The sequence below is a fragment of the Eretmochelys imbricata genome, chromosome 4, assembly GCF_965152235.1.
Source record: "Eretmochelys imbricata isolate rEreImb1 chromosome 4, rEreImb1.hap1, whole genome shotgun sequence".
In the NCBI taxonomy this organism is placed as follows: Eukaryota; Metazoa; Chordata; order Testudines; family Cheloniidae; genus Eretmochelys; species Eretmochelys imbricata.
The window spans coordinates 43,346,880-43,418,646 of record NC_135575.1 but is presented as its reverse complement, the minus strand read 5'-3'; the positions used below and the strand labels follow the sequence as shown (position 1 = coordinate 43,418,646).

General features: G+C 43.8%; 2 protein-coding genes across 2 annotated transcripts; one reads left to right on the top strand and one right to left on the bottom strand.

Moving 5' to 3' along the window:
* Nucleotides 1-14,058: 14,058 nt before the first annotated feature.
* On the bottom strand, nucleotides 14,059-26,886 carry LOC144263794 (uncharacterized). Its single transcript, XM_077814771.1, has 4 exons — nucleotides 26,875-26,886; nucleotides 22,579-22,689; nucleotides 22,230-22,499; nucleotides 14,059-14,129 (listed from the first exon to the last, which is right to left on the bottom strand). Exons 1-4 carry the CDS (start codon nucleotides 26,884-26,886, stop codon nucleotides 14,121-14,123), a joined length of 402 nt encoding a protein of 133 aa, XP_077670897.1. The 3' UTR covers nucleotides 14,059-14,120.
* A 6,220-nt stretch (nucleotides 26,887-33,106) lies between these two features.
* ANXA5 (annexin A5) lies at nucleotides 33,107-66,770 on the top strand. The gene is made up of 13 exons (XM_077815176.1): nucleotides 33,107-33,184; nucleotides 33,494-33,591; nucleotides 46,618-46,702; nucleotides 47,872-47,966; nucleotides 50,271-50,384; nucleotides 54,828-54,918; nucleotides 56,007-56,086; nucleotides 56,674-56,730; nucleotides 58,985-59,078; nucleotides 61,242-61,337; nucleotides 62,245-62,303; nucleotides 64,807-64,929; nucleotides 66,158-66,770. The coding sequence occupies exons 2-13, from the start codon at nucleotides 33,583-33,585 to the stop codon at nucleotides 66,218-66,220; spliced, it is 966 nt and encodes a 321-aa protein (XP_077671302.1). The 5' UTR covers nucleotides 33,107-33,184; nucleotides 33,494-33,582; the 3' UTR covers nucleotides 66,221-66,770.
* The last annotated feature ends 4,997 nt before the right edge of the window (nucleotides 66,771-71,767 follow it).

Below are 71,767 nucleotides of genomic sequence, written 5' to 3'. Positions count from 1 at the left end.
AAAGACACAGCAGATGACGTAGGACCCTCAAGAAACTCCAGTCTCAAGGTTCCGCACAAAGAAAAGGACTGTATAGACATCATCGTGACCACCAGGTGTTTGCCGTGTGTTTGCCTCGTACTGCTCTTCTTCACTGAAATCTCATCTTGGCTCTGTACCATGCTTCACTTCCAGCAGAAGAAAATGAACAGAGAGAGCTTGGAGCATCTGAAGAAAATGAGTGGAAATTTCCCCTCACAATGCATACATGAAAGGGCAGCTTCCAAGCCCACCCAGGATGTTGCCCAACTTCCAGTGTCACAGAAGGAGAAGGCTATCTTCAGCATCTTTAGCAAAAACCTCACCCAAAGTGCCTGGAATGGGCTTCCATAGTCAGGTTCCAAAGTGGGACACTCAGCTTGAAGGATCCTGACATCTCCAGTGCCATGCCTGTCCTGGGAGCGTGAGTATGCGAGTGTGAGTGGAACCACCCCCTGCCCTGCCCCGTTCTTTTGAGCTTAGCTATCAGAATAATAAACATGCTGCTTTCTGCCAAACTCTGGTGGCTCATTAGTCTTCCCTAAGCTTCCTAGTTGGCCCAATTTTGGGTAACATTAATGGTGGAGAACGCAGGTTGCTTAGTGGAGGATTTGACACAAGAGTAGGGGTCCCCGGTGCCCCCTGGTAGTCTCTTGAGTGGATCTGGCTCGAGCCTGCGTGAAATAGTGGTAGGCTAGCAACCCACTGCAGGGAGAAAAGGACAGCACTGTTCAGTGTGCCACTGTGGGGTAAGGGGAAGAAAAAGGCAAAACAGCCCAAGCGAGAATACACCCGCCACCCGGGGTGTTATTAGAATGGCTCCAAAAGAAAGGGGCAGACCCCTGGATGCCAGGAGCGGTTCCACCTTGGAGTACAATTCCTGAACTAGAGCTCATGTTGGATAAATATGTACTTATTTTCGGTCCCAAAAAGGCGGGACTGGATTATGTGGCCGCCTGGCTGCTGTGGCAAGCAGGCTGGCAATGGCAGGCGGCAAAGAGTCGGATTGCCACGGAAATCGATTCACTCAAGGACTGATGTAATGAGCTGGAGAAGGAAGGGGACATGTGGAAGGCGCAGGCTCTGACTGCTAGCACCCAGGCGCCTTTCCTCTCTGTAGCCACAGTGCAGGTGGCGGCAGCAGAGGAGGAGCATGAGCAGGTGGAAGTAGAGAATGCCACTCTGAGCCAGGCAGTAACCTGCCTGAAGGATCTGGTCCTGGAGGGGTCCGCCTGGGAGAACAGGGTCCTGGGGGCGGGGCTTATTCAGCCTGGGTCACCGCCATTTGGGTGAAAGCCCAGAGGGGCATGGGACCATATGATGATTGGGATGGGGATATCTGGTGTGATCCGGATCCCCTGGATGCAGACCCCAGATGGCCGGACCCCAGACACCGTCTTGCGGTCGTCCGGAGGCTGGTCCGAAACTATGGGCCTGCGCCTGCAGGGGGCGGGGCAGCCCCGATACCGGACACACTGTGGCAGAGACCGAGTTGACTCCCGCACAAGCAATAGAGTTAGCAAAAACCCTGGCTGTCCCCTCGTGCTCCAGGTTCAGCGGGTGGGCCCGGGATATGGTGACCCTGTGTTTGGATCAGGGACTGAACCTCGCTGAGACCCGGCAGGTGTTAAAAGCCACGTCCGGGTTGAGAGGAGATTTAGCAGCAAGCCGGTCATTCCGCACACAATAGCATCTTTGATATGTTGGCGGGGACGGCACCTGCCGTGGGGCCACATGCGTTGTTGGTAGAGTTTGTTTCGGCGGCTGCTGCGCCTGGGGAAGACCCCATCCGGTTCATAGAGAGAATGGTTCTCCTGGCATGTTTGTGTGGCCGGGCTGTGGCTGCCACAGCAGGAGGGCAGGTGCCCCCAGCCATAGCTCAAATAGCTCTGCCTCCGGAGGAATTGAGGCTGATTGCTAAGGGTCTCCCAGTCCACGTGCAGCAGGCCATCGGGAGATGGAGGCCTGGGGAACCCGCGGAGATGGAAGGTTTATTTTTTGTTAGGTTCTCTAATAATCATTTTGTTGTTAAGTTTTGCGCTTGATACATTGGTATGGTGAGTTACATTTTCTTGTATTGTTAATTCCACTTTACTGTAGTACTCCTACAAATCATATTTGTTGTGTGTACTTAAGGGTTAGGGTTGACTTTTATTGTTTGATAGCTATTGCAGCATCAAACTTGGGCCTCATTTTGTTTGTCAAATTGTGATTATTTGCATTTGTGTTTATATTATATCTAGTATTTAGTCAATTGTAATGGTTTTAGTTATATTACCTGGTTATGATTGTTTGGTTTGTTTGCAACGGATCACCTGTGCCCTACAATGACAACTACTGTAATAATCATAGATCAAGGGGTGAAGTGTTGTAGGAGCAGCAGTGATCTGTATGCTCTGTATGACTTTGCTATGTATAACCTGTATGCTCCAAGGTCTGTTACACTTACGCCCCCCCTTTTGTCTCCTGTCCCTCTTTGAAGACCTGTGAAATGGCTTTCCCTCTCCCCCTCGCTCCTGGAATGCTTGTGGGATGAATGGACTGGTTGAACAGCTGGAAGATCAGAAGAGCTCCCAGGTAGACAAGGTGTCTGGGACTCTAATTAGGCAGCAATCACACACCCAGTGCAGGGACACTGGCTGACCAACCAGACACGGCCAAGTCATCTCTAGTCGCAGGCCATAAGGAGCAGGTTTTTAAAAGGGGAAGGGGCCACGTGCTCAGGAGTGCACTCACAAGCTTGTACCTCCCGTGAAGGCCCTTCACCCGGAGTGCTTGGCCAGTGGTTCACTGTATTGCATTCCATCGTGCCTCGGGGAGACTGACCTCCATCGCGCCGTCCATCACCGCGCTTCGGCTTCTTTTCAGCTTAGCTATCAGTCTATTAAACGCGCTGCTTTCTGTCAGACTCTGGTGGGTCATTAGTCCTCCCTTAGCCTACTAGCTCCGCTCCAAAGCCCTGGTTGTGAGCATTGGAAACACCTTGCGCATTATCCTGCAGTATGTGCAGAACCTGGCTAGGAGACACCAGCATGAGGATGATTGTGAGGAGGACATGGACACAGACGTTCCTGAAAGCATGGGATGTGCCAATTGGGACATCGTGGCAGCAGTGGGGCAGGGTGATACAGTGGAATGCCAGTTCTGGGCCCAGCAAACAAGCACAGACTGCTGGGACCACATAGTGTTGCAGGTATGGGATGATTCCCTTGTGGCTGTGAAAATTTCGCATGCGTAAGGCCACTTTCGTGGAACTTTGTGAGTTACTTTTCCCCCGCCCTGATGCACAGGAATACCAAGATGAGAGCTGCCCAGGCAGTTGAGAAGCGAGTGGCAATAGCCCTGTGGAAGCTTGCAATGCTTGACTGCTGCCAGTCAGTCGGGACCCATTCGGAGTGGGCAAATCTACTGTGGGGGCTGCTGTGATCCAAGTAGCCAATGCAATCAGTGACCTTCAGCTAACAAGGGTAGTGACTCTGGGAAATGTGCAGGTCATAGTGGATGGCTTTCCTGAAATGGGATTCCCTAACTGTGGCGGGGCAATAAACGGAACACATATCCCTATCTTGGCACTGGACCACCTTGCCAACCAGTACATAAACTTCAAGGGTACTTCTCAATGGTGCTGCAAGCACTGGTGGATCACAAGGGTCGTTTCACTGACATCAGTGTGGGATGGCCGGGAAAGGTGCATGACGCTTGCATCTTAGAAACTCCAGGCTGTTTGAACAGCTGCAAGAAGAGACTTACTTCCCAGACCAGAAAATTACCATTGGGGATGTTGAAATGCCAGTAGTTATCCTTGGGGACCCAGCCTACCCCTTCCTCCTATGGCTCATGAAGCCGTACACAGGCAGCCTGGACAGTGGTAAGGAGCAGTTCAACTATAGGCTGAGCAAGTGGTAGAATGTGCTTTTGGACATTTAAAAGCTTGCTGGCGCTGTTTGCTGACTAGGTTAGACCTCAGCACAAACAATATTCCCATTGTTATTGCTGCTTGCTGTGTACTCCATAATATCTGGAGAATAAGGGGGAGACTTTATGACAGGGTGGGAAGTTGAGGCAAATCGCCTGGTGGCCAATTTTGAGCAGCCAGGCACCAGGGTAATTAGAAGAGCACAGCTAGGTGCGCTGCACATCAGAGAGGCTTTGAAAAACAGTTTCATGACTGGCCAGGCTACAGTGTGACAGTTGTGTGTGTTTCTTCTTGATGCAAAATGGCCCCCTTTGTTGAATTTACTTCCCTGTAAGCCAATCCCTCTCCCCCCTTTGACCACAGCTGGCAAAGGAAATAAAGTCCCTATTGTTTTGAATCCATGCATTCTTTATTTAAAAAAAAAAGGGAGGTCACTGACAAGGTAGCCCATGTGGGGTGGGGGAGGAGGGAAAGACAAGACCACATTGCTTATTGTAGCCACACTACAAATCAAAGCTGTTTGAATGACAGCTTTCTGTTGCTTGGGCCATCCTCTGGAGTGGAGTGGCTGGGTGCCTGGAGTTTCCCCTGCCACGTTCTTGGGCGTCTGGGTGAGGAGGATATGGAACTTGGGGAGGAGGGCAGGCGGTTATACAATGGATGCAGCGGCGGTCTGTGCTCTTGTTGCCTTTCCTGCAGCTCAACCAGACTTCTGATCATGTCTGTTTGCTCCCCCATTAGCCTCAGCATCGCCTCCTGCATGTTCTGATCACACTCACTGTATGCTTTCCTGGCTTCTGCCACCCAACGCCTCCATGCATTCGTGGCCTATCAGTGTAGGAGGACTGCATGAGCTCAGAAAACGTGTCATCGCAAGTGCGTTTTTTTCGCCTTCTAATCTGCAATAACCTCAGGGACAGAGATAATACAGGGAGCATAGAAACATTTGCACCTACAGGGGGAATAAAAAGGGAGAGTAAAATTTAAGAAGATACTTTTCTGAGAATAAAAAGGAGACTCTTTCACAGTGAATCAAGCAATTCACAGCAGATAGCACACGTGCTTTAGGTACAAGGTTGCATTTTGCCTTTTATATTGAGCACCTGCCGGTATGGTTACACATCAGCACATGGCTAGGCAACAGAATTTGGTTTCCAGGCAGCTATGGTTAGTGTTAGCCGACGGCCAAGGATGTTTGGTGAGGTGCCAGCTATGCCCGTTTATACCATCCGTGACTTTAACCGCTAGGACGCACTGTCCCTTCGCGGCGGGCAGCCCGGGCTAGGCTGACGGATGCCCCAAGGTCCTAACCACCCGTGACTTTAACTGCTAGAGCTCAGAGCCCCTTCGCAGCGGGCAGTCAATACTGACTGACAGGTGCCCCAATGGCAGCACTAAGAGCCTCTCCACACCCGTGACTTTAACTGCTAGAGCTCAGAGCTCCTTCGCAGCGGGCAGCCAGGATTGACTGACAGGTGCCCCAAGAGTTTGCCCCGTGGAGGCGGCACAACTCAACGCTAGGCTCTTAGTACTCTCACCTAATGGCCAGGCTTTAGAGCCAAAACGGCTGAGGTTCTTTAATTGTGTTGGCTGCTTTACAGTAAACCAGAGAAAACAAGTCAGGCTTATGCACAAATGGTTACCAAAATTTATTAAGCTAGATTCTAATCATGTGGTTACAAAATTGCTAGTGCCTACTTATTTAAATGTAGAGATGTTACACACACAAACAAGTTACAAAACTGAAGCCACAATCCCAAAGAAAGAAAACAAAGTATAGAGCTCTATTTCAAAATATGTGTACACTAAAGATAGGAGATCAGGTGTGGGTGCTTCTTACCCTCCTTGCATCTCTCGATTCCAGCGGTGCCAAGCCAGGATCGGTCACTCAATTCCGCGGAAAGACGAATAAGGGACAAGGCGTAGGGACCCTCTTAGCTGCAGAAGCCTTGGGAGGCTGTCACTTATCTGACCAGCAGATAGATAGTGAAAAGCACTCAAAAATCATGGTGCTGTAGGTCCCCTACTTATACCTCTGTACTCCTTTATTCTCTTTCTCCTTTCTTATGCCAAATTGAGGCTGGTCTGTCTGGGTGACGCCAGCTTTCGCAAGAGTAGTTTACACTTGCAAGGGAGAGAAACAATAAGTGTTGACTACTGGACATTTCTTTTATCAGGGTAAATATTTTCCCAACTAGGATGTTGGTGTGTGTGCATCACGCTAGTTAGTAGGGGCTAAGAGCCATGTCTGTCACAGGGCCTCTGCCTGCTGTGAGCTTAATCGTTGTATCTGCCCCCAGAGGCACATTGTAGCAGCACACCTGTGCTTCTCACAGCTTCAAAGGCTGTGCTGGAATATATGTTAAGTGCCCTGTTCCGGCTTCCTCCTGTGTTTCCAGCAATGCTGGTCTGAGGGGGGGTGGGGGGGGGCTGGCTGTCTGGCTACAGTTAGCCAAAGGGTATGCAAGGTTGGCTTCTTCCGCCTTCATAACATGTGGGAATGGTTTCAAACTGCAGCACCCTCCTTTTCCATAGCAAGCAAATCCGGTTGGGTTTGCCGTTTAAAAGGAGGGGCTGCGGTTTTGGGTTGGATGTGCATATACCTCTCCCCCACTGCGTGGCTATTCTCCAGGATGATCCCTTTTAGCCAAGCGCAAACAGCCCAGCATGAGCAGGGTCCTTTTACTGTTCCCTTACAAAAATTCCCCTATTTCAACCAGGTGACCATGAACGATATCACTCTCCTGAGGCTGACACAGAAAGATAAAGACTGAATGTTGCATGAGTGTGACCAAAACCCAAGACCATTGATGCCATGCTTTGTGCTGCAATGATTCCAGACTACTTGCTATTGGCTTGGCGTGGGAAGTGTCCTACCGTGGAGGATGAAATAAGGCAGCCCTCCCCAGAAATCTTCTGCAAAGGCTTTCAGAGTACCACCAGGAGAACTTCACAGAGATGTCCGTGGAGGATTCCCGCTCCATCTCCAGACATATTAACAGACTTTTCCAATAGCTGTACTGGCCGTGAATGCATCCCAACTCTTCAGAGCAAATCAAACATTAAACACAATTGCTTTTAAGCCCTGTAGTGTAGTTACAAATGTGCACTCACCAGAGCTGCCTTCTCAGCCTTCAGGGTCCGGGAACCCGCCTTGGGAGGGTATTGGCTCCAGGGTGATGAAAAGGTCCTGGCTGCCGGGGAGAACGGATTCACCACTTGCCTGCTGTGCATTCTCCTCCTCCTTCTCTTCCTCATCCACAAAATCCTCCTCCCTGTTGCGTGAGACTCCTCCCTTTTAAGTGTCCACAGACAGTGGTGGGGTAGTGGTAGCCCCGCCCCCCCCCCCCGCCGAATGGCATGCAGCTGATCATAGAAGTGGCATGTATGGGACTCTGACCCAGAGCAACCATTTGCCTCCTTTGTCTTTTGGTGGGTTTGCCTGATCTCCTTAACTTTCACGCGGCACTGCTGTGTGTCCCTGGTGTAGCCTCTCTCCACCATGCCCTGTGCGATTTTGGCCTATATATTAGCATTTTTTCTTTTTGATCATAGTTCTGCCTGCACAGATTCTTCTCCCCATACAGCAATCAGATCCAGTGTCTCCCGTTTGGTCCATGCTGGAGCTCATTAGCAATTCTGGGACTGCATGGTCACCTGTGCTGCTGAGCTTGCCACGCTGACCAAACAGGAAATAAAATTCAGAAGTTCCTGGGGCTTTTCCTGTGTACCTGGATAGTGCCAGGAGTTGAAAGTGCTGTCCAGAGCGGTCACACTGGAGCACTCCGGGATAGCTCCAGGAGGCAAATACCGTTGAATCGCACAACATGCATCTGCACTACCCCAAATTGGACCCAGGAAGGTTGATTCTAGCGCTACGCCCCTCGTCGGGGAGGAGAACAGCAGTTGATTTTAAGTGCCCTTTAGGTCAATGGAACGGGGTTGGTTGTGTAGCCGCATTGCTTATAAAATCGACCTAATGTGGCTAAATTCGACCTAACCTCGTAGTGTAGACCAGGGCTAAGTTTTAAATGGGACTTTAGTGGTGTAGACCTTGTGCTTGGACTCTACATGGGTATGAATGGCACCCTCAGCCAATGCTTGTGATTTTATTGCCAGTCTCCTGATTACTGTGGGAGGGTTTTAAGCCCCAGCTCCTGGAGTCACATGGTTATGCGAAAATCTCAGCTTTCATTAAAAAAAAAAATTGTCTAGCTCCTGTGACATCAGAGAAAAGCTTGAAAATATAGCCCTTACAGGCTCCAATACCAGGAAGCATCTAAAAAGAACCCAACATTTACTCTTTTTTAAAATCTCATGATTTTTAAGCCTATCTAATGATTTTTGGGGGCCTGACAGATGATTGTTGAATGCTTGGGGTTAGCAATTTTGAAATCCAGCTGAGAACATTGCATTTCACATTTTTTTCTGATCCAGAAAGCCTGTTAGCCCATATATAACTTCCCTAGCTGAAAGTGCACCAATGAGAATGGAGAGTGGGTATGCTTTTGATCATTCCCACCCTCTTGGCTGACTTCACATGATTGGCCAAGTCTTCCCCCAACAGCATGGGGATGGGATAATCATCATAGACTGCAAAAGTCCACGTTCCTGACCAGCCCTGGTACTGGACAGGCAACTTGGCTGTAGGCAGATTGAAAGAGTTGGACTTGAAGGGTTGAATCATCAGTTGGATCTCTGGGTTGATTAAATTGGGGTACACTAAGGAAGCATGGATAGCTGACACTTGTGCTCCGGTGTCCCTCCATGCGGTGACCTTCTTCCCGCCCACACTCACAGTTGCCCTCCGCTCAAAGGGTATCTGGGAGGTATCGGGGCCTGAAGACCTCTGGTGTGATTCCGGTGCAATGAACTGTAATCTGTTGGGGTTCTTGGGGCAGTTGGCCTTTACATGCCTCAGCTCATTGCATTTAAAACATCGTCCAGCCGACGGATCACTGGGGCGAGGTGGGTTGCTGGAGAACAGTGTGGCGGGACGATAAGGTGGCTGGAGGGTTCCTTGGGGGGTAGGTGGGGCCTTGTGTGGCCCCCGGTAATAGGATGTGGTCTGAGATTGTCCCTTCTGGTATCTGCTCCAACTGCGACCAGCTTGTTTCTTCTCTGCCATCTCCATCCATTTGGCTCCAATCTCCCCCGCCTCGATTACAGTTTTGGGTTTCCCATCTAGGATGTATCTTTCTATTTCCTCTATTTCCTTCCTCTAAGAACTGTTCCATTTGCATTTGGAAGGGCAAATTTACTGGAGATTCAACACTTGCTCCTGATATCCAGGCATCCCAATATTTCCCAATGTGGTAGGCACGTCGGGTAAATGACACGTCTGGTTTCCACCTTAAGGCTCTGAATCACCGACAGGAATGCTTGGGTGTTAGCCCCATTCTGACTCTTGCCTTGGTTTTAAACAGTTCATACTCATTCATGTGGTCCTTAGGCATTTCAGCTGCCACCTCAGCTAAGGGTCCACTGAGCTGCGGTCTCAGCTCTACCATGTATTGGTCTGTAGAGATGCTGTACCCAAGGCAGGCCCTTTCGAAGTTTTCTAAGAAGGCCTCGGTATCATCGCCTGCCTTGTAGGTGGGGAACTTTCTGGGATGGGAAGTGGTACCTGGAGAAGGATTGCTAGGGTTTGTTGGTATAGTCCGCTGAGCCCTTGCCTTCTCCATCTCCAGTTCATGCTTCCTCTCTTTTTCCTTCTCTTCCTCCACATGCTTCCTCTCTTTTTCCTTCTCCTCCAGTTCTTTGGCCCTTGCCTCCAGTTCTTTTTCCCTTGCCTCCATATCTTTTTCCTTTGCCTCCATAGCTCTCCTGTGAGCAGCCGCTTGATGTTGTTCTGCCTCTCGCTGCCTCTCTTTCTTTGTCCTTTGCCTCCATTTTTCTTCTGTGAGCAGCTTCTAAGGCTTTTTCGGCTTCTTTCACTGCCTCCTGTTTGGCTAACTCCAATTTGTGTCGTGCCTTGGTGTCTGTCATCTTTACCTCTCTGTTTTTAACTAACTTTACACCTGAGGATTAGAAATAAAACAAACAAAACTTGGCTTGTAAAATTTTGCTGTGCTGTAATAGGATACCTATATTTTCTGATAGAGATTGTCAGCCTACAGAAAAATAAAAAAAAAAAAAAACAACAAAAACAACAACAACAATAAAAAAATTTAAAAAAAACCTCAAAACCCTAACACCTTTGTCTCCAGGCAAATAGGCAGAAAACCCCTCTAGTTACTTTTAGGTAAAAAAAAATCTTCAGGTCTGTGAAAACTTGTGAATTTCCCTGCAGGAGGTTAACTACTTTGCCTTTAGGTAGAGAAAACTGCAATTCACAAAAGATAATTCCCTTTTGTCTCTGCTCTGGCCCCAAAGCAAAGCAAAAAAAACTTCCAACTATTTCCAGTTGGAGACCTGCTTTCTAGCCGCCCAAAGGATTTTAAAAATTTCCTTTTAAAATCTGTTTTTCTGGTTCAAAAAATCTCAAATTGATCTCAAAATGATCAATTCAATTTCAAGGTTCCTTCCCCACTCTGAACTCTGGGGTACAGATGTGGGGACCTGCATGAAAACCTCCTAAGCTTACTTTTACCAGCTTAGGTTAAAACTTCCCCAAGATACAAACTATTTTACCCTTTGCCCTTGGACTTCCACTGCCACCACCAAATGTTTATCTGGGTTTATTTATTAGGAAAGCGTTGTTTGGAAACTCTTTCCCCCCCAAATCCTCCCAACTCTTGCACCCCAATTCCTGGGGAAGCTTTGGTAAAAATCCTCACCAATTTGCGTAGGTGACCACAGACCCAAACCCTTGGATTTTAAGAACAATGAAAAAGCATTCAGTTTCTGAAAAGAAGGATTTTAATAGAAGTAAAAAGTAAAAAAGAATCACCTCTGTAAAATCAGGATGGTAACTACCTTACAGGGTAATTAGATTCAAAACATAGAGAATCCCTCTAGGCAAAACCTTAAGTTACAAAAAGACACACAGACAGAATATCCATTCTATTCAGCACAGCTTAATTTCTCAGCCATTTAAAGAAATCATAATCTAACGCATATCTAGCTAGATTACTTACTAAGTTCTAAGACTCTATTCCTGTTCTGTCCCCGGCAAAAGCATCACACAGACAGACACAGACCCTTTGTTTTTCTCCCTCCTCCCAGCTTTTGAAAGTATCTTGTCTCCTCATTGGTCATTTTGGTCAGGTGCCAGCGAGGTTATCCTAGCGTCTTAACCCTTTACAGGTGAAAGGATTTTTCCTCTGGCCAGGAGGGATTTTAAAGGCGTTTACCCTTCCCTTTATATTTATGACAACCTGTTGCTTTGTATTTATGTAAGAAAAGTCAAGGTCAAAGAAATACATTTGCATTTGGAGCAGAAGGCGATGAGGTTTGTGATGGTCCTTAGGTCCTGGGGAGAGTTCATTCTACAGTCTCGGACCCGCCCCTGAGAAAGTTCTCTCTTTTATGCAGATTAGCTTTACGCTTATTGTGAATAGTTCCATTGTTCCAGAGATGCATAGTTGTCAATCACGGTCTTAATCCTGGAGCTTTTGTCAGTCTTTAGATAGACCGGCCCCAGGCCATGAAGCCCATGAAGATAAGGACCCCAAGATCTTGAACTTTTATCAGGCCCACATTCTACTCAAAAGCTAGCTTCCCTGTTATACAGGCAAACCACTTAAGCACATGCTTATCTCTATGGGCTTGGCTACACTTGCAAGTTAGAGTGCATTAAAGCAGCCCCAGGTGCCCTAACTCCCAACCTGTCCACACTAGCAAGGCACTTAGAGCGCCTGGACTCTGCAGCTGGAGCGCTCCTGGTAATCCACCTCCACGAGAAGCATAACGCTTGCTGCGCCTCGGCTGAAACGCCTGGGTATCAGTGTGAACGAGGTGTTGCATTACTGTGCTGTGATCAGCGTCCGGAAGTGTCCCATAATCCCCTTAAACCAAGTGGCCACTCTTGTCATTGTTTCGAACTTGGCTGCAGGCATGCAGATATCCCCTTTCAAAGCTCCGTTTCTGACAGCCAGCATGCTTATCTGCTCCGGGACAAAGCAGCCATTACTGTGGAATGCTGCTTGCTGTGAGTGTGTGAGAGAGAGGTGGGAGGGACCAGGGTCTGTTTGCAGTCTGAACTTACAAGACAGCATGCTGACACACTCTCAGCACCCCCAAAACCAACTCTCTCTCCCCCCACATACACACAGGGCCGGATTAAGACCTTTAGAGGCCCTAGGTACTGAAAAGATTATGGTGCCTCCCCATATGTAATTCAAAATAAAAACAATACTATCCCGTGAAATAAAATTTTATTTTTCGAAATGACACAAAACTTACATGTATGCTGAAATTAAAATAGCTTCTTTCTAGATTTTCTGATTGCAAAATTCTGGATAAGTTCATCAAAGCTGACTTGATGAAGCATGTCCACTTCCATACACAATAGGGAAAGTGAATCAAATCTGTCCTGACACACTGTTGTTCTCTGAGGGTTTTTTATTCTTTTCAGCTGAGAAAAAGAGCATTCTGTGGAGCAGTTAGTAATCATCAATGTTAAAAAAATACATAGTGCGATCTCTACATTTGAAAATACACATTGTATTCCGTCTTTCAATATTGTGTCATGAAGATCAATGTGACTGAATTTCCTTTTTCCTGTTTCATTAAACTTTGCACGCATATAACAGTGGAACTGCCGTACTTCTCCACAGAGATTCATGTTCAAGTCAACAGGGTATGAGTCAACTAGCTTTTGGGAACCTTGTGAATATTGTTCGTCAGATAAGTCCATATCATTTAGAAAAGAAAATCTACTTGATACTTCTTTGTACACTCCACCTCTCCTCTTCATATGAACTTCAAATGTATCAATTATAGCGTAGTAAGTAGATATGTGAAATTTGTCTCTAGGATTCAATGCTGTTTCTTTTGCACTGCTATCATTTGTTTGGTTTTTCCTGATTCACTTGCAGGACTGGGCTTCTTTGTAGTACTTGATTTGCCATTTCTTCACCAGTGTGGCTTTTCAAATTGAGGAATGTTATAAATCGTTCAACTGGTTTTCCATCTGTGGGAGACACATATCTTAGTACTCAATTGATCAATATGTGAAAGATCAGGTGTAGAGTCGACAGATAAACTGAAGTACCCAGCAGTACTTATTTCATCCACAATAGCTGAACGAATGTTGTCACTCATTAGACTAATGAGTTCATCACATATTGTCTTGGATAAGTATGATGGGTTACCTTTGCCAGCATTCCCATATTTTGAGATATGGCCTGCTAAAAATGGGTCAAACTGAGCCACAAGATCCAACAATCCCAAGAAATTTCCATTCTGCAATGATCCAAGTGTGTCATTTGATCCCCAGAAAGGCAGACCACGTTCAGCTAATGTTTGAATAACAGCTATAACACGCTGCAAGACATGTTGCCAGTATTCACGCTCCCCTTTAATTTGTTCTTCCAATTTTTGTGTCAATCCAAAGCCCTGTCTTCGATTTAAATATGTCAACATTGAATCTCTGTGAGTAGTGCTATTTTCATGTTGTTCAATTAAAACAGTATTTCCCCAGTGACTAAATACATCTGCAACAAACCGGGATGTTGAAGGTTTATATGCAAAAAGTTTGCAAACAAAACAGTACACAGACCCTGTTGATGTACTGTGAATACAGTAGCCATTCTCGAGTGTATTTCTCACCATTCGCTTTCATGCCGAAAAATATTCTTTGTGGACAATATCTTGCTTGTTTGCCATAGGTAAAAGTCCAACGTGATTTCTCAAATGGCCCAGTGTGGTGTTGACAGCCATTTGGTCCACAATCTATCCAGTAACTTACATCAGCGGTATTGAAATCAACTCACATACCAGGATCTTTTCTCCTGTTATTTACAGCATGATCAGTTACAGTCTCTGACAGATCCACGTGTTCTGGAATGGTGTTTGTTTCACCAATAGAAGAGGCGTCAGTCTCTGAAACACCTACAGGTTTTGGAACGATGTCTGTGCTACTGAGAGAAGATGTTGCTTCTGATGGATTCGCTTTGAAAAACGATGTCTGCTTTGGAAGATTTTGGAAACTTTCACTTTTTTGTTTCTTTTGTTTCTTCCACCAGTTTACGTTTCTCTGCTCCACTCAGTTGGTTATGTTTCATCCCGCCCCTTATCTCAGTTATCTGAACTTAAAAAAAAAACCCAAATTATACAACGTACACTATTTTTATAATATATATACATAAGAAGGAAAAAACGAATCAAGTACGTATAACTCAGAAGAATATATCAATAATAAAACATAAATTTATTGCAATACATGACAGGATCTGATTTCCTCACATTATTTCGATCTACATTAGATAGGATGAAATACACTACTCTTTGCATAAAGCCTGTGAAAACGGGCCTGTGAAAGCCTGTGAAAACGGGCTTTGAGAACCTGAACAAGGATTAAACAGGGGTTGATTGAGAGTCTAGAACAGCAGGTGCACATGTTATAAGGATTTCTTGGCCTCTGGATCCAAATAAGCCTCTTTTGTCCACCCTCACTGGAATTCACTTGCACTAATCTGGCTGGTGCAGAAACCACTACATAATGTACAGGAGCTCTCTGTATGGTTGTTCTATGCACACCATCATTCCAAACAGGGCTAATAAATTCTGCATAGGGCATTGTGTGGGACATATTGTATCTGAGGCAGGAAGGAGTGTTTCCTATTCCTAATGGCTGTGCAGAATATTGCCTGATGCAGACGGAGAAAAATGTAGCTGTAAGATCTCTGTGAGTTCCTGGGCTTTTTCAGTTCCTCCTGTGGTCAGATGCAAACTAGCTGTCACCAAACTCCAGGAACCTACTGCCTCTCTAAGATGTGGTTCAAGTGCTCAACCTTTCTAGTTTTTCCTTTGAATGCAGTGGCTCAGTGGTGTGAATATTTACATATGATAGAGAACAGGTTTATACTGAGATCTGGGCACTTTAGTAGCCTAAGTAAAATAGTCAAATTTAACATGGTCTTTTACAAGTAACTTAAAATCAAGAAGTTAGTAAGCTAGGCATTTTCTAAAAGTGGAATGAACTTGCAGTCATTTCCTGTGGCCCGGATGCAAAGTCCAAAGTTGCTGATTCACCCGGCCTCCATCATTATTTTTTCCACAGCCTGCAGTGTAATCTTTCTAAACCTAGGAGTACTTGTGGCACCTTAGAGACTAACCAATTTATTTGAGCATAAGCTTTCATGAGCTACAGCTCACTTCATCGGATGCATACTGTGGAAAGTGTAGAAGATCTTTTTATATACACACAAAGCATGAAAAAATACCTCCTTCCACCCCACTCTCCTGCTGGCAATAGCTTATCTAAAGTGATCACTCTCCTGACAATGTGTATGATAATCAAGTTGAGCCATTTCCAGCCCAAATCCAGGTTTTCTCACCCCCCCCCCCCACAAACCCACTCTCCTGCTGGCAATAGCTTATCCAAAATGACCACTCTCCTCACAATGTGTATGATAATCAAGGTGGGCCATCCCCAGCACAAATCCAGGGTTCAACTAGAACGTCGGGGGGGGGGGGTAGGTACCTTTATGCAAGGTAACCTATTTCCCCTTGTTTTTTCCTACCCCCCCCCCAGATGTTCTTGTGTTGCACTATGCTCACTCATTCAGTTCCCTGCTACTTTATGCAAGCCACTTAGCCTCTTTGTCTCAGTTCTCCATCTGTAAAAGGAGGATAATAGCACTTCCCTACTTCAAAGGGGCGTGGTGAGAATTAACATGATACTACTACAATAAAGGGGGACTAATATGTACTTTGGATGGATAAAGGAGCCTTAAACTCCTACTCCAATGGAGGCCTCATAATTCCTCTTATAATTTCTTTTTATAGGCTGTTAGAATAAAAATATATGGACCATATCCTTAGGTGGTATAAACTGGCATAGTTCCACTAAATTCAGTTGTTGTTTTTTTCCCTGTGGTAGCTTTGTATTTGCTTCTTTCTGATCTGTCATACTTAAATTGAGATACATCTACAGCAAGTAGCAATGAATGCTCATTTTTCTGCTGTTCTTTCATCAGGGGCATTAAGAGACTTACCAATAGAGTGACATTTCTTTGCACTCACATCACTTATATTTGATAGTGATTTACTCAGCACCTCATGGGTTTCAGCCCAGTGTGATTTAGGGCTTATGTACACTTAAAACGCTACAGGTGTGCCACTGTGTAGTGCCTCAGTGTCGACACTACCTATGCTGACAGGAGACACTCTCCCAGTGGTGCGGTTAATCAATCTCCCTGAGAGGCAGTAGCTAGGTTCTCAGAAGAATTCTTTCGTTGGCTTAGTGCTGTCTACACAGAGACTTAAGTCAGCTTAACTACATAGCTCAGGGGTTGCGGATTCTTCATACTGCTAAACGATGTAGTTAAACCAATGTATCCTCCTAGTGTAGACCAGGCCTGCAATTGCTCTTAAATTGTTTAAAGAGTGTTGTTAGCATCAGGATGGGGAGGAAACATTTTATAAATGGTTATTATTATCGATGTGTTGCCCATTCCCGCTCTCACTGACATCTGCTCTGTGGGTGTCTGTCTGTGCTGACGCAGCGGGAGGGGGGGACTGCCCATGGAGAAAGTCTGGGCTCATTAATTCTAACATCGCCTCTGGTTACGGAGATGGATGAGTGTTGCCTGCTTCGTCTTGTGTGGTTAGTCTGCAAATCTGTACTCTGCCACTTCAATAACCAGTTCCCTGTTTAGAAGCAGTCTGTGTGTCCTAGAAAGGGTTATGACATTCTAATTAGCTTCAGGAAGAAGGTAAGCAAATATTTTAATTGTCTTGTATTTTGTCCAACTTGTAGATTCACAAAGCCAAGCATAGATGGCATTTAAATTGTGTTGTGAGCTTTTGGAGTTGCCATTCATTTTCTGTGCTCAAACACTTCACAAATACCCTGTGCATGTGTCCTCTGAAAACTCTTAGAATTCTTTAGTTGGCCAGAGAGGCTGCTTTTGAGTGAAATAAGTCACAGACTCTCCCTGTCTGGCCTGGAGCATGCTGTACTGCTTCCCTAATAAAATAATGGAGCACTTAAAATCTTTATATTTCAAAGCACTTTACAAAGCTATCCTGGTCTCCTTTTTACAGAGAGGGGAACTGAAGCACAGAGGATAGTGTGGCTTAGCCAAAGACAAAAGGTGAGTCAAGAACACAGCCAGGACTAGAACCCAATTTTCTGACTCCTTGTCCTGTACCCTGTATAATGGATCATGCTGCCTCACTAGTCTTGAGGGGGGTAACTGCTATTTTTCCCTTGGGTGCATTAAGCTCTGTCCAGAAATCAAATTCTGGCCTCCTGCAATCTCTTGCTGCTAGGTTAGCATGGTGTCCCTTCATGTTTCTTTAACATTCTTTTTAGTATCGTCTATCATATACATATTGAGCATATTTTAAGCTATATTTATTTCCAAGCTAACCCACTTTGAGTTGCAGACTGTTAGTTCTTAAGTGCTCTTGACCTAATTAATAATCACACACTTGTCTTAAACTCCTACTCTGTCAAGAGGAAACTCATTCTAGAGTATTAAAAATAGTTTTTCATTTCTCTTTTCAGTTCCATAGACTATAGCTAAAGGCCTAGATTTGAAATCAACATATAGGGGCTAAAGCCAGGGCCAGAATCTGGCCCAAATTCTTAACTGTTTGGGCAGAAAGCTTTAACTGGATTCAGAAAATTATGCTCACAAAGGCCCTGCAATGGAACATTTCACTCTGTACGTGGATAGGCCCATAATGAAAAGTTACAGCATGTGAAGGAGATGCCTCCATCTCCTCTGGTGACAAACATGAATATTTTCCCAATGAGACTGAGGCCAGGTCTACACGACACACTTACTTTGGTATAACTATGTCGCCTAGAGATGTGAAAAATCCACACCCCTGAGCAACCTAGTTAGACTGACCTTAGCCTCCCCCATGTTGACAGTGCTATGTCGGCAGGAGAGCTTCTCCCGCTGACATAGATCCTGCCTCTCACAGAGGTGGTGTAACTAAGCCAACGGGAGAGAGCTTTCCTGTCAGCTTAGAGCATTTTCATCCAAGTGTTGAAGTGCTGCAGCTCAGCTGCATTGGTGCAGCTGTACCGATGCAGTGTTTGTAGTGTAGACTAGCTCTAAGTCCAGCGTCAAATGTTGTAATGTTGGCGTGAATCACACTTTTTGTTTCCATTAACATTCTTTTACAATACTGAGTCTCAAGAGAGGTCAGGTATCTACCAGTAACATCTCTCTGCAATGGACAGTGTTTAAAAGTTATGAATCACTTATGGGAAGTAGTCACTCCTGGGATCCAAACCGATTTCTCTAATTTCCAAAGCCTTAAAACAATAATCAAAGTAACAAAACCCGTCCTATTATTCGCTGACATACTTAACCTGGGCTTCATTAGACTTCCAGTGTTAGTACATGTGTCACAGAAATAATTTCATCAGCTGTCTGTCTGTTATGATAAACGGAGCCTTTTGGATCCTGCCAGTAATGCAGTGGCTTTTCTAACCTTTTCTATATACTACTGAGAATTTCTTTGCACTTGCATAGTACTTTTCATTTGAGGCTCTCAAAGCACTTTGCAAGAATCATAGAATCATAGAATATCAGGGTTGGAAGGGACCTCAGGAGGTCATCTAGTCCAACCCCCTGCTCAAAAGCAGGACCCATCCCCAATTAAATCATCCCAGCCAAGGCTTTGTCAAGCCTGACCTTAAAAACTTCTAAGGAAGGAGATTCCACCACCTCCCTAGGCAACGCATTCCAGTGTTTCACCACCCTCCTAGTGAAAAAGTTTTTCCTAATATCCAACCTAAACCTCCCCCACTGCAACTTGAGACCATTACTCCTTGTCCTGTCCTCTTCCACCACTGAGAATAGTCTAGAACCATCCTCTCTGGAACTACCTCTCAGGTAGTTGAAAGCAGCTATCAAATCCCCCCTCATTCTTCTCTTCTGCAGACTAAACAATCCCAGTTCCCTCAGCCTCTCCTCATAAGTCATGTGTTCCAGACCCCTAATCATTTTTGTTGCCCTTCACTGGACTCTCTCCAATTTATCCATATCCTTCTTGTAGTGTGGGGCCCAAAACTGGACACAGTACTCCAGATGAGGCCTCACCAATGTCGAATAGAGGGGGACGATCACGTCCCTCGATCTGCTCGCTATGCCCCTACTTATACATCCCAAAATGCCATTGGCCTTCTTGGCAACAAGGGCACACTGCTGACTCATATCCAGCTTCTCGTCCACTGTCACCCCTAGGTCCTTTTCCGCAGAACTGCTGCCTAGCCATTCGGTCCCTAGTCTGTAGCTGTGCATTGGGTTCTTCCGTCCTAAGTGCAGGAACCCTGCACTTATCCTTATTGAACCTCATCAGATTTCTTTTGGCCCAATCCTCCAATTAGTCTAGGTCCCTCTGTATCCTATCCCTGCCCTCCAGCGTATCTACCACTCCTCCCAGTTTAGTATCATCCGCAAATTTGCTGAGAGTGCAATCCACACCATCCTCCAGATCATTTATGAAGATATTGAACAAAACCGGCCCCAGGACCGACCCCTAGGGCACTCCACTTGACACAGGCTGCCAACTAGACATGGAGCCATTGATCACTACCCGTTGAGCCCGACAATCTAGCCAACTTTCTACCCACCTTATAGTGCATTCATCCAGCCCATACTTCTTTAACTTGCTGACAAGAATACTGTGGGAGACCGTGTCAAAAGCTTTGCTAAAGTCAAGATACAATACATCCACTGCTTTCCCTTCATCCACAGAACCGGTAATCTCATCATAGAAGGCGATTAGATTAGTCAGGCATGACCTTCCCTTGGTGAATCCATGCTGACTGTTCCTGATCACTTTCCTCTCATGTAAGTGCTTCAGGATTGATTCTTTGAGGACCTGCTCCATGATTTTTCTGGGGACTGAAGTGAGGCTCACTGGCCTGTAGTTCCCAGGATCATCCTCCTTCCCTTTTTTAAAGATTGGCACTACATTAGCCTTTTTCCAGTCATCCGGGACTTCCCCCGTTCGCCACGAGTTTTCAAAGATAATGGCCAATGGCTCTGCAATCACAGCCGTCAGTTCCTTTAGCACTCTCGGATGCAACTCGTCCGGCCCCATGGACTTGTGCACGTCCAGCTTTTCTAAATAGTCCCTAACCACCTCTTTCTCCACAGAGGGCTGGCCATCTATTCCCCATGTTGTGATGCCCAGCGCAGCAGTCTGGGAGCTGACCTCGTTAGTGAAGACAGAGGCAAAAAAAGCATTGAGTACATTAGCTTTTTCCACATCCTCTGTCGCTAGGTTGCCTCCCTCATTCATTAAGGGGCCCACACTTTCCTTGGCTTTCATCTTGTTGCCAACATACCTGAAGAAACCCTTCTTGTTACTCTTGACATCTCTCGCTAGCTGCAGCTCCAGGTGCGATTTGGCCCTCCTGATTTCATTCCTACATGCCCGAGCAATATTTTTATACTCTTCCCTGGTCATATGTCCAACCTTCCACTTCTTGTAAGCTTCTTTTTTATGCTTAAGATCTGCTAGGATTTCACCGTTAAGCCAAGCTGGTTGCCTGCCACATTTACTATTCTTTCGACACATCGGGATGGTTTGTCCCTGTAACCTCAACAGGGATTCCTTGAAATACAGCCAGCTCTCCTGGACTCCTTTCCCCTTCATGTTAGTCCCCCAGGGGATCCTACCCATCCGTTCCCTGAGGGAGTCGAAGTCTGCTTTCCTGAAGTCCAGGGTCCGTATCCTGCTGCTTACCTTTCTTCCCTGTGTCAGGATCCTGAACTCAACCAACTCATGGTCACTGCCTCCCAGATTCCCATCCACTTTTGCTTCCCCCACTAATTCTTCCCGGTTTGTGAGCAGCAGGTCAAGAAAAGCTCCCCCCCAGTTGGCTCCTCTAGCACTTGCACCAGGAAATTGTCCCGTATGCCTTCCAAAAACTTCCTGGATTGTCTATGCACCGCTGTATTGCTCTCCCAGCAGATATCAGGAAAATTAAAGTCACCCATGAGAACCAGGGCATGCGATCTAGTAGCTTCCGCAAGCTGCCGAAAGAAAGCCTCATCCACCTCATCCCACTGGTCCGGTGGTCTATAGCAGACTCCCACCACTACATCACTCTTGTTGCTCACACTTCTAAACTTAATCCAGAGACACTCAGGTTTTTCTGCAGTTTCGTACCGGAGCTCTGAGCAGTCATACTGCTCCCTTACATACAGTGCTACTCCCCCACCTTTTCTGCCCTGCCTGTCCTTCCTGAACAGTTTATAACCATCCATGACAGTACTCCAGTCATGTGAGTTATCCCACCAAGTCTCTGTTATTCCAATCACGTCATAATTCCTAGATATCACCAGGACCTCCAGTTCTCCCTGCTTGTTTCCAAGGCTTTGTGCATTCGTATATAAGCACTTGAGATAACCTGCTGATCGCCCCTCATTCTTAGTATGAGGCAGGAGCCCTCCCCTCACAGACATTCCTGCCTGTGCTTCCTCCCGGTATCCCGCTTTCCCACTTACCTCAGGGCTTTGGTCTCCTTCCCCCGGTGAACCTAGTTTAAAGCCCTCCTCACTAGGTTAGCCAGCCTGCTCGCAAAGATGCTCTTCCCTCTCTTCGTAAGGTGGAGCCCGCCTCTGCCCAGCACTCCTCCTTCATGGAACACCATCCCATGGTCAAAGAATCCAAAGCCTTCTCTCCGACACCACCTGCGTAGCCATTCGTTGACTTCCACTATTCGACGGTCCCTACCCAAGCCTTTTCCTTCCACGGGGAGGATGGACGAGAACACCACTTGCGCCTCAAACTCCTTTATCCTTCTTCCCAGAGCCACGTAGTCCGCAGTGATCTGCTCAAGGTCATTCTTGGCAGTATCATTGGTGCCCACGTGGAGAAGCAGGAAGGGGTAGCGATCCGAGGGCTTGATGAGTCTCGGCAGATTCTCCGTCACATCGTGAATCTTAGCACCCGGCAAGCAGCAGACTTCTCGGTTTTCCCGGTCAGGGCGGCAGATAGATGACTCAGTCCCCCGGAGTAGAGAGTCCCCGACCACCACCACCCGCCTCCTTCTCTTGGGAGTGGTGGTCGTGGAACCCCCCTTCTCAGGACAGCGCATCTCATGCCTTCCAACCAGCGGAGTCTCCTTCTGCTTTCTCCCGCCAGACATATCATCTGGTCCACTCTCCGCAATGGTACCTGTGGAGAGAACATGAAAGCGGTTAGTTACCTGTATCTGCGTTACTGGAACCTGGACATTCCCCCTTCTTCTTCTGGAGGTCACATGTTGCCAAGCTTCTTCACTGGCCTCTTGGCTCCGCTGTGCAACCTGCTCTAAATCTTTAGAGCTTTGTGCCCGTAGAAGCACATCCTGACTTTTGTCCAGAAAATCCTCCGTTTCTCGTATGCAACGCATGGTCGTTATCTGCTCCAGACCTTCAATCTTCTCTTCCAGTATGGAGACCAGCTTGCACTTTGTACACACAAAGTTGCTTCTGTCCTGTGGAAGAAAGACAAACATGGCACATCCAGTGCAGGTCACAATAGCTGAACCCCCCCGTTCCATACCACCTTCTTACTATGAGCTTCCTCAGAGAAGTTGGCAAGATGTAAGCCTCACTGGGCTCACTCCAGGCGAACTCCCAGGTAAACTCCTGCTGTGTGCTGCTCTGCTGTCCCCCGCTGCTCTGCTGGTTCGCCGCCACTCAGCTGGTTCGCAAAGCTCTGACTATTTTTAAACAGCCAGGCTCCCCTGAAACAAACAAACAGACCGCCCCAGTGCCCGCCCCCTGCAGGCTACCAGCCAATCAGACACTTGCTCTCACACTGCCCTCCCAGCAAACACACACACGGCAAGCCTTCATTTATTTAGGGTAACAGCTGCCTGGTGAGGTAAACTTCTTCATTTTATAGATGAGGAAACTGATGCCCTGAGAAATTAAGTGAGATCTTTCTCATCACACAGGGAATGTTTGGTAGAACTGGGGATAGAACCCAGATCTCCGGAGTTCCCATCGCTAATATTAATGGAAATTTGAGAAGAGCCTTTCCCCACCTCTGAGTACTGGTTTATCATATAATGAGCACCGTATCCCTAAAGACCCTTTGGAGATGTTTGCCCCATGATATTTCACTGCTACCCAGAGAGACTTTTAGTCAAATCTATTGCACTTTGCAAGTCCTGTTATACAGGCTGCAACACATATCTCTTTTACTATATCACAGCAAGAATTTTTGGAGGACTGTAACATGCTGCAACCCAGGAAATCCTGTCAATTCTTCACTGCACAGAACAGCCTAGGAAAGACTGTATACTGGAATCATTTGGTAGCAACTCCATGAACTAAGCTAAAAGGCCCTTTCCATTTTCAACACAGTTTTGATATGTAGTAGTTGTAGCAATCCTTCCTTTAGTATGCCTTAGTTTTTCTATTATGACACAAGCAAATTGCTCAGCTGTTGTGAATGTTATAGAATATTTCTGCAGTATTGTTGGACTCTAGCGGAACTAGCATCACCTGGCAAAACAACTAACATTTTTTATAGTACAGAAACCCCCCTTTGAAAACAGCTGCAGTTGGGTGTGATTTTCTTTTGTCTAGGAAATGAAAGGCTAATGATTTTTTGTTGTAGCTGACAAATGCATATACAGATCTCTCTCGTTGTTGTAGCCATGTTGGTCCTAGGATATGAGAGAGAGGAATGGAGAGGTGATATTTATTATTGGACCAACTTCTGCTGGTGGAGAGGACAAGCTTTTCTGCTTCACAGAACTCTTCCTCAGCCTATGCTCTGGGCAGCTCGAAAGCTTGTCCTCTCCACCCATAAAAGATCCTGTAAAATGTATTACTTCACCCACCTTGTCTCTCTCGTATACAGATCTCAGCAAGGCCTCATGTACAACAATCTTTGAAATCATTGTACATGCTTAGTGGAAACACTTCTGCAAGGCATTTATTTCAAACTCTGGTCACTGTCTACTATGTTAATGTTTCCCCAACCTTTACAGCTGAAGATACTACAACCAATCTATTTTGTGATAATGGGGAGACGGGCTTTATTCTGAAGTCTTCACTCAAACGAAACTCCCATTCACTTAAATGAATGCATGCTGTGCCTCACTGGAGACTGCAATATGGGGTCCTTGGCTTTCAAGCTAACAGCACCTGTGTGCACACACAATCCCCCACGTGCATAATAAATTGTTCAGTGTAAGAATAAGCGCAGCAAGTCTGTCTATAAGGTGTATGACAATTCAGGACCGAAACATATTCCATGTTCTACATGTAGCCAACAAAATTCTCCCACAGGAAACACTTTAGCGCCCTATCCCTGAAATACCAGCTGCTGTAGTTCCACTGAAGTGACTGGCCTTGTCTACTCTATCGGGAGTGCTATGCTCAGCCAGAAGTGTTTCCAGATCTAGCCCTTAGTATTTAGAGATTTGCTCTATTTTAGAATTATTTGCTTGAATTACTCAGTGTAACACTGGCAGACCAGCTCGTGCCAAAGCCCCAGCCCAATTCATTTGGATTAGCGTGTATATATAGATAAAAGTGATTGTTAAGGTATAAGAGTGTATTTGGTGTTTAAACTTCGTGAAAAGTAATGGGATGTCACTTATCTATATCCCGTTAGAACAGAGGTGGGCAAACAACTGCCGGCGGGCCACATCCGGCCCACGGGACTGTCCTACCTGACCCTTGAGCTCCCGGCTGGGGAGGCTAGCCCCCCAGCCCCTCTGCCGCAGCTCGCCTTGCTGCCAGTGCTCTGGGCGGCAGGGCTGCAAGCTCCTGCCGGGCAATGTGGCTGCGAGAGCCTGTGTTAAATTGCTCCCAGTAGGAATGTGCTACTTACGGAGCACCAGGACTGGCATCTGTAAGTAGTACACTGTCGGTAGAACATTCCTACGGGGAGCGATTTAATACACTACACCCAGGTAGGGAAGGATGTGCCTCTCCAAAGAGCCTGGCCCCCAGCCACATCAGCCCCTTCCCACTTCCTGTCCCCTCACTGTCCCCTTTCAAAGCCCCCGACTCATCAACCCCCTTCTCCTTGTCCCCTGACCACCCCCTCCTGGGACCCCCCGCCCCTAACCGCACCCCCCAGGATCCCACCCCCATCCAACCCCCCTGCTCCCTGTCCCCTGACTGCCCTGACCCCGATCCACACCCCCGCCCCCTGACAGGCCACCCAGGACTCCCACACCTATCCAACACCCCCATTCCCCATCCCCTGATCGCCCACCCTCCCCCTGAACCTCTCTCCCATCCAACCACTCCCTTTCCCCTGACTGCCCCCCAGCACCCCCTGCCCCTTATCCAACCCCCCTTCTCCACACCCCCTTACTATGCCACTCAGAGCACCAGGACTGGCAGCCATAACTAGTACAGTAACTCCTCACTTCACGTTGTAGTTATGTTCCTGAAAAATGTGACTTAAAGCGAAACAATGTTAAGCGAATCCAATTTCCCCATAAGAATTAATGTAAATAAGGGGGGGTTAGGTTCCAGGGAAATTTTTTTTTGCCACGCACAGAGTATAAGTTTTAAACAAACCATTTAATACTGTACACAGGAATGATGATTGTGAAGCTTGGTTGAGGTGGTGAAGTCAGAGGGTGGGATATTTCCCAGGGAATGCCTTACTGCTAAATGATGAACTAGCATTTGGCTGAGCCTCAAGAGATTAACTCATTGTTAATGTAGCCTCACACTCTACAAGGCAGCAGGAATGGAGGGAGGGGAGACAGCATGGCAGACAGAGACATATGCTGTGTCTGTGTATTTCCCCTTTAAGTATGCTGACCCACTCTTAAGTACACTGCTAAGTTAAGTTAATCAGCTGAGACCACAGCTACTGCCAGGAAGCTCCCTCCGTCCTGAGCCCTGTCATGTGTCCCCTTGCTCCTGCACCCTGCTTACCCCATCTCCATAGAGTAAGGGGGAGGGGGACACCCTGACATTAGCCCTCTTCTTCTCCCCCCACCCTCAGCAAGCAGGAGGCTCGGGGAGCAGCTCCAAGGCAGAGGGCAGGAGCAGCACATGGCAGTGGGGGGAGGGACAGCTGAACTGCCGGCAATTGATAGCCTGCTGGGCAGCTGCTGCACAGAGAACTTAGGGGAGCGGGGAGCTGATAGGGGGGCTGCTGGTCCACCCTGGTTCCAAGCCCCCACCAGCTAGCTCCAACAGGCTGCTCTTCCTGCAAGCAGTGGACAAAGCAGGCAGCTGCCAAACTACGTTATAAGGAAGCATTGCACAACTTTAAACGAGTATGTTCCCTAATTGATCAGCAATGAAACAACGTTAACCGGGCCAACTCTAAGTGAGGAGTTACTGTACACCATAAGTAGCACATTCCTACAGGGAGCAATTTAATACACTACACCGCCCCTCCATACCGTTTCAGAACCCCAATGTGGCCCTCAGGCCAAAAAGCTTGCCCACCCCTGCATTAGAAGGTAGTATTAATCATGTATGTACCCCTATAACTAAATAACCCATCAAATGAGGAAGAAGCCTTGTGGAACGCAAATGAAGCACTTTAACAGAAAAGTGCTAATTTCAGAGAAAGTGGCCGTTGTGTGTGATGATTGGAGGTGAAAGACTCAACATGCATTCCTCTCTCTCCATCATCAAAGGTAAAGCCACGTGGGTAGTCGTCCTGTCAGCTTTTCTTCTGTCAGAAGCTAGAAGTATGGACTCAAGGAACAATCCTGCTTCTCTGGACTGTTTGGATTCTAACAGGGCAGAATAACTGAACAAGAAGATGGAGATCCCCAGAGTAACTCTGGGTAGCCCCGAGAGTCTTTTGAGAAGCTGGCAGATTACTACATCTTTACTACCATTTGGAATTATAGATTGTGCATATTTTACCTGTTTTAACATCTCCGTAACTCTCATTTCTATTTCTTAGCTAATAAGCCTTTAGTTAGTTCATTATAGAACTGGCTATCAGCATTGTCTTTGGGTCTAGGGAAAGATCTAGGGTACCATTGATCTGGGGTAAGTGACTGGTCTCTTGGGACTCAGAGCAACCTAAATGTGATATGATTTTTGGTATAAGTGATCATTGTCACTAAATCCAGTTTGTCCAGGTGGCAAGAGGGACTGGAGAGTCTAAGGGGACTGTCTGTGACTCCATGGTAAGACTGGTACAGAGATCCAGAGCCCACATTTGTTACTGGGTTGATGAAATCCAATTATAGAACACACCACCAGCTTGGGGTGTCTGCCCTGTTTTCTGATAGTCTGCCCTGAAGTAGGCACTCACAGTGGGGAGCTCCTCCAGACAGCATGACATTCAGAATATATAATATTCACAGATTTGCCTAGTGGTCCTGGCCCAGGCACACAGATATCCCTAAGCATTTATACCTTGCATGTGTGGTAATTTGTGCTGTTTTTTAAAATACTCTTTGAAAACTTTACATTTCAATAGCCTAAAAGCTAATTTAGGTCAGAATTGTTGTCAATGAAGCAAAATACAACTAATTATTTCCCTCTCAATTTATAAGCAGAAATCTTCTTGCTGCTCAAAGTGATTCCAATATGCTACAGCCTGTTGGTTAATTCATTAATTAGAAATTCCATCATGTTGTGACAGATTCAGGAATTTCCTGCAACGTTCTTGAAAAAACATCAGTTTAAGTAGCTTTGGAGTTCGTAGTATTACAAATGCTAAGTGTATGTATTAATGTGGGATTGTATGTAACTTCTATGGGGGGAGATGGGACCAATGTAAATCTTGGGAAATGTTATAAGTTTCAGAGGACTATTTGAAACTGTGTGCCAGACGCAGATAAACTGATAGAGCAACCAAAGTTAGGTGGGTTTCCCACAAAATCTCTAGGGGGAGGAGTATCAAACGTACTACTGCTGGTTTTGCAAAAACTCGGCCTTTGAAGCTTTGCCCTGTGGAGGGGACCTCTGTCTGCTGTGAGGTTTCTAATATAATCTGCATTTCTGAGGTTAATTTGGCTAACCAACTGCCAACCACTGTACTATACTGTCTGGCTTCAAATTCGGTTAGATATTTGGGGATTAATTTTCTCTTTCAGTGAATGACCTTGAGACTAACCCAAGACTTTTATTTTGCATGGGCCAGGTTCATACCTTCCTGTGTATCTGGAGTTCAGCACAACACCTCCCCAATCCTGATTTGAACCCTCTGAGTGCTGCATAATTAAATAATTAACATATGTATATGTTCAGTTTCTCTTTGGGTTGGATTGTACTTTGTGCACAGAGCCTGGTGTCAGGGAAGGTGCAGAACTGCACTGTTCCAACAGTTCCTGGAGGCACCACATTTCAACAATAAGGCACAAAGCCACCAGGGTACTCTGGTGCACTGGGAGAGTTGCTTCCACCTTTTAGGAATTTCTTTGCTAGAAAATTAGACCTCATTAGAAATCAGCCTGGAGGAGTTACATATGTTACATATGACTGAGCAGCCTGTGTAGACATGAACCATCATATCAACTGCTGTTCATGGGCAAACTTTACTGGAACAATATGCTTAACCACAACCAGCTGACATGATGTTAAACACATGTGTACACTGTCTGCTAAATCATGTTTAATGTTGTGTTAATTAACACAACTCTCCAAGGCTATGTTTTAACATGACAATTTTCTAGTGAAGACAGTACCTATGAGGATACAATGTGTATTTCTCCCTGTGATCATGAGCCCACCCTTTGCTGCCCATTTTGGTTAGGTAAGCTTAGTACGAGTCTCACACAGTTCTTGCACTCAGGTCAGCACACAGCCTGCAACTGTGGGAAGGTACAAGAGAGAGGCTACTACATCTGTAATAGCTAAATGAATTAACCCATCTGTTGCACAAATATAGTCCAAACATCCTGAGATCCTTGGAAAGCCTCCTTTCTCCACAGAGTTATACAAATATTTGCTTGCTACTATAAACATTGATTATGCGTTAGCTGGTACTAAAGAACGTCTGTCACTCCCCACCCCATCTGAGCCTTGTGCTTGGCAAAGAAATTGGCCTGTACTACTCAGTTGAAGATCATAGCTGCTAGCAATAGAAAAACTAAAACTATATTACTTAGATTGTAAGTTCTTTCTGTACTGTGTTTGTACAGCATCTAGCACAATGGGGCCATGGTCAATGACTAGGGCTCCTAGGCACTATGCTAATACAAATAAATTAATAATACATTATAGCATTCAGACCCCTATTGGAGCAGGATATAGTCTCCTTCATGGAGGCTGTCTTTATGAAGCTTTTTTTTTTTTTTGCTTCAGCACACTTGTTGACATTTTTTCCATCCTCACAGCCCCTTTAGTTGCTGCTGCCACAGTTGAGATAATTTGAGGAATTTCTTGTTTATTTTATGTAATTTAACACATTCAAGTCTGACATTAAATCAGTTTCTCTCCTTATCACTTCACATGCTTCTTTCCAACTTCTAAAGCGGGTACCAAGAAATAGTTTTCCATATTAAACATAGTACAAGCTACATTAAATCAGTGGAGCAAAACTTTATCATCCATGATATTCCATAAAATTAAAATGTGTATAACCCATGAATCAAACAGGAAATCTGGGGAGAAGACAAGTTTCTCTAATGTGATTTGAAAGAGATCTCATTAAGATGGTGATATAAAATACATGACCGTAAGTGAGATGTCAGTCATCCAGTCAGAATAATTCTGTATGTCAGGATTACCTGGTTTAAACAATGTTTCTTTCAAGTAAGTCAAAATCTGAAGGCCAGACCATTCAAAACCTACATCGTAATTCTAGGGCCTGAGGAGGCTCTCTGGAGTTAGAAGGTCTGAAAGAGCATGGGCTCCTGGTTGGCTTGGTAGTGGGTTTTTGTCTTTCCAAAGAAGTGTAACTGCATTAGAGCTGGTCAGACAATGTTCACTGAATAATTTATTAGAAAAATTGGTCTACAATTGAGTGAATATTTTCCCACATTTGCCTAGCTTTATAGAACACTTTTTGCATCAACAAAGCTGACAGTAAAACCTTTGTGTAAACCTACTGATTTAGCATATGTCACGGCAAAGTGGGATTATGACTTTACTAGTGGATTTCTACACATCTTGCTAATTGCTGACTTTAGGATAGTATTAAGTCCAGTTGCTACTTGTCCAATTAATTATCCTCCCCCTTTACAGGGATTCTACTGTATGGATCTGAGTGATGAATATGATCTGATTGAGTTTCACTTTACTATGCTCCAGCAGTTGTGGTTCTCTCTGCCTGGTGCCATCTTTGTGTATGCAGTTACATAAGTATTTACATGCCTCAGTCTGACTTGGTTGGTTTAAAACTCTATTAACTTTCCAAGTTTGGATCCAACTGCAGGTTGATTCTCTTGCTTTCCTTCATCATAAAGTTGGAAATCTGGTTCCAAAGTAATGTTATCGCCTATGTAAAGAAAGAAACTGTCTTTCACTTTTGTACTGTGAGACCTGAGGTCTAAAAGCAACCAGCTTGAACTCTTGGAAATGTTTTTGGAAACAATTTCAAAAGCTATAAAACTCTGCCATTTGAGGCCCTGATCTGGAATCTGATCCATATAGGTGCACCGCTGTGCCCACGTAAAGCTCCATTACCTTCAGTGAGACTCTACATGTCTGCAAAATTAAGATTGCAGAACCTAACATGATACATGCTCTAATCAGCAAACGTTGTAGTTTTAGGCCCTAGTCCTGCAAAGAGAATCCTTGGGCCTATGTAGAAGTAAGTGGGTCTCTGGAAGTGAAGAGGTCAACCTGACAGTCTCTCTTCACAGTATCAGGAGGACCATAGGTTTCAGAGTCCCTCCCGCACATTGTTTGTAAGAAAACATCCTTATAATAAGCTCTCCCCAAAATATTAAAATATATTGTAACACATCAGACTCTGATTCTATTCCTTTATCCTATTTCCTTTGATTGTTAATGTAGTGTCTAGGCAAAATGAAGAACTAGGCAAAACAACTGACTCTCCTCCCCCACAATTCTACTGTTCTGTCCATGTTGACACAGATAAATAAATACACACGTTTAAATTGTGTTGAAGTAGCTATAGTAAAAAAAAACAAACAAAAAAAACCCCGACCCTCATTTAAAGAGATCACATTCATACATTGTCTTGGCAAAGGGCAGGGTCCCAATTTCTCCCTATGCTATAATTTCTGCTTGTTCTTGCTGCCCAAAGCAAGTAGATTTAGACTCCCATGTGATTGAGGAAACAGGATTTCAGCTCCCGGCAGGGAAGACACTACACAATATAGCATATAGTCTGTGTGAGTATCTTTCCTGAGTTCCCTCCTCTGTATTTGGCTTACTAGAGGGTTCTTACTCTTGTTTAGGACATCCCAGATAGGAAAAAGCTGCACAGAAAAACACTAATGTCCACAGATGTCCTGCTCCAACTCTTGGATAAATTGGTTGTTCAAGTTGGATGGCCTTAACCAATATTATGAAACAAAACAATGTCTTAAATGTACTCAATTCTTAATTTATCTGTGTCATCCCAAAGTATTTTACAAAAATGGGCTCTAACTGTGCAAGCTGTTCTGTGCTGACGGACCCATGTGCCAACACAGAGCCGCACTGATTTGAATGAGGCTCTGTACAAGCATAGGGGAATCTATCTGAATGGAACAGCTTGCTGGATCTCGGTGGAGGCATTAACTAAATTAGCTGGAGGAGTGAGGTGGCTTTAGCTCTTTCCATTCAAACAATGCTCTGGGTGTTCTTCCATGCTAGGGAGAGAGGGGGGAAAGAAAAATAGTAGGGAATTCTATATTGCTGCTAAGGTTTTCTCATCTATGGGGTACTTAAACTATAGTGAAACTAGGCAACCTCTTAATGACCCACTGTAACTTCAAAGTGTTGCACAGGCAGGGCAGACAATATATGGAGTAAAGAAAGTTAATCTCTGGCTAGGTCGTAATAATAAGAGGGAAATTTTAAAAATCAGTGCAGGCTTGTTAAGTCTTGTTCATAATGATGATAGGGCCAGCTCCTGCTTCAGCTGAAATTAATGGGAGTTTTGCCATTGACTTCAGCTGGAGCAGGATTGGGGCTGAGGCCTTTATTTTGAAGGCGGAGCCTTCCACAGCAGTACATTTGTTGTCTGTTTTCTGAAAAGTATTACTCATTGCAACCTCCCAGACCATGGGAAGGCTGTCATTTAAAGGCAATCCTGAGGGAGCCTCCTTGTGACATATAAAGAAGGCCCAAAACATATTTTTCATTTCTGTTGTTTTTTCCCCCATTAGAAATGTAAGTGTGGGCTACCCAGTGTTTTCTGGCCAAGTATCAAGGCAGTAAGACCTGTGCATGGGACGGAGGGGAAAGGGGTTTTAGTCAGCCTCTTTAAAACTTATTTTTGATTACTCCCTATGTATTACCAACACCAGACAAGGTGGGGAGGAAAGATTGGGTACATGCTCCGGGTCTCCATAGATTGTATGGGGAGAGTTAGGTGCCAAGAAGGGGATATACTGAAGCCAACAACCTGAGTAAGGGGCTGCCTAAGCTAGCTGAGGGTGGGATGCAGAGGAAAGGGATGAGGCTTAGGGTCCAGATCCACTAAGGCAGTGTTCTTCACTGCAAGGCCCACAAGCCAGTGACGGCTCCCCTTGACCCCATCTCCTTGTCATCCATGGTTGAGAAACCCTGGCTCTATCCAGTGGTTGGCTTTCCAAGAAGGACATTCAGGAGCAAAAACGCCTGAAGACTTGATAGTACTTAGTTGTTTTTTAAACCCCAGGCCCCATCTCACCCAACATGCTCAGGCCAGCCTGCCTATCTTGCCCCTGTGTGCCTCATCCCTTAGCTAAGCCAGACAGCTGTGTAGGGCTGCTACTATTTGTGTAGGGGGCAAAGTAACCCCAGCGTTACTCCCGAGGCCCCGCTCTCTGTCGGAGCCCAGCATGGCCGAGGGGGAGGGGAGGGGACGCAGAGACCAGCAGGGCCGTTGGCCCAGCGCGCGAGGCGAAGCCGGCCTGAGACCAGCTCCCTGGGCCCGGGGGATTCCAGCGCTGGCCGCCCAGCAGCGGGCTGCACAGGCCGAGCTCGGCCCGGCGGGGGCGGGGGATGTGACATGAGCACCGGGCGTGGCCGGCGTTGGGGGGGCTGAGGCTCTTCGTTGCTCCGTGTAACTCGTAGCTGCTACAGCGCGCCAGGCTCGTGTCCGCACCCGGGGACATCCGCGGTGAGTAACCGGGGCGGGCGGCCGAGGCAGGGGATCGGGGGTTACCAAGGGGCGCAGAGCAGCCGCAGCGGGGCTGCCCTCCGTCTCCCTGAAGCCCTTTGACGTGTCCTCCCTTGCGCGCGGGGAAGATGGGAGCGATGGGGGTGTCCAGGGATGGGCGTTGGCCCGGGGTTCCTGCTTCATTTCACCAGCCTCCCCAGCTCACATGTTTTTGGCTTGCAACGTTGCTCCGGCTTTGGAACGGAGCCGGTCTCCAGTGGGCTGCTGCCCTCTTGGCCCCGGGCTCCGCATAACTTGTCTCTCCACTAGGCTGAGCTGCCCGGGGGAACGCAGGACGCGCACTGTCTCTCTTGCAGCCCTTGCACGCTCGCTTTCCTGCCCACTGATCCTCAGGAGCCATGGCAAAGGTGAGTCACTTCGCTGCTCTCCGTATTTCGGGCTTTGTAAGGTTAAAAGGCTTCTGTATTGCCGTGGTAAGTGTTTGTGTGCGTGGCAAACCCACGCTGAAGGGGCATTTGATCAAATCGATGATAGTTCCTGTTGCTTTAAATCCATTCTGGCTTTTCTTTCCCGGCTGGTGCTTGTTTAATAATCACAGCTCCATTTTAGTGTAGTGGGAACACAGTAAAAGTGCGGGAGTGAATGACGTGGGCTTTCTTAGACTTCTCCAAAACTAGGCAACTTTCTTTCTAAACTGTCCTTCTTTTCCTTTTTAAAAACGTTTGGCCTCTCTCTAATAAACTCACACCAAACTCCAAAGATGCTGAAACAAGAACTTGGACAACTCATCATAACCATTGTGAGATAAACATCAGACAAACTTTTCCTCCCAGTTTCCTTTCATTTAGCCAAGTTTTCTGTAGTGCGTATTTCTGATGTGCGTGGGTGTAGCCTTTTTCTATTGGAGTAAGGAGAAGAAAAAAATTTCTTGACTTTTTTTTCTTTCCCCCTTTACTCTCTTCTGCCATTTAAATTGTGTGGCTTCTCAACACAGACTTTTTATGCTGAACTTCTCTGATAGATCCGTAAACTGCAAATCTATTCTAATGCTTTTTCAACCATTTTTTCCCCAGAAAGTTTTACGCCTTTCTTATTGGTCATTTTCATTTTCAATGTTTAGTTTAGTTCTGTAACATTTTTAGGCCAAATGGTTGTTTGAAAAACAACCATAACAATAACCTCCCTATATGTTTACATAATCACATCAAACATAAACACTCCACAATGCCTGAAAAGCCAAAAAAACAAACTTAAAACTGCTGCTCCATAACTTCCAACTGTTTACACAAGTTATCAAATGTATGAGTATGTTCCAAGTGTGTAGTCTGGAATTATTTAATTATGCATCAAGTTGATCTTATATTAATGAGACTTACAGCAGTAGCTTTTAGCCTCAATATGCATTTTTTAACATCCCTCAATATTTACATAAATTAAGGGAAATCATTACTCATTTAAACACTCTTCTGCTAAACTTTACCTTTTTGGTAAAGTTTGGATTGGATTGCTTAGGCTCTTGTTATAAAACCCATTTTCCTAGGGGGTTTGGAATGGTTCCAAGATGCTGATTCTGCTCATGTAGTCCAATTAGGCACACGTAGGGCTTAATCATGGAAACAGATCTCTTGCACCTTTACAAAACCCCACTGACTGTGCAGAACTACCTTTAGCATATTTTTCTTTTTTCCCTTTTTAAAAAGCAATAAGAGGCCATTCAATTTCCTTAGTCTACTTCAAATGAAAACTACGTTTTATGTTGCCATGCTCTAATAAACGGTACCTCTGTTAAAATGCTATATCGCTCTTCCCCAGTGTAGACTGATTAACAGCGAGACTTAGGTATCTAAAGAGGTAGATAAGCACCCAATCTGGCATTTAGACGCCACTGATGTTCGCAAAACCACTATTCAGGTGCTCCCTAACTATATAGATGCTTACATTTCTGCAGGGAGGCGTGAGGGGGAGAAGAGGGGGAGATGTGCAAAAGCTACCAAAATCCTGCCACTAAGCTGCTCATTGTCCTTGCTCACTCCTAACTGCCAGGGGTGTCTCAAACTAGGCGTTCCCTGGCCCATCTTGCTTGCAGGGCCTGAACTGGTAGGTGTGCTCAGAGCATGCCTAACCACACAAAAGACAGTGGGGGTGAGCAGGCTGGGAATTTTGGGGTACTTGTCCTATTTTACCCAATAGCCTAGTGATTAGGGCACTCACCTGGTATGTGAGAGACCCAGGTTTGAATCTCCAGTCTGCCTGTTTTGGGGCAGGGTCTTGAACGCACCTATTATGAGGGTGCCGTAATCACCAAGCTATATAGGCTATTCTGGGATGAGTCTCTCTCTGTTTCCTTTTGAAGGTGTTTCATTTTGTAGAAATGTTTCTTGAGCAGAGACTTGAACCACAGGCTTAGACTCACACAGAGGACCTAGGCTTTGCGATGCCTGGGTGCCCTGCCACTATAGGTGCTGGAACTGGGGGTGCTACTGCACCCCCTGGCTTGAAGTGATTTCCATTATATATAGGGTTTACAGTTTGGTTTAATGGCTTTCAGCATCCTTACTGTAAAAATTGTTCCAGCCCCCCTTCCTGCAATCCAGTGGAATTCACAATCCTGAGTTACGTGCTCAGGGTCCCCATAGATTGTACGGGGAGAGTTAGGTTCCAAGAAGGGGATATACAGAAGCCAACAACCTGAGTAAGGAGCTGCCTAAGCTAGCTGAGGGTGGGATGCAGAGGAAAGGGATGCGGCTTACGGTTCACCTCCACTAAGGCAGTGTTCTTCATTGCAAGGCCTACAAGCCAGTGGCGGCTCCCATTGACCCTAAGTGCGGCTCGCTAAGTTCCCTGTAAGCCGTGTGGAACCTAGAGAGGTTGGGGGTAGGCGGGAACTAGGGAGGGGAGCAAGTTGGGGCTTCCAGGGCTGTTGTGGGCCTCTGCCTCAGAGCTCCCTGCTGCCAGAGTGGGGAGAGGTGCCCCTCCCCTGGAGTTCCGTGCTGCCTGCCGGTAGGGGGAGAAAGGCCCTTCCTGCTGCCTGCTGGCAGGGGAGAAAGAGGCCCCTTCCCCCAGAGGTATGTGCTGCCTGCCTGCAGGTGGGAGAGAGGCCCCTTCCCCCAGAGCTCTGTGCTGCCTGCTGGCAGGGGGGAGAAGGCTGGGGGGAGCCTGCCTGCACCCCAAGCTCCTCATCCCTGGTCCCACCGCAGAACTTCCTGCCAGCCCATCAGTCAAGCACCTATCTCTGCTTGCAATTCTCGGCTTAAACCCTTTCCTGGAGTTAGGTAGAGGTAGAGAGAGAGATAGAGACTCTCTCTTCTCCCCATTATAGCCTATAGCCCAGTGTTTAAGACTCTGTCATGGATTGTATAAATGCAAGTTCAAGTCTGTGCTCTGCTTAAGTTAGATCAGGTTAAAAGCACAGGGCTGTTCAGTATTATGTGGAAACACACACATGAAAAATTCCTGACAACTTTCCTCTGGTTGGCTTTTGTGTGAGGCCTGATATGGTAGGTGTACTCTGAGAACACTACTGGATCGAGCCTGATTGGGGAGATAGGATGGAAAAACACCTAAGCTGACAATCTCGTTAGGGCTTTGGCATGAGCTAGGGCTCAGAGCTGCTCATTAGTTGTGGGGAGGGGTCAGGATTTAGGTGGCTTTGCGCATGTCGTGTGGGGCAGACTTACGCATATAGGGGACATGAGGTACCTACAGAAAGACAGCTGAGTGATGGTTTTGAAAATGCTGGTGGCACCTAAATGTTGAGCGTAAGCACCTTAATACCTTTGTGGGTCTAGCCCTGAGATATGAGCTGAGCAGGTCCTTGGCTGGTGTAAATTATCATTGCTCTCTTTGAAGTCAGTGGATCTCTGAACATTTATATCCACTGAGGATCTGCACCTAGATCTCTAAGGCCTGATCCATCTTTCACTGAAGTCAAAGGACATCTTGGACATTATTCCAGGGGCTTCAACCATACTAGACTGGGCCTCTAGTTTTTACATGTTGCTGTTTTTTCTCTGTGTGTTTATGCAGCCATGGAGGGCTGTATTTGGAAGTGTTCTCAACATTTTTAGCCATAATTGATCCCAGAGAGAGACAGAACCTTTTAGAAAGTGTACAGAATAAGCTCCATTTCATTGTGCACACATTCATATGTATATATACAAGTGCACACCATTTTCTTAGTGTCTGGCCCAGATAACTTCATAGCATTTTTGAAACAGTGCTATTAAATTAAAATGCAAATCAAAATAAAACTGAAATGTAAATAAAACTATTGCCATCTAATTGTATGTGTGTGTTAAACTGAAGGTTCACAGAGTTTGAAATAGTTATACAGTGCAACATAGTCAGCTTTTAATAAAAGTGTATATATCCTTAATCACAAATAGTTGAAAATGTTCAGTAATATATTTTCTTCAGTGTTTCACCTAATCCTTTAAATATTTTGTTATGTCTAGTAATGGCAGAAAAAAATATTTTAGTTGTTAGCATTTTTGTGTGCTACCCTTCCAGTAGAGGAAGGTTTATTTATCTTTTGGAATAGTTGTAATAACATGGCTACGCTGTAGTGTAGTACAATTTCTAGATTGAACTCTGGGCATCCTTGTTCACAAGGTGCCTTTGTAATTGGAGGAATGCTGTTGACCTAAAAGGGTTGGCTTTCCTCACACTGCTGCACTCACTAAAACTGAGAAGGGGCAACAGGGGATGGATCACTTGATCATTACCTGTTTTGTTCATTCCCTCCGAAGCACCTGGCATTGGCCACTGTCGGAAGACAGGATACTGGGCTAGATGGTCTGACTCAGTACGGCCGTTCTTATGTCGTTGTACGCCAGAAATATTTTCCTAGTTTTCAGTTGACCTAGATGCACTGGAAACAATGCCTACTGATGTGGGTTTATTTAAAAATAACAATTTAAAAAATGGGAGCAATAAGAAACCTTTCTGTTTATAAAATAATGGTTGGATCTGACAATCCCAATATACTTGGGTCCCAGTCCTGCAAACTGTCATGTGCTTTCTTTCAAGCACATGGGTAATCTCATTGAGTTCAATATCATTCAGTGAGATTATTTTTCATGTGCTTAAGTACATGTGTGTTTGCAGAATTGAGCCTTGACTAGCCTCACTGACTTCATTGAGGCTACTTGTGTAAGGACTCTGCATGAACAGATGTTTCAGAGTAAGCCCCTAAACGATTGCATAATTAGGTTTTTCTCCTCTTCTGTTTCTTTGGGCCACTGGTGTCAGGATCAGCCTGCACATGTTCTGTGCTAATGTCCAGGAACTGACTCATTGACTCCCACTTGGATACTGTGTAATTCTTTCCTTTGTCAGAAGTTTAAGTTTAGTAGAACAAACATGGGTGGAGTCTATTAACTGGAGCTTAGCTTTTCTCCTTTAAACCTGTGTGTCTAGATGGCCAACATGAAAAATGACAAGAGCAGTGTTTTGTAAGTGTCTTTTTTTTAAAAAAGCCCAGCAGTCAGGGTGTTCCTCAAGGAGGGGAGACCTCTGTTCAATTTCCTGCTCTAAATCAGGCAGAGTAAGTATTTGAACCCAGGTCTCCCACATTTTGGGTGAATGGGCTATGGGTTATAAGTAGGCTAACCCTTGGGCTATGGGGTATGTCAAGGTTCCTCCCCCACTCTGAACTCTAGGGTACAGATGTGGGGACCTGCATGAAAAACCTCCTAAGCTTATCTTTACCAGCTTAGGTCAAAACTTCCCCAAGGTACAAAATATTCCACCCGTCGTCTTTGGATTGGCCGCTACCACCACCAAACTAATACTGGTTACTGGGGAAGAGCTGTTTGGACGCGTCTTTCCCCCCAAAATACTTCCCAAAACTTTGCACCCCACTTCCTGGACAAGGTTTGGTAAAACGCCTCACCAATTTGCCTAGGTGACTACAGACCCAGACCCTTGGATCTTAAGAACAATGAACAATCCTCCCAACACTTGCACCCCCCCTTTCCTGGGAAATGTTGGATAAAAAGCCTCACCAATTTGCATAGGTGACCACAGACCCAAACCCTTGGATCGGAGAACAATGAAAAAGCATTCAGTTTTCTTACGAGAAGACTTTTAATAAAAACAGAAGTAAATAGAAATAAAGAAATCCCCCCTGTAAAATCAGGATGGTAGATATCTTACAGGGTAATTAGATTCAAAAACATAGAGAACCCCTCTAGGCAAAACCTTAAGTTACAAAAAAGATACACAGACAGAAATAGTTATTCTATTCAGCACAATTCTTTTCTCAGCCATTTAAAGAAATCATAATCTAACACATACCTAGCTAGATTACTTACTAAAAGTTCTAAGACTCCATTCCTGGTCTATCCCCGGCAGAAACCAGCATATAGACAGACATACAGACCCTTTGTTTCTCTCCTTCCTCCCAGCTTTTGAAAGTATCTTGTCTCCTCATTGGTCATTTTGGTCAGGTGCCAGCGAGGTTACCTTTAGCTTCTTAACCCTTTACAGGTGAGAGGAGCTTTCCCCTGGCCAGGAGGGATTTCAAAGGGGTTTACCCTTCCCTTTATATTTATGACAGGGTATAAGACCTGTGCCACCATTTTTTATGGGAAAGGACTGACCTAGGTTACGTGTCTAACTTCAGGAGAGTTTTTCACGGTTGAGAATCCTAAGCAGAGGGAGGCATCTCCTGGTAGGCACCTAACTCCCTGTAAGGGGCAGGGCATAGGGAGTCTGGGCACCTGACTCAGGGCTGTGGCTTCTGCTTGGTAGCAAAGCACTTAAACATTAGACACTGTAAAGTTGAGTGTAAAGTCCCCTTTTGTGGATATAATCCTTGGTGTCTTTCAACCCCACATCTCCCAGTGAGATCTAGTCCTTTAGCAAAACTTGCAGCCCAAGTTTGGGAGTGCAGAAGAAATAAAAGGATTGTTACATAATACACGATGGAAGCAGAAAAGATTAACTTTTAAAAAGTTGTTTCTTGATATTGTGGTGTGTGCGCGAGAATTTAAAGATAAACCATCCACTTATTTTGAAACTTACATTATCCCACTTTCCCTTGTTGCTGTCTGTCTGCAGGCATCTGTGCTGGAATGATCTAATTGCAGGCATGCCTCTCGGAACTTGCTGTCTCTTTAAAGTGTAGCATTCCTATTCCATACAGATAATTTGAGCTGGTACATGTAATTTCTAAAGAACTTAGTGAGTGAATTGGTGAACTTGGTAGGATTGAGAATGAGAATAGCGTTTAGTGTTGCTATCATGATATTCTGTCTGTTCAAACCCTGGTTGTTTCATATTTTACAACCTACAGTGTAAGTTATTGTTTAGTAAGAGATCACATCAGATTTCAAATAGGTTTATAACTGAAACTCATGTTTGTGATTTCATTACTACCCATATACTTAGGGCTCTCTTCCTAATACATGATCTAGTGCACAAAATAAAAACTTACTTTTGATATATTGGTGTTATGATGAGCCTTTTGTGTGTGTGTTTGCAGCAGTGTACACAAGAGTGTCAAGAAAGGCACCTAAAATCTTTATGGAGCTATAGTAGAAAATAAACACAAATAGGTTATGAAACAGAAGTCCCATATGAAATATTACCTGTCCCTTAATTCACTGATTTTAGATTCACTAGTGAAAGTCTGGAATTCATGAAATCATGTTCCATCTAAAAGAGCTAGACTGCTCCTTTATGAATGTTAAGCTCTATTTAATGCAAAAACTTTTGTCTTCTGGTAACAGCTTTAGAGTGTCATACGTTTGCATAGGGCTATAGTTTTTATTTTTTTTTGTTTGGGGGGGAAAAAAATTGTGCATCCCTGATTGGAGCTCAGAGACGCTCCTAATTTCCTGAACTTTATACCCTTGGGGGAGATCCTCCTCTCGTGTGACTTGTCATAGTTTCACTGAAGTCCAATTTTATAGATAATTGACTTCAATGGAGCCATGGCAGTTTACACTAGGATCGTCCCTTCAGTCTTCAATGTTCCATGTCTGTGGCCATCATCTTTCTAGGTGAGAAAAACTGAATGTGTTTCCATTTGGAGCCTGTCAATGCCCCTCCTTCAGTGGCCAAAATGAGTCACTTGAGAAATGCAAGGCACTTCCTCCGTCCCCTGGCCTGAGTCCACTGTCACCCTAACACTCTCAGCCCTTGTCTGCTGGCCTTGGGAGTGAGAAATCTGGACTGAAAAGTCAAATTACTAATAGACCGCAGAACTGGCCACCTGTGGAAGATTTTAATATAGAATTTTTTATTTTTTTTTTTAAATCTAGCATGCTCACATTAGCTTGCCACAACATAGTTAGATTGCTGGGTCACACTGATAAGTTCTAAAAAGGTGAATGAGTAGGTTTCTATAACACAGGGCTGAAAACACATGAGTTCTGTTTTACATTAGTGCTTGCACCATTGCTGGAAAATGATTTTGTATTATGGGTACACAATTTCTTACTACAGATGCAGCCTTTAAGACTGGTATAAGTAAGCTATGTAGAAGGGTAACCCTGCTTCTGTCTAAAAGGCTGTGATATGAGCTATGTGGCAGGGCCATTTTATAAGTCCAATAAATACATACAGTGGCAGTATAGGCTATAGCAACTTTGCTTCAGAGTGGAATGTGTAGCATGCAAATTAACTCTAATACTCAGAATGTTTTTCTAGCTTACATCTATGCCAAAAAATTTCAGGAATCTTTGGGCAACCTCAGTAAACCCAGAGACTTTCTACAGTACGCTTTGCAAGTGAGAATTATGAAAGATTTGCTTTAGTTAACAAAACTAAAAAAAGATACTGGAGAGAGTGACTCTTGATCAAAGATACTATCTTTATGTTTAACTTGGCTAAAAGATGACTAAGGAACTTAGGATCATTAAAAGGAGGCTTAGAAATTGTTCAGAGCCATTCCAGTTAGGTATAATTGGATAAGCAAAGGAAAACCTGAGGCTAGAAACCAGAAACCACTTTCTAAATGTGAGGCCTAAGAGACTGTGGAATAGTCTCCCAGGGGAAATGGTGATAGTCTTAGATAATTCAAACCATGGAACTACGTAAAGCCCTAGAGAATATTCTGTTGAATAACCCTGCATTGGCAATGGGTATGGACAAGGTTACCTGATGGAGGTCTTTTTTTTAAATCTGTCTGATTTGCTAAATTAACTTCTCTTTGTTAATGTGATCAGTAGGGACATTTTTCACCCACTTATTTCCAAGGGCTATTGAGAAAAGACAATGAATATATGCTAGGTTTCAGAGTAACAGCCGTGTTAGTCTGTATTCGCAAAAAGAAAAGGAGTACTTGTGGCACCTTAGAGACTAACCAATTTAAGAATTATAACATTCATAAACCAGTCGGAGAACACTTCAATCTCTCTGGTCACGCAATCACAGACATGAAGGTCGCTATCTTAAAACAAAAAAACTTCAAATCCAGACTCCAGCGAGAAACTGCTGAATTGGAATTCATTTGCAAATTGGATACTATTAATTTAGGCTTAAATAGAGACTGGGAGTGGCTAAGTCATTATGCAAGGTAGCCTATTTCCTCTTGTTTTTTCCTACCCCCCCCCCCCAGATGTTCTGGTTTAACTTGGATTTAAACTTGGAGAGTGGTCAGTTTGGATGAGCTATTACCAGCAGGAGAGTGAGTTTGTGTGTGTATGGGGGTGGGTTTTTGGAGGGGGGTGAGGGAGTGAGAGAACCTGGATTTGTGCAGGAAATGGCCTAACTTGATTATCATGCACATTGTGTAAAGAGTTGTCACTTTGGATGGGCTATCACCAGCAGGAGAGTGAATTTGTGTGGGGGGGTGGAGGGTGAGAAAACCTGGATTTGTGCTGGAAATGGCCTAACCTGATGATTACTTTAGATAAGCTATTACCAGCAGGACAGTGGGGTGGGAGGAGGTATTGTTTCATATTCTCTGTGTATATATAAAGTCTGCTGCAGTTTCCACGGTATGCATCTGATGAAGTGAGCTGTAGCTCACGAAAGCTCATGCTCAAATAAATTGGTTAGTCTCTAAGGTGCCACAAGTACTCCTTTTCTTTTTGTGAATATATGCTGTAAGCCTTATAGTAGAAACACTGCCCATTGTTTGAAATTGAAAAAGAAAATGCTACAAGGGGAGTATCTCATCCCTCATGTATGTTGTGAACAGAAGTCTATTAGAAATGTTGTATTGTGCTGTTAAACAAGGTGATTCTGTATATGTTTAAATGCTGATGTGGTGGTGGTTAATTTGTTTGTTTACCTTAGTGCTTCTCAGAGTGTGAGATGAGATTAATTTGAGACACATGGCAACGCTCCCACTAGGGCATGATGCAAACTTGGCTTGCGAAACTATTACTTTCAGTGGGCACTGAGGCTGGTTACAGCTCAAATGCCAGTTCTATGCCTTCTCCTTTCCATTCTGGCAGATTTCCTCCCTCCACTCTCCACCCCACCCCCCGCCAATGCAAAATCACTTCCACCAATTTGTAACAATAGCATAGCACTGAGTAATTGAAATTGCTAAACTGAGGTCAGGACTTCCTCCCAGAAGCCAGGTGGCTATATGGCTTGTAAAATATGGTTGAAGAGAAATAAACAAATTATTTTCTGGGTTTCTACTGTATTTGTATGTGTTTGCATGTGTCCTTGTTGGTATTTTGTACTGTATCTGAATGTTGACTGGAATTTTGGGGGGAGGGAATATTCAGCTGATGCACAGACAGCTTATTGACAACAGACTGGGCTAGAATAATGAGGAGCAGGATTTGGTATAAGAAGCCATGTCTTTGAAAAGGCCCTGGGATTATTCAATACACTGCTGAAGGTTATGTGAAATGAACATCTAGAATAAGACAACATAAATACTTGCCCTGGGAGTAAAAGTGTTATAAAATTTAATTGAAAATGTACAGCGTTTTTATAGGTGTTGTTTTTTTAAGCATCTGATTGGGGTTAATAAAGGATTATATCCCTACTATGGAAACCTGGAAGATAGTCATGTACAGCAGGGTGGATTTGATTTAAATGACTAGTCAGGAAGACTCGATTTAATCATGGTTTTTTACAAAAAAGTGCATTCTTCTTGATTGTTATAACCTTAATACATATTCTTCACAACTCAGAGATAGATGTAGGTTTCATTTTTAGAAGGTACACACGAAACATTTTTAAACAGTGATTTATTTTGAAAACTTTTCAGATTCGTTTTATAGCTATATCAGAAAATGAATGATTGTTCAGTTATTTCATTTACCAAAGGTAATTGAAGCAAATATTTATGAAGTCATTGGGAAGTGAATATCTCCAGTTCCAGCTAATCATTAATATTTGGAGGATTTTCTTGCCATGCTGTATTAGGAGGAGAACATCACCAGACAGACATTCAAATTGTTTTATTTAACTAAAACAACAACATTAAGTATTCTGGATTTTTTTCTTCACAGCAAACGGAATATTTTAACAAAACAAACATATGTCCCTTGCTTCTCACATTTATCTCCAGACTTCTTCTCCTTGTCCTGATCTATTCCGCCTCCAACAATCTTATATTCGTTGAACTTTTTGAAACTTTGCACTTTCAGAGAGAGGTAAGGGATTGACTCTGTGTACACAAATTTGTAGAGGGACAATAGAGTTGAGGTCCGTTATTTCTCACCTCTATTTATTTAAAAACATTTTTGCTGTTAACAAGCATGTTATCTCTGGAGAGACAAATCCACAGTTCGAGAACTGCAAAACTAAGCATCTCTGATGGCATCTTCTAGACTGAGCACTGAGTCCCACTGAGTAGATAGAAAGATTTTTCTAAATAATCTATTCAGAAGCCTGTGGAGTCCCATAAAATTGGGTCCCTAATCTATGAACTATTGGAACTCATTTACAAAACTTTTCTTAAACATTACATAAATATATTGTCTCGTACTATAGAATTAGAATGTATAATCCCTATTCCATGATGAGATATCTTTGAGCTATAATGATCTTAATTAAAACTATCTTTAGATAAGTTTTTTTCCTCAAAAAGCATTTTATCAAAAAAATCAGATTTATTTTTTTATTTAAAAAAAATCATTGATTTTTTTTTATCCACCCTGATGTACAGGGAGATTAAAAAAACCGAGCAGACATTAGTTTTTTTTTTTTTTTTTTTTTTTAATCAAGTTGGTTTTCAGAAGAAATTCTAGAGATTCCTTTTGGTTTCCTCCACTTTCAGGGCCCTTTATAGCTCTACCCTTCTCTACTTACTCATTCCTGTTTCTTAATACGTCCATCCACCACCTCTGCTCTGCCAGCAGTACCAATCTCAACTGTCCACTTCTCCAATAAATGCCTTACACGTGGGACGTCGTCGTCATGCTGATTGCTGCCTTTCTGCTGTGATGCCTACAAAGAAATCTCCCAGTGAATGATGCCTAGGCTTGGGGTAGAGGGGAAAAGGAAAAAAAGATATATGTATATATGTGTGTGTGTATGTATGTAAATTGCATTTGCTCTGGTGTTTCCTCTCTTCCCATCCCTAGTATGTCACTTGTCTTACAATTGCAAGATTTTGAGGACAGGAGGGATTTTGTCTACCTAGCACAATACAATGGGTTCCTGCTCTGCAGTGTTTAGGGGGCCCAATCAGAGATATAACTGCTACATAGTAACTCCTATTAAATTATATGGGACTTTTCCATAAGGATGGCTAATTCTCATGTATTTGATTCTAAAAGAGAACTTCTGAAGGCGATGTACCATGGAAATAGTGTAATCATTTCTGTGTGTGCACATGCCCATGTGCTGACCCTTTCATTCTTATGTTATGACCTATATTGCCTATTGTGACTTATTTCTTACCAAATTTAGGCCATTCAATAACAAAAGTGCTCATGTGAAAGGAAACAGGAAATATAGTTGAATACAATTGTAGATTTTTAAAGTGTCATATTGTTTTTTAGAAGAGTATCATGAAACTTCTTAAAATGTGGTGCTGTGTGGCAGATCTATAAAATCTTGTTCTTCAGATAAGTGATGTACCTCTTGCTTTCTATGTCTGGGGTCAATTCTTTTAAAACTGCATGAGTGTCCCTAGGATTCTGTGTACACTTCTTTCTAGGACATGTCCTGTAGGTAAATATAAAGCCACAAATGTTAGAGGTGCCATGCCACCATGTTGCTTTCAGGTGCTAATGTTTAAGGCCCTGGTCTTGCAAACCACTTCACACAAATGGACTCATGCTTCTGGTAGCTCCTGCGTACACTGAACTGAAACTACGTTAGCATCTGTCTAGTAAGAATTGTGTATAGATATTGTAGTGAGAACTGGTTTAAACAGCATTTTTCTAGCAAAAAATTTAACATTCAGATCTCCGTCCCAAATCACAGCTGGGATCCTAATATGAGCAGATATGCAGTGGACTCATTAAATAAGCTGGTATCTGCTGCTTCATGGCATTTTTCTCCTCTAGTTCTCAAGAGGCACCGTGAAGGACTTTGCTGGTTTTGATGCCAGAACTGATGCTGAGGCTCTCCGTAAGGCAATGAAAGGATTGGGTAAGAATTATGGATATGACTGCTCAGAGGGAGTTATTTCTATCAGCTAGGTGGGAAGCACTTCGTTTTCCTTTTCTGACACAATATAATGGCTGTGTACTGAAGTTTTACGTTAGCTAAAACAAACAAAGATAAGAGATATTTTTACTTTTTACATCTGATGGAATTATAACCCTGTGAACACAGGAATCAGGGTTTGTTCCAGTTTTGGTTTTGCCATCCTCAAGAAAGTTCACCCCTAGCCTGACACAGGGAGATGCAAGTCACTTCCCTTGTTCAAAAGCAGGGGCGTGTGCAGGAAATCAAGTTTGGCCCCTTTTACAGGGGCACATTCTGTTCCCCCATTCCCTGCCCCAGCTTGCTCTTCCCTCCACACCCTTCCCCCTGGTTCCGGAAGGAGCTTGCTCTTCCCTTGGCCCGGAAGGAGCTTGTTCTTCCCTCATGCCCGCCTTGGCAGGAGCTCACTCTTCTCCCTCCACCCTGGCCCTGGCAGGAGCTCACTTCCCCCCTTTCCATCCTCACTCCTGGGGCTGGAGGAGTCCGGTGCCCCGGACGATTGCTGGGGGGTGTCCGTGCCCCTGCTCCCCCCCTCCCGCCCCCTTTGTGCACGACCCTGTTCAAAAATTGCTGCCCTAGCTTGCATCCCCTACTCCCTTGGTCTTTATGAGGCTAGTGGCAGGAGGGAATCAGTGGAGGTTTAGGGAGTCCCTTACTACACTTCTTCTACTGCAATCCACCCTTTCCCTCCTCTAACCAGACCTCCACATCAGGAGTATTTGTGGGGGTAATGCAGAGCTGGAATAAGTTCTGTATCTTACAGAGAAGCCCCCTTTCCTGGTTTTACAGAAGTACAGAGTATGATTAATTTCTGTGGCTGCTGTCTGTCATGTTGGGAGCTGTGCCTGCAGTGGTATCCTGCCTGAGAGCAGCATGTTAAAATTCCATCCATTTTATTCTCATACCAGTGTGTCAGAATCTGATGGCATGGCTTGAGGTGTACTGAAATTTTCATCAGTGGCTATTTAAGTAAACTGCTGTCTGCTTTTTATCTTTGATTTAGTGACTCTTCATAGTGTTCAGCCCTCTCAAAGTTTACACCATTAGATTTTTAGAAAAGTTTTTATAGCTGTTCATGTTCTCTTTTTTCCTCCCTCTTCAAATAACTTCAGGTACCGATGAAGAGGCTGTCCTGAAGATCCTTACTAGCAGAAGCAATGCTCAACGCCAACAAATTGCAGCGGCTTTTAAAACCTTATTTGGCAGGGTAAGAGGAGGAAGAAAGTACTTTAACAAATCAGCTGAATGGAACGCTCTCACAGTCCATCCACTCTTCCGTAGAATGTTCATTTAATGAGACCCTGTGATTCTGTTGTTTTGTCTGACTTTTCCTTTAAAACTATATCTTAATCACCAATGAAATAAGAATATTCAGTTTAGATTATCACACAGACATTACATTCTCTTTTCCATGTGCTCCTCCTGTGGAGTCTTCTGACCCAGTATAGTCCAAACGGCATCTTCACTTTCCTATTTCTCTTTGTGTGCTTCAAGCATTGATCCTCATTCCTGATATACAGAGAATATAAGAGTATTTTGATGCCAGAGGTGATTCTTGATCTAGTGGGACAGAATTCTCTGGTGCCTTGATTTCTGTCACATTTTGTAACTATCCAGTATTGCAAAAAGAGAGTAAAACTTAATTTGTTGGTAGATTAAAAGCAGTGCATTTAAGACAAACACAAATAAGTAATTTCCTTATCCTGGCACTGTTGGATAAAGTGCACCTCTCCTTAAATCTTCGATCTGTTTAATCTTTATTTCAAATAGCAAGTGCAGTTAGAGAACACATTTTTTGTTTTGTTTTTAACTTTCTGCCCCACCCATCTACTTGACAGCAATCACAGTGCTTTTTTATTTTGTTTAGCTACCAGTCATGCTAAACTCTACTTCCTAAATAATTGTAATACTGGAGGTCCCTGGTATACATCTCCCCCTTATCTGTTGTTTCGCATACCTGTCGCTCATCAATGGGGGAACGTGTTCCGATTCACGTCTGTCCCGATCTGCATATGCGTCGTTTGCAGTACTGTACTGTAAGTTGCAAATGACAGATATATGGACTGATGTGAAGTGGAACACATTTCCCTATTGATGAGCGACGTATATGTGACAGATGTGCGTAGCCCCAGTGGGCTGCGGCCCACCCACTTAACATCCAGGCCCACCCCACCCCAGCTCTGTTCCCGCCCCAGCACTTGCCCCACTGTGCCGGCCCAGCGCTCCAGCTGGGGAAGGGGGTCAGGATGTGGGGGCTTCCAAGCCCCTGACCCTGTCTGGAGCGCTCGGGCAAGCCCCTGAGCCTGCGGAACAGGACAAGCCTCCGTGCCCCGAATCCGTTCCCTGACTGGAGCACTGGGCGGGCGGAATGGGGCAAGCCCCTGACCCCACTCCCTGGCTGGAGTGCTGGGCTGAGCAGGGCTGGGCCGAGCGGGGCAAGCCCTTGTGCCCCACTCCTCCACTGGAGCCCCAGGAGGAGCAGGGCAAGCGCTGAGTGCTGGACGGGGTGTGTGGTGGGGGTGCACTGGTGCACATTTTTACTGGGCCCCCCATTTTTCCAGGAGCCCCTGGCTAGAGCATCTATCATCCACTCCCTTCCCCCCCCGCAAGGCTGGCTGGTGGGAGGGAGAGGCCGCCAAATCACTCCTATCCTTCCACCTCCATCATTGCCCGCCCACCCAAGTGTCCCCTCCTCCCTATGCCACTGCTGTTCCAGCAGGTCCCTGGTATACGTCATTTTGGTATCGGTGTCCCTTTTCCAGAACACAACCCCCAACATATACCAGGGACCTGCTGTAATTAGCATGTAAGATGCTAAAAAACTAAGAATATCTGTGTGCATTATAGGTAACAAGGATAAATAATTGTTCAAGCATTCTAAAAATCAAAAGCTTGTACTAGGAAAACCAGTATACAAGTAATGAAACAAACAACCAGTGGTGACTAAAGAGAAGGGATTGTGGGCCTCAGTTTCAAAGTGCCAGTGACTCCGTTGACTCCAGTTGGAGTGATGGGGGCTTGAAACTTCGGAAAATTGGCCCTGCCATATGGAGTCTTCTCCAAAGCTAGATAGAGATTTCCAGATCTGTTTGGGGATTTAGACACTTTGTTGAAAAGCTCAGCCATTGTTCTTGTGTTCAGTATGAATTAGATAGTTCAGTTAAAGAGGAGGGTGAACATTTAACTGTTAAAAACAGTGTTTTTTAATATGCAAAAATCTCCTCCGTTTGCTGAAGTTGTATTAGTTCATTACTTTTATCCTGTTAGTATCCTGCTTTTTGCTTTCATCTAATAATTTTAGTCCTCAAATGAGGACCACCAGAGTATTTTCTAAAGCCCACAGACCAAAATGTATTAGTGTTACAAAATACCTGTGCATTCTCTACCTTAGACTTTCAGCTACACTTCCCCCATCTCAAGAAACTTAGCAACAGCTCAGCTGTTCGCTAGTTTGCATGCCTTTTGAGATGATTTCCTTCCTAATTGTAGCACTGTTTATTCTGTGAGTTAGGATCTTGTAGATGACCTGAAATCAGAACTGACTGGCAAATTTGAAACCCTGATGGTGGCTTTGATGAGACCAGCGCGACTTTTTGATGCCCATGAACTGAAGCATGCCATTAAGGTAAAAGGAGTGTGAGAAAATGAAACAATTGAATGAAATATTTCTTGCTCCTATCTTGTTGCTTTAAGAATGCTTCTGTTTCCTTTATTTGAGTTAGAGATTTCATATTAATACTAATAACAAATACTATACTGATTACATTCATGTTTCTAACATTGATTTTCATGGCTTGAATTGTTTTTAACAACTCATCAGAGGTAGGTAGGTTAGAAATCAAGAATTACAAAAATGTCAGTGTTTTCAAAGAAACACTTGATGTTAAAAGATCAGTGTTAGTGGAGTTGGGCATTAAAAGGTATGCACCTTGAGACTTGTCTTACTTAGTAGCAGTTAATTTCAGCATAGTGGGTTTTTTTGTGTGTTTTTTGTTTAAAAAAATAACTACTCCTTACTGCATTGTTCAGTATAATGTTTTATTGTGCAGCACGCAGAAAAGACAGTTTACTCACGTTATACTAGGAATCTCAAGGTCCACAGATTGTTCAGGGCAGTTGATAAAAGTTAGGGCAGTGGTTTCCAAACTTCTATTATTAACCGCTGTTTGAGAGAGTCTCTTGTGCACCGATATGGTATCAGCAGTGGTTGGTTGGTTTTATCCCTTCATTGGGTATCTGTATTACTTACTTACTTTCCTCGTATAGATCTGCACTAATCTCTCCAGGTCCCTCTGTAGTATGGTCATATTCTCCTCCATGTCTCCCTCTGCCCCCCTTCCATTTTTAGTATGGTCAAAAGTTTGACAATGGGTGAATTTACATCAGAGAGTGATGAAGCTGTATGTTGAGCAAAGATGGGTTAGTCAGTGACATGCTCTTGTAAATTGGTGCTCTAAGTAAAAATTTATGGGCAGGTGTTCATCCTTTTTGAATCAGGTCTAAAAATGTACTATTAATACATAGGAAGAATTAAACTCCTGGAAGTTGGTAACAGTTCTCCTTTTGGCTAAATGCATTGCTTCCTTTTGGGGGAGAAAGAATCAGATAGCACCAGTTTAATATTTTACCTATCTAGTTGTACAGTATAAGAATGTTATTCAGTGTGCCTTGACTTCTTTTCTGAAGCAGTGTTACTATTTGTCCCTGACATCATCGACCTTGAAGGTCAGGGATTAGACTATGGATGTCTCTGAATTGTTTGTAGAACTTACTAATTAAACCAGAGAACATTGAACTTGACATGGTACTATCTAGTGCTTGGCCAAGTGACCTGGAAAGGTAAACTCCCAAGATCTTTGTTAGCTAATCTATTAACAAGTGTGTTATGTAAACTGCTTTTCCAAGGACCTTCCTGCTGAGTATAGCATCCTAACCAAATATGGACTTTGAAATCTGGGATTTTTTTGTAACCGTCTCCAATAATATTTGGAGAGGGAAGGAGAAGGGACATTGAACATAGAAACAAGTAGAAGCCTGGCTGAGAAGAAGCAAAAAAACCCATGTCCTCCCTCCCCAACCCTGATTAATGTTTTTTTAAAAAAAGGGGGGGGGGGGAAAGAAAAATTGGCAGAAAGGAGGGTTGTAAGAGAGCAGAGATGAATAGTGAAGCAAGATTTTTTTCTTTTCCCTCTCACACTCAACGTTAAAATAGAATACCTGATTTTAAAAAAAGCTGGTGAGATTAACATTTTTTCTTTTTAAAAATAAGTGGGCTAGATTCACAAAAGATACCTAACTGCCACTTTAGGTGCCTAAATCCCAGAATCAGGCATCACTGGGATTTGCCAACCTCCCCCTCAGATGCTACGGAGACCTATGGGCACCTAAACTTGTTCATCACCTAAATTTTTGCAGTAAAAGTTCACTTGGCAGCTATATTTCTGCCTCTCTCTGCATACGCTCTGCTGCCTCACCCTAGGCATCTGGATGCCTAAGCTCCAGTGTTATGCATGAACTGCAGGAAGACAAGTGCTCCTTCGCCTAAGTTGCTTGCAGGGCCTGGTCTGGTAAGCATGCTCAGAGCTCACCTGCCAGATTAGATCCTCATAGGTGAGCCCATAAAATGGGGGGAGGGGGAGGACTTGCCTTTTGTAACCTTTAGCCCAGTGGTTAGAACACTTACTTGGAATGTGGGAGATGACCCCCCCCCCCGGATTCAAGTTCCCTATATGCCTAATGAGAAAAGGAGTTGAACTCTCGGGTGAGTATCGTAACCGCTGTCCTGTAGAATATTCTGATGGGTGATGGAAGGGCCTCCCTCAGTTTCTCCTGTTGAAGCTGTGGATAAATAATGAGTGATGGGGTTGGCAGGGAAAAGAGAGCGTCATTTTCAGGACTGCATTCTCTGTAGTCTGGTAATTAGGGCACCCGTGTGGGAGGTGGGAGATCCAGGATCCAGTCCCCCTGCTCCAATGACTGTGTTTTTATTTATCCACAGCAGAACAGTTTCAACAGGAGAGACTGAGGAAGCCCAGTGTCCGAGTATCCCATAGCTCACTGGCTAGGGCTCTCACCGCAGAGGTGGCAGATCCTTTCTCCCCCTCAGGTGGCAGGGGGACTTAAATCGGAAGCTGCCCACAACCCGGGTAATCCCTCACCTCTGGACTAAAGGTTATAAGGGAACTCCTCCTTGCAAAAACGGTGTAGGTGCCTAATGCCAAGAGAGGGTTTGCAGGTCAGACTCGCAAGCAGAAAGAGGTGCTTCCTTGTAGCCTAACTTAGGTACTGAGCACTGAGTGGGGTGGGGCTTAGGATCTACCCCTCACCTTGGCATCTCCTTGTCTTGTTCTTAGGTGCTTTGGCTGCGTAGGCAGGGAGCTGCTGGCTTTTGTGCATCCCAATCTGAGGTGCCTCTTTCCACATTCATTATATAGAGAGCCCACATGCTTAAGTCAGGTTTTGTGAATCACAGTGATTTTTCTAGGTGGCTAAAAGTTAGGCATAGTGACTAGGGTGACCAGACGTCCTGATATTTAACTCTTCGTCTTGCGTCCAGACCGATGTACCGTCGGGATGCCATTTGTCCTGATATTCAGTAGGGTTCCCAGGCTTCCAGTTGGTGCAGGGCTGGCAGGCTCCCTACCCAGCTCCGTGCCCCTCCCCACAAGTGACGACATCTCTCTCTGGGTCCTAGGTAGAGGAGAGCCGGGGGGCTCCGCAGCTCCCATTGGCCAGGAACTGCGGCCAGTGGGAGCTGCGGGGGTGATGCCTGTGGGCAGAGGCAGCGTGCAGAGCTGCTTGGCTGTGCCTCTGCCTAGGACCCATAGGGAGATGTTGCCACTTCTGGGGAGCCGCTTGAGGTAAGCGCCACCCGCACCTGAACCCCCTCCCACACCCCAACCCCAGGCCTGAGCCCCCTCGCGCACCCAAACTCCCTCCCGAAGTCAGCACCCTGCTTCCATGCCCCAACCCCCTATCCCAGTCCTGAGATGGCCCCTGCCCTTGCAGCAGGGGCCAGAGCTGGAGCCGTGCAGCTCTGACCCGCGGCATGTGGTGGGGGCCGGAGCCAGGGCTGTGTGCCCCCCTCACAGCTTCCTAGGGCTCTGCGCCCCCCTTACCCATTGCTCCAGTGGGGGCTGTGAGCCTGTGGCTGCCCCCCACCTCCCATGTGTCCTGATATTTTACTCTTGCAATCTGGTCACCCTAGTTACCACACCTTTGTCAATCTAACTGTATGTGTTCGGATGATGGTTCATAACCTGATTGACTTCATTACTTATAAATATATCTCAAAATTTCTGTTTAGAATTTTCTCATTTCAGAGGAGTTGTAAATGCCTGCTGGGGCCAGGTGGGTGACTGTTTCTTGTTTGAAGAAAATAATTTTGAGCTAGGGCTAATTAGCATTCATTTTGTATCCCCTGCAGGCACAGCCAATCCAGGCTTGCATAAATAAGGTGTTGCCTTGTGTTTTGTAAATATTATACTTAAAGGAGTGGAAAGTGACTGTTGTGCACATTGTAATGAGAGCACGTGGACTTAAAATTCTTAGGTGCTTGAGTAGGCAATTTTATTTAAAAAATGTGTTCATGGTGAGTAAAAGGTTGGTTGTAAATGTAGTGCAATTGAAGTGATCTAGCCATAGTTCCTGGGTTGACTCTGTGTATGCGGGTGATCCTAGTGAGACCTTGTAAGACAAGGTGAGTACCAGAGAGTTGCCCAGGAAGTACGGTTACATCATTTCAGCTGCACGAATGTTACAGAACATGTTACCTAACTAAAATAGAGCTTGGTGTGCTTGAGCACTGAGGGTCTCATTCAAAGCTCACTGAAGTCATAGAAGTCTTTCCATTGAGTTTTCAATCAGGCCCCATTTAAAGTCAAACCAAACCTTAAAAACTGAGGTTTTTTTCAAATAGAAGAGTACACAGCTGGTAGAAAGAAAGCAGTGTGCTCTCCCCACCCCATAGTTTGTAAGGTAGAATACTGCTGTTGGGGTTGTTTAAGAAATAATTATCTTTTCTCTCAGTTACTGAATCCAGTGCTTTGTATTTGTGCCCTTAATGTAGGGAGCAGGGACCAACGAGAAAGTGCTGACTGAAATTCTTGCCTCCAGAACAACTGCAGAGCTGCGGAATGTAAAACAAGTTTATCTGGAAGGTAAAGTTCAGTCAGTGTTTAAAATGTGTCCTCTCTTTAGCCCGCTTAATATTTTTAGTGTCTGTGTTAACACTGCATACTTGAGAGCTGAGGGAAGAAATGAGGATGGCAGTACAAAATGAAGACTTGTCTTACAATTGGAATTTTATTCTGGTGGGCTGGAGACCCTTGCATGGCCAGAGGCTAGTGCTCAGACACAGCTGTACAGTCCAACTTTTTTGGGCCAAATTGTCGTTGGGATGTAACGTTTAATATTTTTCCTTTTTATAGTGGGATTTCACTTAAATTTGGCACTTTTCTGTTGATTTTATTCACTCTAAAGTGTGTGTGGGGGAGCCCAATAATGGGGAAGGAGGAAGTTGGCACCACATAACGAACTGAAACTCTTGTCTAAAATCAACTGTTTGTTATTAAGGTTTTTGCTAAGCACCACCCAGGGCTATCTTTCTTTTGCGCAATCTAAGGCTATTCATGCTAAAGCTAATGCATCTCTTCCTGTGTTTCTAGGGATGGCATGAACCACAGAGAGTACAGTGACCCCAATAAGAGTGATGGGTCTTTTCCCATCTCCAGGTGGCTCTTCCTTTGATTTGTAGAGACTAAACCTTTTTCTTCCATGGATAGGGGGACTTCCTAAAAACAAAGATAACTAGCTAAATTAACTATGTATGCATCCAGGCTCCTGTATTGGAGGGAAGGTTTCACGTCTGAATATGACTAGACACTCCCTGCTTAGTACAGAATTCTACAGTATTGTTTGCTTTCAGAGCCTGCCCTGACATTGGAATGAGAACAGAACCTGGGTCTGACTTTGAGTAATAGTTGGCTTAGTGATTTTATGCTGACAAAGGCCAGATTGTACCTTCTGCCTCATCTTCTCAGTGCTATTGGGTTATGCAGATATAATTGAAGGCAGCATACAGCCCTTTGCTTATAAGGCTCCTTAAGGCTGATTAGACATCATGATGATGATGATGATCAGATTAGGTGAGCCTTTAACTTCCTCTGTCTCTTGGGGACTAGTGAGGGCATCACTTCTTTCCATTAGAAAGAGTTGAGAAATTCTGTAAGGTGGTGTTCTCTTGCAGAATATGAAGCCAACTTAGAAGATCATGTCACAGGAGACACAACAGGTTACTATCAGAGGATGCTAGTAGTCCTTGTTCAGGTAAGTCTTCATTTTGTATGTGCATGAGCATCTGTGAGATTACAGTATTAGACTGCAGAATTCAGGGCAGTGTTTGCTTATTTCACTACTGATGAATAACTCGGAATCTAAATCTGTTTTACAAAGAGGCCACTCTGAATTATTTTCATACACCTATGGACATAAATCTTGGAGATTGGTATAATTGCTTGCTTACTCCACCCAGAGAGTTGGTCTACACCAGAACTATATGGAGGGGCAGCAGCAGGGTGCCGGATTGACCCCAGTGAGTGGATTGGAAGTGATGGTGGTTCAGTTTTAGGATCCAGTTCTGCTCTGGTACCTCCAGTGACAGGTGTAACTCACAATTTGCAATGGTGTCTTGAGAAGCTGTTAGATAACAGAGAGCTTGATACGTACATTTTTGTTTATAATTGGGGGGGCAGAATACTTAATTCACCCTGCTGTGTGCTAGCATTTTATTGCTGAGGGAAGGGAAATAAGACTGCAGAAAAACATAAATTACTGATTATTTATTTGGCATTGAATCTTATGCTCATTATATTGGACCACATTTTTTTGGACTAAGCATTGGATATTATTTTTAGGCTAATAGAGACCCTGATGGAAGAATTGATGAGGGTCTGGTTGAGCAAGATGCTCAGGTAAGTGAAAAAAATTTTTAGTGTGTTTCATACAAGTTAATATACAAATAAAATGGATGCACCAGTGGGGCCCAGATGTGAGAGAGACTTGATTTTGGAAATAACTGTTGCTTCCTTTCTGTTGCAAGTGATGTGAAAACAGAGGTGGTGCAAGCTGCAACATTGAGATCCAGATTTCAAACACGAGTTTTAGGACTCTCTTCCCCTCTGTTCCACGTCTTCCTCAACCCAATTTTGCAAGTTATAAAATGAGAAGCCTAAATAGTATGGCAGTGGGAACTACAAATGTCTGAGAGAAATGGATGTTTCCAACATTGGATGTTCAAATGTTTGTCACTTTCAAAATTTGGGGGCATTCAGAGTCATTCATTCAGATCTGATGTTCTGATACAGGCCAGCTTTGACATAAAAGATTTGTGTAGGACCTGTAATTTACTAGATGATGCAACGTGAGCATTACTCATGTTTAGGGATGATTCAAAAGAAGGTGGAGTTCTCAAAAGAGAAAGTGTCCCAAATATGTTGCTTTATTGTAACCACATGAGTCCCAGAGCTGCCACTGCAGATACGACTGTCTGAACAACTTTCCAGAGAGTGGAATACTGCAGTGGAATTATATTTTCCATAGCTCTGCCTCCGACTCTTAGAACTGCACTCCAAGGAGGAGTAGGAGTAATATAATAATTGAAATGGTACCTCTTAGCAGATCCAGTTGGCTTTGTTGTTAATTATAGTAGTGGTCAGATTCTCAGCAGTTTGATTGCAGAGTTTGTTTAATGCATGTTGCATCTTGGCTGTTTCACATAGTTTTGGGCTGAAAACTTTGTCATGCAGGTTGTGGGCCTAGATCACAGGTGGGCAAACTGTGGCCCGCAGGACCCTCCTGCCTGGCCCTTGAGCTCCTGGCCGGGGAGGCTAGCCCTCGGCCCTTCCCTTGCTGTCCTCTCTCCCCCCATAGCCTCAGCTCGCTGTGCCGCCAGTGCTCTGGGAGGCGGGGCTGCAAGCTCCTGCCAGGCAGTGCGGCTGTGAGAGCCGCCAGCCTGCCCCAGTGCTCTAGACTGCGCAGCGGCATTGCCGGCTCCGGCTGGGCGGCACGGCTGCCAGTCCTGCTGCTCTGAGTGGAATGCTAAGAGGATGGGAAGCAGGGGGGTTGGAAAAGGGGCAGGGGTTCCCAGGGGCAGTCGGGACAGGGAGCAGGGGATGGTTGGAATGGGTGGGGGGTCAGGATGGGGAACAGGATGGGGTTGGATAGGCATGGGAGTCTTGGGGGATGTGTCAGGGATGGGAGTGTGGATAGGAGTCAGGGCAGTCAGGGAGTAGGGAGGGTTGGATGGGGGTTGGGTGATAAAATGATCTATATAATTAAAATTAAAATTTTAATCAAATGAGGACATGAACTCCAGTGGCTAGGAGCTGTGGTTTTGATGCACAGGACTGGAAATCTGGGCCTAGGTCATAAATCAGGTCAAGAATATAACACAGGCAGAGGAAGAATATGAGAGCTTGTTAAATTTATGTCAAGAAATCTGTGTGTGTGCTTTAGAGTGCATGTTTTTCTCGACTTTCCGATGCAAAATACTTGTGTGTCTGGCATGGGTAGGTGTGGTATGTGTATATTTTGATGGTGGCTGGTGAAGTGCTGCATTTTAAGTTCTTTCAAGTGCTGGCTTCCTAGCCAGAGCACAGTCTAGCTTTCTGCTACTATATACATCTTGCCCTTGTTAACACTTTCAATAAATTGCTATTTTGTAAAACTTACTTAGTATGGGACCATGTGGAAATTGGATTAGTCAAAGGGAGACCTTGATTGCAGCAGGTCTGATGGCTAACATGGGTCTTCCAAATATAATATAATTTTATTTTTAGCAGGGAGGGAAGGTATGTTTCTAAAACATTTGTTGGAAGGGTACCTCATGTTTGTATGAAGCAGGACTATTACTGTACATGTGCCATGTATCTCAGGGCATGAACGGGTTAATGAGGATAGAGTATCACTCAGATGGCAAAACTAAAACGGGGACTAAGGGAAAGAGGTGGGGGTGATGGAGGATGATGGCAAGAAATATCTGTTGTGATGATGGAGCACTGGTGTGCATGTTGATATGGCATATCTAGTTTGTCCTCATGTATATTTTTGGGACATGTCACTCAAGCTTCCTCCCCTCCAATTGCAATTGTTATGGAGCGTAGAGTCCTTCAAATGAATGTGTGAAGAAATTACTAACATTATTTTGGTTTCTTGAAATTATAACAGGTCTTATTTAAGGCTGGAGAGCTGAAATGGGGAACAGATGAAGAAAAGTTCATCACCATCTTGGGAACTCGAAGTGTCTGTCACCTAAGGAAGGGTAGGTAAAGTGGTGCAAATAGACCTGAAAACCAGAATCTCAGCTGTGCCTGGTGTGTGATGGGCGCAGCCTGTAGGAGAGGAGCCATGAAGGAACTGTTTCTGGCTCCCTGATCTTGGGGAGGGTTCTATGCATTTGTGGCCCACTAGTCTTTACGACATCCCTTAAAGGACTTCTCTTTGTGTCCCCTAAGTAGTTTCCTCTTAGGCCAGGTCTACACTTACAAACTTCCAGCAGCACAGCCGTACTGATACAGCTGTGCCGCTGTAAGAGCACTCATGTAGCCGCGTTATGCCGACGGGAGAGAGCTCTCCCATTGACATAATAAAACCAGCTCAACAAGCAGCGGTAGCTATGTCGGTGGGAAAGCGTCTCCCAGTGACCTAGTGCAGTGCACACGAGTGCTTATGCTGGCAAAAGTTATGTTGCTCAGGGGTGTTTTTTCATACCTGGGGCAACAAAAGTTTTGCTGATGTAAGTGCTAGTGTAGACGTGGCCTTCGAAAGTAGCAGTGAAAAGCTGCAGTTTGGAGGAAGGGGGTGATAGATCTGAGGGGACAGCTGGAGTGTGTCTGTCTGTATCTGTGCTATTAGTTTCATCTGAAAAAGAGCATAGCAAAATGTGTGGTGCTCATTTTCCGTAATGAGTCATCATGTGACTGAGATCAGCCCATCTGTCGGATAAAGGGCATTTTTAATGTATTTTCCCTCAACCCCTGCATGCTGTAGCTTCCTCCCCCCCCCCCCCCCCCCCCCGCCCACCTTCTGGGTATACTATGTCTTTTTTTTTTTTTTTTTTTTCACCAAATTCTGATGCAGAAGGATGTGCAGATTAAGATGGGGAAACACTTTTGAGTGGAAGGTTTTGCTTGATCATTCTTTTGTGTTCAAAGGATTTGCAAAACTAATAGAATTTTGTGAATCCCTTCTCAATTAAGACCAGTTTTGTTGTTTATATAGCATCCCAAATTGTAATAAGCACTTTAGAAATGTTTAATTTGAGTGGTGCTCCAGTGGCACTTCTTGCGTACTTGACGTTAAGCACATGTGTAGTAGGCAGAATAAAGACCATTTCAGAAGGGAATACAAAATGAAATGTTCTTCGTTTACAGCCTTGCCTGCCTTCCACTTTGCTACTTATTGTTTCTTACTCCATTGCCTATTTTCACTTTGCTTTTCTTCCACAAAAGCAAAAGTAAAAGGTCTTTTGACCTTTTACTTGTGCTTTCTCCCTTTAGGGTGATTGACCTCTAGAAATCAAAACAGGCCTTACTCGTTGTAGCTAACAGGAAGCCTGTGCTAGAGGGATTTATGAGGAGAACTTGGCCATTGGTTTACACAACTAGGGAGCAGTAGATCGGGGATCCTCTGTTCTATCCCTGGCTTTGAGATGGGAGTCAGGGTAATAACCAAATGCACCAGCCTACACATATTTGACACATTCGGCCTTTCAGATCTGGCCTTTCAGGGTGAATATAATTTATGTTTGGCATATTAGAGATCTGGGTTCTAATCCCAGTTCTATGATAGCTTCTGAATTTGTGCAATCTTTGTTTTTTAAGGTAGTGATGGCTTGATTGCCTTCAAGGCATTGGGGTATGAAGCCTTGGCCAGTAATAAGTGCTGTGGGGTACTCTGAAATATAGACAGTGGTCAGTAGAGATGACTCCTGAATTTCTAGCTTCAGCTCAGCCTGGGGGAGGGTGCAGTGTTGGGTAGTTGGATGGGGAGATTGTCTCACATCTGTGGAAAGTGCTCAGATCTGATGGTGCAGGCAGTTTGATTGAGTTTAAATGCAGAATGTTCCACATAATCCAATATAGATGAGAGTTTTGTTAGGGATGTGAGGTAGCTTGTTTCTTTAAGGTGGTGTCAGTGTCGTTTTTGTTTAAATATGCTACTCATGCCAGCCAGACTGTAAACTACTGTCAGGAGACGTGGGAGACTACATTCTCCTCGCTGAGGAATTGTATTGTACAGTAACAGTCTGCTAGAAAAAATATATTTTAAAATAAGGTGGGGGAAGAGTGTCTGGAGAATGGGGTTTGAGCAGTGGATAATATATGGTACTTGAATGAAAATAGCGTACACTGTGGGGGACAGTGGGAGAAGTAGTAATGTTTACGTACATGTAATTAGTTTGTACTTGTCCTTGGTTTTTCAGTGTTTGACAAATACATGACCATCTCTGGCTTTCAAATTGAAGAAACCATTGACCGTGAAACCTCTGGGGATCTGGAGAAGTTGCTTCTGGCAATTGGTAATTAACAGTCTTACGACCGTTACACTATTTGTAGGCGCTATAATGTGAGCTCCGAAATGATGACATGGCGTTTCCTGTAAAGGGATTAAAACAGTGCTGAGTAACCTGATCAACAGCCTGAGTGAAGTTGACACCTGTATTCTCAAATTGATGACCTAAATTCTAAAATCTCCAGTTGCACAGGGGATTACATTACTATTTATTGTTGCCATGCTGACTCAGTGTAAATCCAGTTGAACTCTAATTTAATAACGGTATTTAAATTATCTAGGATGCAGGTATTCCAGAAATGGTTTCATTTAGTCTGTGCGAGATTAAAAAATGTTGTTTTGATTGTTAATTTTAAAAGAATGACTTTGGTCAAAAAGTGACGCACGCTCTTACAAAATAAGTAGCTCATTTGGAATCTTATTTTTTATTTAGTAAATAAGCTTTTCCTCTTGTTACGGGAGAATGAACTGGATTCTGTTCAGCCACATGCATCATCAAAAGCACTGTTAACGAATATCTAATTGTGGGACCAAGCTCTGCCCTCATTTGCCCTGGCCAGGCTACTGAAGATAAGGTGTTGGCACATTTGTAATCTGAGGGTAGAGTTTGTCTAGCGGGATCTGTATTGCTGATGAGATAGGACTTCTACCTTTCGGACCCCACGTAGGACGAGCAGAAAAAATATTTGGGTGTAAACTGATCATTCTTGTTTTGGAGTCAGTGAGCCACAGACATAAACCCATGCAAACGAAGCAGTGGGATGTTGGAAAGAGCATGATAGCCTTAAGAACGTTTTCTGCTCCAAAGCTTAAATTTGTATTTATTGTGTAATTTGAAAGTCAAAATATTTACCTCCCGTCAGATTGTCATATATGTTCAATAGAAACTGATTATTAATGATTCGTTTTTTCAGTGAAATGTGTCCGAAGTGTACCTGCCTATTTTGCTGAATCTCTCTTTTATGCCATGAAGGTAAGTACTTATTATCCACAGACCATTTTTCCCCTCCAAGTAATGCCTTTCTCTCTCCCCCTCCTCCTCCCCTCTCATTCTTTGTTCTCTCTCTCTCTCTTTAATAAAAAAAAAAAGAGAGAGAGATACTAGCTTAAATTCACCCAAATTTTGCCAGGCTGTGACTAGTTTGGATAAATTGACAATATGGTAGGCACTATAATCCTCAATATGGAAACACTACCTTTAGAGACGATATATATCCCAGTATGCAATGTTCCATCTTGCTATCAGGGGCCTTCTGCTGGCCTGAAAATGGAGCATCTTCTGCTGAAAGCTGTAATTTCTGCAGGTGACATATTTTGAAAACAAGGATGACTAAAAGCTATGTTGTAAAATCTGCAGACCTCAAAATGGCTACCTCTTTTTTTTTTTTTAAGATGACCATTTATAGACCCATATTCCAACTTTATAAAGTAAAATTCTAGTTCCTCATTCAAATGTTTTTTGAAGTCCATCCCATTTTTGAGAAGTAAAGAGGAGCCTCCAAAAGGAGAGGTTTAAACACCAATCTGGCTTTACTGATTCCTACATTCCCCTGCTCCCCTGTGACTTCGCTTCTCCCACCCTCCTCACTTAGCTACACATGCACATTCCCTTTTAGGCCTTGTCATCTTGGGGAAAAAAAGATAGTCAACATGAGCTAAAATCCTAGTGAAGACAGCGGGCAGTTGGTAGTTTTCATGTGAGCTAGCAGGTTAATGACTAGGCTCTCCATAGGTTTTTTCCTTCTTGAAGATAAGGCCTTTGTCTAAAATGGGTTTATCAAGAAGTAAAATTTATATTAATAAAATGTCTGCATGAGTAATTACTTGGAGGAAATCATGAAGTGGTAGCTGGATTTTTAAAGAACAGTTCTACTACCTTTATAGAAAAGCCCTATAAAATGTAAATGAGATGAAAACATAGGGTTCCCTAGAAATATAATGAAATTTTGAAGAAATACTCTACAAATCTGTGGCATTTAGTAGAAAACCTTTCTATGGGTGTATTGAACCATATTTTAGGTTTCTGTTGCAGGGATATGATTCTTTATTAAATTCTACAGGCTGATTAAAAAAAACCTATAGAAAGTGTGTAATTTTGTATTAAGGTTCTACAGATTTTATCTGGAAGGAGACCACTTTCTCATAATTTCAGCAGACAAATTTACTAATATAATTAATCTGTTATGACACAGTTACCCATTCAGGGACTGCACACAGGGCTCAGTCCTACACTGCACATCTGAAAGAGGCAAAGGTGGTTTCCACTCCTTGATCCTGGTCAAAAAGGGGGCTTTTTCGTTCTTGGCATAATTTGAGAGCGTCCTTAGGTCAGCCATCTAAAACATTCAAATGTGTACCATGAAAACCACCGCCAGTCACAACCAAAAGTTTGAGGATTGACTGGACATGGAGAATAGGGGCTAGAGATAAGGGTAGGGGGCTCATCTGGGACCTTGTTGAAGCATATTGGTTTTGAAACTTGCATTGCCATTGCCTGAGTTGAACCTGACTGGTTGATCATTAGTGGGTTGGGACTTCAGGGCTGTCAATCTGGCACCATTCATCCCTGCTAAAACTCACTAAAGTATGTCTGCACAGCAAAAGCTTGGGTAACAATAGCAGTGAAGACAGTGGAGTTCAGGCTGCTTTGCTGGTAGTACAAATCTGGTATGGACACTGGGTATATGCTCAGCTCAGTAGCTTGCTCTGAAGCCTGTGCTGTGTTCATTGGTATTGTTATGCATGCTAGCTGGAGTCAAACTAGCTTGGATAGGCTTGCCTGTGCACAGCTTTTGCTGTGTAGACATATCTCAAAACTTTTTTTTAAAGCAAAAAACACCTGTCTGAACAGAGTACATGCACAGTTATGCTACATTCACCACAGTCTCCATTCATGTGAGCAGTCAGATAATTTTGAAAATAGTTATTTCTACCAGTGACTCAGACTTTTACAGCAAGTCACGTGCCTTGATTAGTCATCACTGGGCTTTGTGCTCCAACTTTCAGTGGAAAAAGTCAGTTCTTAGGATGGAATTGAGGATCGTTTAGTATGATGCTGATCTTGATCATAGTATGCCAATACCATACTGTTTTTGATTTTTGGAGCTGGATCATTTTCCATTTGTTTGGGCACTTACGGCATGAAGCTACAAGGTGGTGAACTTGAACTGGGAGGTTCTGAGCATCCTCAACATCATAGACGCTCAGGGCACACAGCACTTCACAACATCAGTTCTTTACTTCACATTGAAATTTTAGTGCCTTATGATACAGACCAAAACATCTTGTACTGATAAGGTAGAAATACAATGCAGTGGTTCTTTGAAGACACATATACATTCTCACTATATGTGGAATGTATTTACAGTACCAGTTATAACCACACTACAGAGGGCTTTCAAACTTTTTCTAGATCAGAATACCTGCTCAGCATAAATAGATGCTTTAAAATAATATTTAAATATCTTTTAACATAGGGAACTGGCACCGATGATGATACTTTGATCAGAATCATGGTTTCGAGGAGCGAAATTGATCTGCTGGACATTAGACGTGAATTCAGAAAGAATTTTGCGAAATCTTTGCATCATATGATTCAGGTAAATTCTCTCAAATCCAGTTCACTGATAAAGAAATACTTTGGTGAGAATAGTATCTATAAGTGGTATAAGACTCCTCCTTTAGGGCTTAGGTAGTGTAGGTAACATTTGAAGAACAATATTGAATGAATGAATGAATTTTTGTAAAGGGCTTAAATGCTGGAGTAGTTTGGAAGGGAGATATTTCCTAAAAAGGAGAACTTGCAAATGTGTAGTAGTGGGGTAGATCTGATAAAATCAGAGACATTTTTTTCCTTTCCTGCCTTTTTTACACTTCTTTCCTGGTTGGAGCACCTTTCCTTTCATTTTGTATGTCTCTGAGAAGCTGTTAGCAGCAGAAGGAAATCAACTGAGATTATAATCCTGCATGTGATTCTGTTCCATTATTTTTTCCCCCATGGTGCAAGCAATGTTGTGCAAGGGAGCTGGACTGCAATTACAATCTAGTCTCCCTTTACATCATTTCCAAAGGGAAAGTTTTATTGCAGACAAAGGCAGAATAATAATCATTTACGTGAGAGGGAAGGGAGTTGGTAAGAAAACTAGATATTACAGGATTTTCATGTGTTTGTTTTAAAGTAAAAAGCTGTTTAATATAAGCCATAACTCTTTTCCATAGCACAATATTTGTAGAAGTATTCTTCATATAGTATTGTCTCCATTTTCATCTCTTTCTCAGTTATGTTTATACACTGCAATCCTTCAATTCTGCTGTGTCAAATTGCTTTTGAAGTTATCAAATGGGGCCCCTCCATCCCCATGCACAAAAAACAAGTGGGGCCAGACTCCCTTTCTCTGGAGTCAGTAGCAAAACTTCCCATTTGACTGCCATGGGAGTAGGATTGGACCCCTCCTAACTTACTGAAGGTCACCTTCAATATGTAAAAGGTTTTAATTTGTACTGCTTTGGGCTAGGATGGTTTTCCCTTGGTTAGTTGGTTTGCAAATGGAAGAAATGACTTTGTAACTTGCAGTAAATGGCCCAGCTCCAGTATTGCCATTTGAAATCTTTCAGGAATTTTTATTTAAACGAGAAGTCTGGATGTTTAAAAGTAATACGTTAGTCAGAGAATCTCCTTATGTGATTCCTGAGCAGATAGTCATACAAATGGATTTCCTGTGGGTGGAAACTCTGTTATTTGTTAGAGTATTTCCTGGGGTTGACTTTTTTTGTTAAACGTCTTTATGGTTGTGACTCACTGTGACTAATACTATGTTTCGTACACAGAAAGATACATCTGGAGACTTCAGGAAAGCACTCTTGCTCCTCTGCGGTGGAGATGATGAGTAACGCTGTCTGTGATATGAAGGATTCAGTCCTGCTCCCGCCTTGCAGCCCCTCAGTTAGCATGTCTAGCTACGTTTTGCATGTTAGTGCTTTATAGCAGCTTAGAGCCACACTAGCATCCTAAGGGTTAAAAAGACCCAATGAACATCTTGTTATTGAAGTTATATGCAGTCTTTCTTCCTACCGGCATCCAAGTAGAAGTCCGTCTATCCCAGCCCGCAGGAGTTTATGAAGTGGCTGTTATGACTATGCGAGTGTTCTCGTCTTCATGGAAGATAGATTCTTGGCTTAATGCACAATTTTTTTAAGATGTTTTGCTGAAGCAGAGAAAATCCACACATTCCAAGAAGAACTGAAAGAAAATTTAGTCCTTAACCTTTTTTTAAACTTCGTTTATGGTAACTCATTTTAATGGAAATATTAAGGTAGCTTTAAAATTGTGATCTAAGGAAAAATATCTTTCATGTATAATAATGTATATTTGGTGCTATTAGAATGAATCTGCTAAGCAACAATGTGAGCTATCAATGGAAACATAACATACCAATAAACTTCCCTCCCCAACACAGTTGTATCTATTTTTACAAGCAAAAAACCCATTCTTTCTTCAGATTGGTTAAATGATCCTACTACCCTGTACATAGTGTTTTCTGTTTTCATAGTGTTTTGGAAATGGGTAAGTAATAATGTGATAGGTGGCTTCCTGATGGATTTATTGATTGGTGTCAGGGGAGAGCTTTAGGCACCCAGGTGGTGTATTTGATCCTGTAAACCAGGCACAAGATGGCAACATTGTTGGTAGAAAGTGTATTCGATCGGGTACAGGGTGCTGCATGTGAAATCCCAGGGATGTACAATTTCTTCAATCCTTTCTTTCTTTCCTTTGCAATGGAGGTGTCTCCTTGCTGCCTGTCCATGCCCCACATAGGACACATGCCAAGAGCACATAAATCTCCATGACTGTGATTGCACCAAGAGTCTTCAGTCTTGAATTTTCACTTTTTCTTCTGTCCATCCCCCTCAAATGTTTCCCCATTTTCAGTCACCGCTTACATGTTGGAATGGGCATGGAGAGGGTAGCTAGAGTAACACAGTTTTTATTTACAGCAAATTGCACAGTGATATTTTTTTCCATCTGGCACTTGGGGGTACATATCAAAATTCCACACCCAGATCTTTCCTAATCCTTTTATTCCCTTATTTTTTGAGGGAAGGAAGTCCTTAAAATTCTCATTTAATGTTCTACCTTTAAATTCAGTACCATTAGCTTAGCATTCATGAGCAACCCCGTAAGTCAAATCAATGTGTGCGTGTGATAGAGAATAAAGTTACAACCAGAGAAACAGTTTCTAGCTTCCAAAAGATGTTTATAAACAGCTGCTCAAAACTTAGCTCGTAAGTCACTCAGTCACAATTGCAGAAACTCCACATTTTTTAAAAAAGCACTGTTGAAATTGACTCACAGCAGAGTATTTCAGCTCTTTAAAACCAAAATCTATGCAGTATTAAAATGTAACTTTCTAATGAAGGATTGAAATCATAACCATAAAACTCAAAACATTTTAAAGTAAACGTAAACTGACGTCTAATCCATTGAAATTGCTTTTTTCCCAAGATGCTCTTCTCCCTCCTCCCCCAATATCTTTCTCTATTTATCTATCTTCCCTGCCTCTACCCAATTTTGAGAAAATATTGTGTTAATCTTGACTGATAACCAACAGAAATAGTTGCACTCTGTAGTAACTATGAAAGTAGTTTGTTTTATTATCCCTAGTCAGGCACTTGTTTGGTCGATATGTGAGGATAGGGAAGGACTATCATCTACATTTTACCAGCAGGGAACTGACACACAAATTCAGTGACTTGCCAAAAGTTACACAGGAAGCCAGCGACAGTTTGGTTATTGAATTTAATATATCATGGATTGTAATAAAGTGCCTTAACCACAACTCCTCCCCTTCCCCAGATAGTGATGCAGACTGGTATCGAACTGGGCCAGAATCTGGGCAATGGAGAAACGACCTAAATATTCCATCAGATCTAGATGTAAAACATTATGGTTGCATGGTTTAAACACTTTCAATCAGGATATACATACATTATGCTTGCATGTTTGTATGCATTACAATGGTCTGAGAATATGAGCAAATATTTCTCAAGTAATACAGTAGTATAATACCTAGCACTTACATAGTGCTTATAAACTAGCTCTGTTTCACAAAGGAAAGGAAGAGAAATTATATACTTCTACACCCTTGGATATATGGGTGTAGTTTTGTGTACTATGCATACGCTAGAAACCCCCTTGTAATTAATTTCTACACAGCTGGGCAGTATATGAAGTGGGGATCTTAGAAGGTGGAGGAAGTATGATTTGAAAATGTTTAGTATGTAGCTAAGTTTGCCATCCATGAGTAGTCCAGTCTTCCTAAGCTGAAAATCACAAGCTTAGCATGATTATTGTTTAAAAATGTACTGTACTTGTGCAAAGTGGCTTTTCTTAAAAACAGTTATAATTTGTCCAATCAAAATACATTTTTACTGGAACGCTCAAAGGCTCTTCTTAATGAGGACTATTCTCTGCCAAACTTCAGCCATCTAATCCAGCTGCTTCAGGACTAAAGCTGGCTTTTGTCTTCTATAAAAAGTCACAATGAGAAGTGGAGGGAATATGGGTGTTTTTCACTTTGTTCTCAAACTGCTCAATCATTTTGCCTGACTTCAAAAACAAAACAAAAAAACTCTTGTGAACAAAGATTAGAGTCTAGGTTAGACATTTTTGGGAGGTTATGAATAACTCAGAATGGAGTTAGAATGGAAATGCTTAGGCAACCTTAATTGTAAAGTGGGAATACTAACAACAGCTACAATATTTCCTCCTTTGGGATATCAGATTGGAGTTCTGTAATGGAGAACTTCTTGACATGCAGTGTTGAATGCAAGGATTATGTATCTTAAATTCTCCTGTAGACAAACCTGTTTCTTTTCTCAATCTGAGGGATGAAGACACTGTTTGTTTGCTTTTCCTGGGGGTGGCATCTGTTGATATTGGTGAATAGGTATGGTTTGTTCCCGAAATAGCTACGGTTTGTTCCTGTAGCTGGTCCTTGGAGCAGCACTCGTGAGTAAAATTACAAGACGGAGAAGGTGTGATAAGATGAAATTGCAAATCTGAGTAACATCTTTTCAAATCTAAATGTACTTTCCCCACCGGTGCCCTGCCACTGACCCTTTCATACTCTGTTACACGGTTGTGTATTCTTCTTCTGTGCCTTTGCCATTGCTTTTCAAAACGCCATTGCTGTACAGCTCTAGAGGGTGCCTTGCTGGTGGCCTGTTTGTGCTGCCAGGCCTTCCTGGTCATTGTTGTTCCATCATAGGATGGTAAAGGCAACATGTGGCAGCAGTAATGTGAGCCAATAACTTTCAAAGCACACTTCTGTGCCCCAGTTCACTTCCAAAGTCTTCGCCTACAGCCCCACTGTAATGGCAACCAACATGTATAGCTGTGTGGGGAGGAGAAGTTTTGGCTGGAACATTGGGGACAAACTCCAAGTGATATGGCGTTAGCAGCACTAATTGAGACAATACAGAACCTTTGGGGTGGTGTTTATTTTTTAAGATCTCCATTTGAAAGACCCATCTTAGCAGCAGCCTGCATTGTACTGTCCATTTATCTCTAAGGGTAGAAGGGTGTGCGGTGAGCAGTTGGCACTTGAAGCTGTGTTAGCAAGGTGCGAAGGTCATAACAAACCTGATGCTTGCAGATTTAAACCAGGTGGTCTTACTGCTAGGATTTATGAAGAAGGAAATCACTTAAAAGGCGCAGCAGATAATGGTGCTGGTATAACAGGTTCTGGTTGGGCCTCACTTGCAGTGTTTGTCACCTAAGAATCTTTAATAAATAATAATAATTAATAATAAAAAGGCATTTGCAGAAGATGCTGAGCCAGAAAGGTATTTTAAATTACATGTTTTTGTTTTAAATTTTAACAGATGGAGAATAAAGTCTGACCACCTGCACCTTTCTTCGTGACTAGGAGATAAAACTGGAGGGAGGAGGGCTATTTAATTGAGGCGTTCTAGTATTTGGTTTATAGATGAGTACTAATGTGTGTTGGGTTTTTTTTTTTAAGTACTACGGATGGAGCGACTGGGAATTCCTAATAACTAAACATCTAAGAACTTTTAAACTACCTCGTGAATAAAATATGAAAGTAATCTCTCGGTAACAACAAATTATTTTGAGTCACTGGAATATTATTTCAGGTTTCAGAGTAACAGCCGTGTTAGTCTGTATTCACAAAAAGAAAAGGAGTGCTTGTGGCACCTTAGAGACTAACCAATTTATTTGAGCATAAGCTTTCGTGAGCTACGGCATCTGATGAAGCGAGCTGTAGCTCACGAAAGCTCATGCTCAAATAAATTGGTTAGTCTCTAAGGTGCCACAAGTACTCCTTTTCTTTTTGGAATATTATTCTCCCTCCCCATTTTTCTTGTTTCCTAAAATTGTATCATTTTGTAGTGTTATGAATTTCACAATTCTGTCTTACACTGAGAAGTATCTTACAGCTCGAGTAGTCCAACTGGAATCTATTGCTCTGTTCTTACAGTAAAGGGCTACTTGCTGTTAGGGTGGTAGAATCAGGCCCCTAATTTGTCGAGGGGCACTTTATTTTAAAGCAAACTTAAAATTCCAAGCTTTCCAGTCTGTGCCTCAGTGTTTCTGTCTCAAATTTACCTGTCAACCGAAATAAGACACTGCAGCATAGCCTATTTTCATAATGAGATGTTACTCTTAGTACTGATTTGCTTACAGCACATGTGAAATAGTCCTTGGGATTTACCCCCCTTAGTCAGACAGGTTCTCCATTGGTTTGTAATGAGGCATTAAGTATGAATTCATTCTATTTGGATTTCCAGTAAATTCTTGTTAAAACTAAAGCTCGGGATCTATTATTTACTTGTGAGTTATGTGTTGTAATTCCTCCATGACATAAATCAGCCTTTTAGAGTAAGTACTCCTACTGTGTTCTTTAACTATGGACACCAAGTAGAAATAGAATGAAATACTTGCTGTGCAGGTCAGAGTTCATAAGAACTAAGCAGGATCATGTGGCGGCACATGTCACTGGATAACAAACCAGCACTGTTTGATATCAATGTTCCTTTTATCCCTTTGATTCCAGGACAGCTGGAACTTTTGCTGGCTCTTATTTACCGATTAAACCATTGCATTCAAAAGGGACTCCTGAAAAAGCAACAAGGGAAGAATCTGATTTAACCCATACTTCATTTCACTTCTCTTGAATCTAGATACAAGTGCGTAGTAGATGGGCAACAAATGCCTGGGATATTGCTGAATAACTCATTAGGTTAAGAGACGAAGTGGATGAGGCAATATCTTTTATTGGACCAACTTCTGTTAGGGTGAGAGACAAGCTTTCCATCTTACCTAGAGCTCTTCCGATCTGAGAAAGATAATCCGAGTGTTACAGCTAAATACAAGGTTATGCTAAAGAGACGGAGTTAACATGTAAGAGACCATTC

Coding starts and splice junctions, on each gene's coding strand:
- ANXA5 (XM_077815176.1), top strand. Junction 46,703..47,871: donor TAAGGCAATGAAAGGATTGG/GTAAGAATTATG, acceptor AAATAACTTCAG/GTACCGATGAAGAGGCTGTC. Junction 50,385..54,827: donor AACTGAAGCATGCCATTAAG/GTAAAAGGAGTG, acceptor CCCTTAATGTAG/GGAGCAGGGACCAACGAGAA.
- LOC144263794 (XM_077814771.1), bottom strand. Junction 22,500..22,578: donor CTTCTCTGAGGAAGCTCATA/GTAAGAAGGTGG, acceptor TTTCTTCCACAG/GACAGAAGCAACTTTGTGTG.